This window comes from Lactuca virosa, chromosome 3 (assembly GCF_052849685.1).
Source record: "Lactuca virosa cultivar CGN04683 chromosome 3, Lactuca_virosa_CGN04683_v6, whole genome shotgun sequence".
NCBI lineage: Eukaryota > Viridiplantae > Streptophyta > Magnoliopsida > Asterales > Asteraceae > Lactuca > Lactuca virosa.
The window spans coordinates 49,973,187-50,045,275 of record NC_136428.1 but is presented as its reverse complement, the minus strand read 5'-3'; the positions used below and the strand labels follow the sequence as shown (position 1 = coordinate 50,045,275).

Sequence of the window (72,089 nt, the reverse complement as noted above, 5' to 3'; positions counted from 1 at the left end):
GACTTGAAAACTTGGATAACGGAGCCACTTGTTTGTGCAACACAGCCTCGAACTGAGAAAACTTTTGAGACAAGAATTCTGGAGTTATTATCGAAGATGGAACAGGTGTGGTGGACAAATCTTTCAACTCCTTTAACAAAGAGGTAAGCTCCAGAAAGCTTCGACTGTTATCCGTTGAAAGTTGAGTTACTTGAGGACTCAAACTTTCATACAACTTGACATATTTTGTGATAGCCTCACAAATAATATCCACTTTTTGATTGAGAGATGCATAGTCTTTCTAAGCACTAGCAATCTCTTTGATCATGTCTTCACGAAGTTCTTGAAGCTTTAGGTTGACATCTTCGCGTACTTGTTTCACATCTTTAATAAACAAGACATGTCGTTCTTTTGCCACCCTTCGTAAATCTTGAACTTCACTCACAAAATTCGAAGATTGAGACTTCACTCGCAATTATTTACACTTATCACTTTGATCCACCTTCTCCAAGATTTTAGATTCAGAATTTTGAAGAATGCTAGACACTTTACTAACCATCCTGGCTTCGAATGCTTTGAGCATAACGTCAAGTTCCAAACTTGAAAGAGATTGACTTCCCCCCATGTCAGCTTGAGACTGAATAATTGAATTCATCTTCTTATTCAAAATCTTAAACTGCTTCATCGTCATTAACATGTTTTCAGGGAAAGTTTCTTCATCTTCATCAAACTCCATCTCTTCAAATGTTCTTCCAAAACCCCCTTCGTCAATATCAGTATCCTCAGTAGTTTGAAGTGGATCTGTGGTTTGCGATGAGAACAAAGTAGTAATGGGTTGGGTGAGAATGGTTTCAAAGGTGGGTGAATTTGTAGTGTTCGAGATAGGAACAATGAACGGAGGTAAAGAAACAAAAGTAGCAGAAGATGCAGGAATACCTTGAGTAGAAACAACAACAACATCAGCAGAATTGGCCATGATTAGGGTTTGTTGAAGCTTTGAAGAACAATTGGAAATTTTCAGAGAAATTAAGAATTTTTTCGTTTGGAAGCGTAAACTGATAACACGCTTTGATTCCCCTTTTTATATGTAACCCTAGTGTTTGAATTTGAAGCGGGACTGGCATTAAGTGAGATTCGACGTGTCACCTTGAATCTCGCACCATTCTGCCGATAAAGTAGCCATGCATCAAAAAGTAGCTGTCACATCACCTAGAAACCCGGACTGAATACAGAACGTCTTTTCAAACAGGCTGATCGTTTATCTCAATTGAATTGTAACCATCACCAACCTTCGGATGGAGGTAAGGCTCTTTCACTTTTGGGATAAAAAGTGAAGTCATGTGCCAGATGTTTGAAATCATCAGCCCGAGTTGGTATTACTCAGAACCTCAAGGATTTCGTGAGTGCAGTGTGTCAAAGAAAAGATAAGAAGCAAATTAAGAAAAATTTGGATCTGCGATGTCTAAAAAATTCGACACAAAAGCAGATAAACCCTAGGAAAAGGTTACTTCGTTAATTATCAAGAGAGATAATCAACTGCTTGTGTATGTTCCCGTGAATTTCAATCGAATACTTATAGAGAAGTATCGAAGGGCTTCTTTTATAAGGCTTCATGGGTAGTTTATAATTTCGTTACATATCAACCTTAACATAAGGTGAGTAATTGTAATTGAAATTACTTGTTTGGCCGGTGTAGTCATTGACAAGTATGCTTTGAATTATTTTGAAAGTAACTTCGAAAGAAAATGAAACTCACACGGAAATCATATTCATGAAAGAATTGATACTGAATCCTGTTGGGTAACAAACATCGTGGGCTTCGATAGTTTGATCAAGATTACTCATAAGAAATGAATATGATTTGGAGTTTCGAAAAGTGGTACTAAAACAAAAGTTTCGTCAAAACTGGAACAAAGTTTCCCGTCAATTCCTTACGAAGATAGAATGTTGGGTTTCACTTTCATCACGGCCTCATGATGTCAGATCATAAACACAGAATTTTGACATGTCTAAATCTTGATGGGTTGAATCAAAGATCTCTTGGACATATGTCTTCGTGTGTGAGAGTGTAAGAAATTTGGTGATGAAAAAGATTGGTTCACGAAAACACTTGTACCTCTGTTATGATTGGACCAAACAAACAACTCTTAACTCATTTGAGAAGAGTAAGGTAGCTCATTTGACTAATGTGAATATAAGCCTGACTTGGGAAGAATATTTCGTAAGAAAATTTTCATTAAGACTTTCGTAAACACACATTGAGTCTTTGGAGGCTTAGGTCGACATGCTGCAACATGCTTCTAGGGACAGTCTAACTAGTATAAAGTTGTCGAAATGGTACCTTCCCTGAGAAACATAAGCATGACCCTTGTATAACCTTCTTGAAATCTGTACATACAAAAGATAAAGAACAAAATAACAAAAATCTTTTTAATGTTTTTGATTTTTCTTAAAAGAAACAATTAACAAACAAAAGAAAATCTTTTTGGATTTTGTGATTTTTCGAAAATAAAATGACAAAACAGAAATAACATCTTTTTGTAGTTTTTGATTTTTCGAAAATAAAATGACAAAACAGAAATAAAATCTTTTTGTTACTCCAAACCAAAATGCTCAATGTAACGAAGTCGAAGCATCTCGAAGCGTTGACTATGAACAGTAACCTCTAAATGGTTAATACTATCAGCCTCTGAATGAATCATGATGACCTCTGAATCGACATATTTATATAACACTTCGTTGTTATACATTCGAAATCATTCCTGGAACTGAACTTGCTTCGATCATTCCCAATCCTGTCAAAATTCGAACAAATGATTTTTCATCCAAAGCTTTGTAAAAATATCAGCAAGCTGATCCGTTGTTTTTACAAAATGGACTTCTATATTGCCATCTTCCACATGATATTTGATAAAGTGATAACGAAGAGCTATATGTTTTGTTTTCGAATGTTGTACTGGATTATGACAAATGCGTATAGCACTTTGTGAATCACAATACAATGAAATCTTTTTCATATTAACGGCATAATCTCTCAATTGACTCTGGATCCAAATAATTTGTGAAGTACAAGCAGCAGCTGCAACATATTCAGCTTCAGCAGTAGAAATCGAAACACACGTCTGCTTCTTTGACTGCCAACTAACCAATTTTCCATCCAAAAATTGACAACCACCACTTGTGCTTTTTCGATCCAAAGTACACCCTCCAAGATCTGCATCTAAAAATGCCTGAATGAAAAACCCTGTTTTCGAAGGGTACCACAATCCTAACGAAATTGTTCCCTTGAGATAACGAAAGATATTCTTCACAACAATCAAATGTGGTTCTCGTGGATTTGCTTGATATTTGGCACAATTACATACAGAAAAAATGATATCAGGTCTACTTGCAGTAAGATAAAGCAATGAACCTATCATGCTCCTGTATAAGGTAAGATCAACCGCAGACGTTTCTAACGAAGGGGATAGCCTTGTTCCAACTGCTATTGGTACTCTTAGCTTCGTGCTATTTGTCATTCCAAATTTTTCGAGCAAATTCCTTGTATACTTTTCCTGATTGATGAAAATGCCTTCTCTGCTTTGATAAATATTTAAGCCAAGAAAATTATTGATTTTACCCATCATGCTCATTTCGAATTGGCTTTTCATCAGATTTTCGAATTCACTAGACAATGCAGGGCCAGTAGAGCCAAAAATAATATCGTCAACATAAATTTGAACAAGCATTAGATGATTCCCAACTTTCTTTCGAAATAATGTGGGGTCAACCGATCCTTGTTTAAATTTTGACTGTTTTAAGAAACTGGTAAGAGTTGCATACCATGCTCTTGGTGCTTGTTTTAACCCATAAACCGCTTTATCTAAAATGTACACATGATCAGGATGCATTTCATTTACGAAACCTGGAGGTTGTTCAACGTAAACAGTTTCTTCAAGTTCACCATTGAGAAAAGCACATTTCACATCCATTTGATAGACATCAAAATCCTTATGAGCTGCATAAGCTAAAAATATTCGAACAACCTCGAGTCTTGCGACATGGGCAAATGTTTCTTCATAATCAATCTCTTCTTGTTGCGAATATCCTTTTACAACTAGTCGTGCTTTATTTCGTACAATATTTCCATCTTTGTCGGTTTTGTTTTTGAAAATCCATTTTAACCCGACAATATAAAAATTTTCAGGTTTAGCAATTAATCGCCAAACCTTGTTTCTATCGAATTCAGCCAGTTCAGATTGCATTGCAACAACCCAATCTAAGTGTTCCATTGCAACCTTAACTATTTTTGGTTCTATTTTCGAGATGAAAACATTGAACATGCAAAATTCTTGATGAGTATTTAATACCTCATTCTTTGCACGAATTTGAGCTCTTGTTAAAACTCCATCTTGAGGATTCCCAATGACTTGATCTTTTGGATGAGTCCTTGTCCATTTCTCTAACGGTGGATATGCTGGATCAAATTCCAAAGGTGCATCTTCGTACATCTCTTCATTATCAGATCCTACAACAGAAACATTATCATTTAGATCATGAAAATCATCATTTTGATTAATATTTGTTATATCAGTTTCTTCATTTTCCTCCTCAACACGATTATCATTTTGATGCTCCCCCTCAACAACTTCATCCATTCTCCCATTCTCCCCCTTGAAAGAATGCTCCCCATCAACCAGAGTATTCGAATCCAAGTGCTCTCCTTCCACTGGATTAGTATGCATACTTTCGCCAACTCCTGGAGAATTCGTTGTTGAATTAACATCTACAATAGTTTGAGGAATTTCCAAGTCATCAGTATGCTTCGAAGATTCGGAGTGATGATTATCATTCGCATGAACTTCAGCATCCACAGCCCTGTCAGGAATACCAAAAATTAAATCATAATCAAAGTCAGATGAATTTGATTCTTCAGTTTCATCAGATGATTCATTAATAATTGGTTTTTGTTCAAATTTCTTTTCAACTTGTTTGACAAAATAATCATCAAAAGTAATATTGAATGTCTCTTCGACTTTTCGTGTGCGCTTATTTAACACTTTGTATGTAACCGAATTGTGCGAATATCCCAAAAATATGCCTTCGTCAGCCTTAGCTTGAAATTTTGAAAGGCTATCTTTAAGATTCATTATAAAACACCTGCGACCAAAAACATGAAAGAATTTGACATTAGGTTTTCGGTTATTGATGATTTCATATAGAGTGATATTGAATCGACGGTTAATGAAAGATCGATTTTGAGTGAAACATGCTGTCGAAACTGCTTCAGCCCATAGATATTGAGGAAGATTCACATATGTCAACATAGTTCTCGCTGCTTCGCAAAGTGACCTATTTTGTCTTTCAACAACACCATTTTGCTGAGGTGTATAGGGCGAAGAGAAGTTATGCAAAATTCTTTTTTCGGTTAAGTACGAATCCAACACTTTGTTCTTAAACTCAGATCCATTATCACTTTTGATCTTTCGAACATTTTTCTTCAGACTTATCTCAATCTTCTTTATAAACTCAATCATTGTTTGAGCAACCTCAGATTTTAACCTAAGAAAATATACCCAAGTAAATCGTGAAAAATCATCAACAATAACCAAAATGTATCGTTTCTTGTTGAGAGTTTCAACAGTTGATGGTCCACAAAGGTCAATGTGAAGAAGTTCCAACGGTTCCACAATTTTCGAATCTATCACAATTGGATGTCCTTTCCTGTGCTGTTTCCCTTGTTCACAAGCTGCACATAAGGTATCATTGTCAAATTTGAGTACATGTAAACCTCGAACAAGATCATCAACAACCAATTTATTTAAATTTCGAAAGTTTAAATGCGATAAACGTCGATGCCATAGCCAGCTGATGTCAGAGGAAGCTTTCGAAAGTAAGCACACTGAGGGTTTTCCGATGATTGGTTTGATATCAAGAGTAAACATGTCACCATGGCGTTTGGATTTGAGCAAAAATTATTTAGTTTCCTAATTCGAAATGATGTTGCCTTCTTCGTTAAACACCACTTGATTTCCAGTACCCACAACAATTTGTGAAACACTTATCAAGTTATGTTGAAGACCTTCGACATAAGCTACACGATTAACAGTGAACTTTCCATTCGTGACTTTGCCATATCCTTTCACCTGGCACTTGTGATTGTTGCCAAACTTCACAACTCCTGTATTTTCCAAGCTTCGAAAATCTCTCAGATTTTCCTTTCGTCCTGTCATGTGACGTGAGCAACCACTATCGATATACCATTTCTCATCATATTGCTCGTCACATAGTACCTGCGATCAATGAAAGAATTTAGGTACCCAAGGCTCTTTGGGTCCTTGGAAATTAGTTTTGAAAACAGAATGAAATGAAGAACTTTTAACCCAATCACAAACTTTAGTTTTGAGACTATCAATTAAGTCCACATCACTAGGTAAAGGAATAGAAACATAAGTTTTTGTTAGTTTGGGATTGTCACCGACACATGCCTTCGTCTTTTTAGATTGTGTATGATCATGCTTTTCTTTCGAAACCGGTTGCCAAGTTTTTACCGAAACATTCGAATCTTTTGAAGATGAGCTTTCAGTTGACGAAGAATTCACATAATGCTCATAAGCTTCGTGAATTTGTTGTTGAGAATATTTACTTGATTGATATCTTCGTCCTTTTCCTTCAAGCCAATGATCGATGTTTTTGTCACGAGACAATCATTTTGTGTACGGAACTTTTAAGGTTTGTTTCCCTGTCGGATTTGGAAAATTCGGATTTTGTGGGAAGAAATCAACATTTTATTTAGGTCGAAATGCCATTGCGTATCAACTTCCATCATTGTTTCCAACACTTATATTTTGAGAAAAGCGATTTTGAGATTTTTGTTTTTGAGAAAACCTTGTTTGTTGATTAGAAGAAAATCGTTGTGTTGATGGTTGATTTTGAACACTCTTTGAGGTATTTTTGTTATCTTTAGAAAATGATGAGTTTGAAACTTTCGAAGAATTTGTTTTTGGATGAAATTCAGATTTAGATTTATTTGTTTGAGCGGGATTTAGCTTTTGATCTGAATGAATTGCTGAATGAGAAGACTTGTTCTCAACAGATTTAGTCTTTGTGTTTTCAAAGTCAAACCATTTTGTTATTTTCGAAGCTCCATGGTTTGCCAAAAAATCTTCTTTCGAGCTTGTCTTTTTGAAATTGCATTTTCTTTTGAAAACTTGTCAATTTGTTCTTTAAATTCTTTGGAATTTAATTTGACAACAGTTTCATTTTCCACAACAACCTCTTTTGTTACTTCTTTCACAATTTTCGATTTTTCAACCCATTTGCGTTGTGGTTTTTGTCTTTGAAAAACATATGAATTCTTTGTTAGATTATTTTCGACAGTGCTTTGATTTGAAAAGAATCCTTCGTTTGTTGTTTTCTTGTTATCATCTTCGACCATTTTGTTAAATTCTGGTTTAATGTTCTCAACATTTCCAGTAGTGACAAACACTTGATTTGGAAATACAACATCATCAGTACGCTTGAAATTTGGATACACCACTTGATTTGTTTCCAAATAATGGGCTCCTTTTTCAGACAACACTTTATCGAAGTTTTCAGTGTTCCCAAACACTTGATCAACAACAACACGGGGAATTTCAGTTTCTTTCAAATCTTTGTTTGATGAGACCTTTTTATGCGAATCGTCATCATCATTTTCATCATCACTGCTATCCGTTTGACTATCTCGGATATCCACAATCTCGGGATCACAAACTTTCGAAGTTGAAGGTTTGTCAGTGTCAATCTTAACCATCAAATCCTTAAGCTTTTCTTTTCCTTTAGATTTTGATGCAACATTAATGACAGACAACTGAGAACAATCAACATCCTCAATTTCACTAATTTCGCTAATATTGTCAGAGTTATCTTCAATATCGGAAAAATTAGATTGAGAATCAGATGTTGAATTCTCAGTCTTTTTCAAAATTTTGATTTGTTCTGATTTTGTCAAAGTATCATTCACAATGTTAACTAATTCACTTGAATCAAGACATTCGTCAATTTTGACAATTCCATAAGCACATCTATCATCAGGAATTTTGTCAAACTCAACAATATTTTTCTCACAATCATACGAAATATTATCAACCTTTGCTCTCTCATATGCTAGAAAAGGTAATAATTTCCTATGTTGTTCCTTGCTAATATCACACGAATGATGCAATGCAGTTAATTTGCCATATAGACGTTTAGCAGAATTGCAGTAGGTATTTCGCTGAGCTAATAAAAATTTTACATCACTAGAAAACGAATCTCGATCACACATAATGTTTGTTATTTGTAATTCTAAACATTATATCTTGATAACTTTCGAATCTAACTTCTTCTGTGTCTCTAACAACTGATTGCTTAATTTCTTAGCTTCATTTCTAGTAGAAACAACCAAATTATCAAAATAAGCAACAGTATCATCAAAAGCAACAATTTCAGAATCATATGCACTCAAAGGAATATTGAAAGATTGAAGAATATTACGTACCTTAGTTGTCGTTGGAGACTTATCAGCAGGCTTTGACACAAAGCATCGGCCCTTGACCTCTTTGTCTGAATCCTCCTCCAGCTTCGCATACATGGCCCCATGCATAGGATTACGCATTTCCTCATCATCGGAGCCCGAAGACCAAATTTGATATGTGCCATCATTTTCATGTTCACCTTGAGCCACCAAAGACAAATTTTTCGCCTTCGTACGCACCTCTTCCAACTTCTCCATATAATATGCCTCATCCTTCACTCTATTCTTTTTCTCATCCTTCTTTCGAAGCATGCAATCATTTGCAAGATGATTGGCTCCATTGCAATAATGACAATCCATACCAGAATCTCCTTTCAGTTTCTTCTCTTTCTTCTCCTCAGCACCCTTCCCATCATTCTTCTCATACTTCTTCTTCTCTTCTCATGCAGCCTTGTTCACGAAACTTCATTTTCCCTCACTTTGCTTCACTTTCGAATTAAACGGTTTCTTGAAAAACTTTTTGACACGGTTGTTTGAATAAAAAGCAATTGCCTCATCATCCGAATTCATGATAAACCCTTCTTCATCATCAGAATCACCTTTTTCGACTGCTTCCTTTTCAGACACTTTCGAGACAAGTGCTAATGGACCTCCCAAACTAAGCTTCGACTCTTCTGCCATTTCGTTCACTTCACTTTCGTGAGTTTTCAGTTGATTGTACAAATCATTCAAAGAAGATGTGTCGAAACTCTGTTGATTTTTCACCATCATGCTAACACTCCTCATGATTCCATAACGATTGCATTTGTAAATCAGCTCGTTCAGCCTATCATAGTAACTTTCAATCGTTTCACCATCTTTTTGCTTGAAATCCTTTAATTCAATCAAACATTGCTTAACTGAATTGATTTTCGTCTTCTCGCTACCTTGAAACTTTTCTTTGAGATTATTCCAGATGTCTTTTGCAGTTGTACAACTTTTGACATAGTTATACACAACTGGAGGCAATGCACCACGTAACTCCCTTATGCATCGTTTTTCAAGTTTCTTCATTCGAACATTTTGATCTTCCACACTCGTAGTACCAGACGACGATCCAATTGGTTGAAGATTCGTCGGAAGAGTAACATTCCCTGAGATGCAAGACCAAAGCTCTTCATCGATTCCATTCAAGTAATCTTGCATACGATCAGACCACTGATCATAGTATTCCGGAATGAGCATAGGAATCTTAGTTGAAGATCCTAGCAGATGAGAGTATGAAGTCATCGAGTTGAGATTGAAGTTCGCCATTGATGTACGGAAGAAGAATTTTGAGAATTTTTGAGAAATCAAAGAGAATTTGAAAGCAAATTGCTGAATTTGAACAGAATTATGAAGTAGAATACTCGATTCAACAAATCAGTTGCAGAATCAAATCACAACTGAAGATCTAGAACACTTTTTCACGTCAAAAGGTGCAGAACTTTTTGAACCAGAAATTTGATTCAAAAACCTTTTGAATCAGAGTGAAAATTAGATCTCAGATCATGAATCCTGCTCTGATACCAATTGATGAAGTGTGGAATCAAGTATGAATCAAATCAGAGTTATATGAATATAGATTTAACACACGATGTAAATATGATCTGGTTTCAGCTCTATTATGCTTTCACTGTTACAGAGAGTATGTAGACAAGTTCATACCAAGACTCTTTTCTAACTCTAAGTAATGTCCCTATTTATAGGAAACATGAAAGCACACAAAAGATTACAAGGACTAAAACAGTATGCTTCGTTACATAAATGCCTTGTAAAATAAACTTATAACTTCGACATATTACAACAGGTCTTCGACCCTTACAAGTAGTTAGAGTTTTTGTGTTTGGGCACTTAATAGCAATTCAAGGCCATAAAGTTGGAAACTTTATGGTTAAGGACGTTATTTTGTGACTAGATCTGGAATATGGGCAAAAAAGCTTAAGGATTAAGCTCTTAATAAGAAGAAAAAGACCCCATCACGTACGTTGGACGTAACCCAGGTACGCTGGGCATACGAGGTCAACCCAACCGTTTTGGTCAAGCCTCGTGTAAGTCGTGTGTACCAACTGAGTACGATGGGCGCACTCAACACTGTTGACCAAGTTTGAGTTTTCACTTTTTGGAACTTTGACCTGGATTTGACCAAGTTTGACCTAAGGGTATTTTGAGTTATAGTTGAGATTGGTCATTATTTAATGAATAGGTGATCAGTTGAGCTGACATTTGGAATTGTGTCCTGTTCGGAGATCTTTTCAGACCAAGAGGTGAGTTTTCCTCACTGTACTTGTGGGTCGAAGGCACCAATGTCGGCCCACTAGGTTATGTATCCTCTTATATAGGATGTTGCTATGTTGTAGTGATATGTTATATCTGTATCCTGGTATTAGGATGTTGCTATGCAGTAGTGATCTGTAGATCTGCCTGTTTATCTGTTTACTGGATATATGTTTATCTGTTGTGTATGTCGACATAGTGTGGTTGGGTTGAGACTGTACTGCTTTGTGCTGCAAGTCAAAAAACTCGGTATGGTAAGGATGAGGCCATGTGCCACCAAACCCGATAGGGTTGGGTTGAGACTGGAGGTCAACAAACCCGGTATGGTAAGGTTGAGGCCACGTGCCAACAAACCTGGATTGTTGGGTTGAGGCCACATGTCAACAAACCCTGTACGGTTGGGTTGAGGTCAAGGACCAACAAACCCTATATACATGTTTGTTTATATATGTTATCTGTATGTGTGGTGGTACTTTGGGGAAAATCACTAAGCTTCGTGCTTACAGTTGTTTGTTATGGTTTCAGGTACTTCAAATGATCGGGAAAAGCAAAGGCGTGATCGTGCACATCCTTCATATTTTATGTTATTGGTTTTTGGGATACTCTGATTTACGAACTATACTTTTGAAACAACGTTTTTGTAAACAATTTTTGACTTAGGGTTGTTTTGAAAAAATGAAAATTTTACTTTGATTTTTGGGATGCTACACGTACTACCAAGAAATCCACTTGGGCCATTTTTGGGCCTTGGGTCTTTAGGGGTTTTGGTACTTAACTAGTCGAGTCATGAATGGGAAGGGCAAAATGGTCTTTTTCCCTGAGATGGATAAAGGATGAATTAGACCTTCATTCTTGGGTTAATCCCGATTATCAATTAGGGTTATTATTATTCGGTTATGTTTAGTGTGAGGAGCCGTGTTAGCAGCAGCTCGAGTGTGCAATTCAGCTAGAGGTAAGTCTTCTCACTGTGCTTGTGGGTCGAAGGCACCAATGCCGACCGACCTACTATGTTGTTATATTGTTTGCTAGTTATTATGTGACTCTTCATGTTTGTATGATTTGGGTTGAAGTAGACCCCATGGCTGGGCCCATGAATATATGAGGGGTTGGAAGAAACCCCAGGGCTGGGCCCATATTTGTGTACTGGGCTGGATCACGCCCCAAGGCTAGGCCCAGTTGTTTGTTTGGCATGTGGTACTTTGGGGAAACTCACTAAGCCTTGTGCTTACAATTTATTTCTATGGTTTCAGGTACATCCGGTTCAAAAGGGAAGGGCTCGACATGATGGCACAACATCCTACCCTCATGATTTCCACATATTATGATCTCTCTTACTATGATATTTTGTGATTCTTTGTATTTCAGATGATTTCGGGACATGTGATGTTTGGATTTATGAATTTAAAAATGAAATTTTTACTTATGAATTTTTGGGTTGTTACAGCCAGCAACCCAAAATCTGATTTAAGCCCAATATCACTCTTAACCCAAAGTCTTACCAAGCCCAATAACCTTATTCTTTACGGTCCAAACTCGATCCTTTGAGACCCGTGACCTTTACTATATCGATTACCGCTCGAACCTTCAAGTTAAGATTATCTCGAAATGGGATGTTACATTACTATAATCTTTTACATACTTTCTCAAATTACTAACACACTATATTTTTTTACCATGATATTTTAATCCAACAACCAATATTTGTTCCTTGGCTTCTTGTTGAATCCAACTCTAACATGTATTTTACATGCTTTATACTTATATGTATATATTGTTAAATTAGATAACATGTATAAATATATTGTAATGTATATATGTAACTCGAAGTTATATTTGTTTAAGAAAATTTTTCCTCTATATAAATCCTAAAGTTTTCTCCCCTTTTATCCTTACATACAACTCACTTTAGAAGTCCTTTCATCACCTTCCATGACAATGGTTAGTCCTCCTCTCCACCTTCCGAAATACAATGCAAAATCAAAATTATCAAGACATTCATCCCTCCCACATTTGATCTTGAAAAACTCGACTACGATGCTCAATGCGAACAATTTAATCCATTGCATGTATTCTACATGATCAATCAATGTACGTATAATCCAACCACACCAAAGGACGTTGAGCGACATAATCTCAATTCTATTGTCAAATTATGGATCTATGACACCAACTCCAAGTCTCTATTACATGTGATTTTAAAATAAGGGGCCACCAAACATGATATTTGGACTAATCTAGAAGAATTGATCAGCGATAATAAAGGTGTCACTACTTACTGTGACAAACTCAAAATCGTGACCACTATCCTTGCGAACACTAATGCTCATGATCATGAAAAAATATAGTCTCCTAGTTACATGATCAACATGTTTTTTTAATAGGTATGAGTATATAACCACCTCTAGTCGCCATCATAACCCTTCCTAGTCTTAGACTCCAAACATGTTATATGCTTCTTTTCAAAGAAACAACGGTTGTCCCAAGCTCCCAACCATGCAAAGTTTCAACCCACCCATTAATATCATTATGTGCTACATGTCATACCTCTTAGGTTTGGTTTCAATACACAAATCTATTACATGAAAAAACATGATATAAAATTTACTTGGTTTACACTATTAGGGTAGTCTAGAGAGATTTCTTATTGATTTTGTTCACAAATAACAGGATCTATATATAGTTACATATTTATTCATAATACTACATTACCCATATTATAACTTGTAATTGTTGAGAAAGCAAAGCTCTCCCTTCTAGGGACATTACTACAAAATTTACCTAAAGTATGAAAGGGGTCTTGAGTAAAATTTTTATGGGTGGTCCATGAGCAAACCTCTATAAAGTTGATCGCTACCGTTGAAAATTCCCGACTATCTGCTGACACACATAGATTCTCAATTATTTGAGAAGCGACAATACATAACATAATTTAAATTGACATCTTATATTTTCCATCTATGCAAGAATTGATGGCAGATGCAACTTCTAGAAGTGAAGTTGTGTGTTAAAATCTTCTAATTAAATTTATTCGAATGTGACACTTCTTTAAGGCGTCAAGCTTTTGAATATTATGATCTATTTGCCAAAAGCGAGTACAACTTCATTTTTTTTGAATTGGATATTTAGTTTAGCAGAGAATGGTTATTGATTGCAGCTGAAGTTTGATCCCTTAAGTCTTGTAAATAAACAACATTTTTGTTTACAAAATATGTAAGAGGTCCATTGTAGATATGTAAAAACATGGTACCTTTTTCTATAAAAAATTCCATCAACTTATATCATAATAGAGTTGATTTAAATATACAACTACATGAACTTACCTTGAACTTGTAGAAATTCAGCAAAATGAGTTGGTTTCATCGTCACAAATCTTGTTCAATTACTGAAATTCAAGAATTTGTGCTCAAATTAGCACAGTTCCTAAAATATAATCCAACTTTCTTCATTTGGAGGAGATAGCGTGTCTTTTGAGTCTTTGAGATACAATGGTGATAAGGATAGAAGTGTAAATTTGTTTTCACATTTAATAAACAATTTCAAATAAACTAGAAAAAGATAACTTATTAAAAAGTACATATTATCGATTTGGAACTAGTATAAGCCTAAATAATTTTGTATCATCCAAATACTTGTAATAATTTCCTATCATCCATAATAAATTAATAAGGCTATGGGGAATGTAGCATGCCTAGCATATGCTAAACACATTGTCACGTCACATTTTTACCTTCCACCTAAGCTTTTATCTAAAACACATATACACTTGGAATTTAGGGAAAAAAATTAAAAATAAATCAAATGAAAAATGACCAATCAAAGGGCCTGATTTAAAAAAAAAAGAAAAAAGAAAAAAGAAAAGAAAATGACCAATGAGAAGCCCTTACTCTCCTTTCCTTGTTCTCTTTCCTCTCGCTATATCACCGGCGAGTCTTCGGTAGCGACCCCCTAGCGTAAGCCAGGGGGCGGTGTACAACAAGGGTGAGGACCTCCTAGCGAGAGGGGTGGCGAGGCCACTCCCTCAAGCCTAACAAACTTTAAATAAATAATCCTGTGCCAAAAAAGTCCCTTCACTTTCGATATCTACACAATAATCCCTTATTTTAACTACCTCTCATTTTGTCAATTATCTTTCATGATGACAAATACTTCCCAATTGTTAGGGCTAAAAAAAACCGAACCGAAAACCGAGAAACCAAAACCAAATCAATAACCGATAGAATGGGTTTGAATTTTTCTAAAAACTGAAAATGTTGGTCTGGTTCGGTTTTAGATGCCATACCGACTGATAAAAAACTGAACCAACCCATTACGTGGAAACTAAAGCAAAACCGACCCATAAAATCTTCCCACGTGTAATTTAAATATATACGTATAAGTATGTTAATTTGATTGCACCAAATAATGTTTTGACGTCAATATATGAATATATGTTTCCATATATTCCCTTCGATCTTTGTTTTACGCATTTGTTTTTTCTTATTTATTTTCAACTAGGTGTAAGACCCATGTATTAAATGAGTTTATTTAAAAAAAATTAAATATGAAAATTTAACAATTTGAAAAGTTTGAATTTATAAGAAAAATGAGAAAAAATTTAAATTATTAGAATTAGTGGGGCTTTAATACATTGAATACATTACATATATAAATCATTTCTAATAAATACCTTACATATATATTAACTTACATATTAAATGTGGAATTTTAATTTAATAAAATGAAAAATACAATAAAATGAGAAGTGGAAAATAGAAAATTCAAAAATTCTAGAAAATGTCATGTGTCCAAATGAAGGAGAAGAGGACATGTGACAAAAATATTATTATTTATTAGATCCTTATATTTTGTGATTCTTTATATTTCAGATGATTTCGGGACATGTGATGTTTGGATTTATAAATTTAAAAATGAAAATTTTACTTATGAATTTTTGGGTTGTTACAGCTAGCAACCCAAAATCTGATTTAAGCCCAATATCACTCTTAACCCAAAGTCTTACCAAGCCCAAGAACCTTATTCTTTACGGTCCAAACTCGATCTTTTTAGACCCGTGACCTTTACTATATCGATTACCGCTCGAACCTTCAAGTTAAGATTATCTCGAAATGGGATGTTACATTACTATAATCTTTTACATACTTTCTCAAATTACTAACACACTATATTTTTTTACCATGATATTTTAATCCAACAACCAATATTTGTTCCTTGGCTTCTTGTTGAATCCAACTCTAACATGTATTTTACATGCTTTATACTTATATGTATATATTGTTAAATTAGATAACATGTATAAATATATTGTAATGTATATATGTAACTCGAAGTTATATTTGTTTAAGAAAAATTTTCCTCTATATAAATCCTAAAGTTTTCTCCCCTTTTATCCTTACATACAACTCACTTTAGAAGTCCTTTCATCACCTTCCATGACAATGGTTAGTCCTCCTCTCCACCTTCCGAAATACAATGCAAAATCAAAATTATCAAGACATTCATCCCTCCCACATTTGATCTTGAAAAACTCGACTATGATGCTCAATGCGAACAATTTAATCCATTGCATGTATTCTACATGATCAATCAATGTACGTATAATCCAACCACACCAAAGGACGTTGAGCGACATAATCTCAATTCTATTGTCAAATTATGGATCTATGACACCAACTCCAAGTCTCTATTACATGTGATTTTAAAATAAGGGGCCACCAAACATGATATTTGGACTAATCTAGAAGAATTGATCAGCGATAATAAAGGTGTCACTACTTACTGTGACAAACTCAAAATCGTGACCACTATCCTTGCGAACACTAATGCTCATGATCATGAAAAAATATAGTCTCCTAGTTACATGATCAACATGTTTTTTTAATAGGTATGAGTATATAGCCACCTCTAGTCGCCATCATAACCCTTCCTAATCTTAGACTCCAAACGTGTTATATGCTTCTTTTCAAAGAAACAACGCTTGTCCCAAGCTCCCAACCATGCAAAGTTTCAACCCACCCATTAATATCATTATGTGCTACATATCATACCTCTTAGGTTTGGTTTCAATACACAAATCTATTACATGAAAAAACATGATATAAAATTTACTTGGTTTACACTATTAGGGTAGTCTAGAGAGATTTCTTATTGATTTTGTTCACAAATAACAGGATCTATATATAGTTACATATTTATTCATAATACTACATTACCCATATTATAACTTGTAATTGTTGAGAAAGCAAAGCTCTCCCTTCTAGGGACATTACTACAAAATTTACCTAAAGTATGAAAGGGGTCTTGAGTAAAATTTTTATGGGTGGTCCATGAGCAAACCTCTATAAAGTTGATCGATACCGTTGAAAATTCCCGACTATTTGCTGACACACATAGATTCTCAATTATTTGAGAAGCGACAAGACATAACATAATTTAAATTGGCATCTTATATTTTCCATCTATGCAAGAATTGATGGCAGATGCAACTTCTAGAAGTGAAGTTGTGTGTTAAAATCTTCTAATTGAATTTATTCGAATGTGACACTTCTTTAAGGCGTCAAGCTTTTGAATATTATGATCTATTGGCCAAAAGCGAGTACAACTTTGTTTTTTTTTTTGAATTGGATATTTAGTTTAGCAGAGAATGGTTATTGATTGCAGCTGAAGTTTGATCCCTTAAGTCTTGTAAATAAACAACATTTTTGTTTACAAAATATGTAAGAGGTCCATTGTAGATATGTAAAAACCTGGTACCTTTTTCTATAAAAGATTCCATCAACTTATATCATAATAGAGTTGATTTAAATATACAACTACATGAACTTACCTTGAACTTGTAGAAATTCAGCAAAATGAGTTGGTTTCATCGTCACAAATCTTGTTCAATTATTGAAATTCAAGAATTTGTGCTCGAATTAGCACAGTTCCTAAAATATAATCCAACTTTCTTCCTTTGGAGGAGATGACGTGTCTTTTGAGTCTTTGAGATACAATGGTGATAAGGATAGAAGTGTAAATTTGTTTTCACATTTAATAAACAATTTCAAATAAACTAGAAAAAGATAACTTATTAAAAAGTACATATTATCGATTTGGAACTAGTATAAGCCTAAATAATTTTGTATCATCCAAATACTTGTAATAATTTCCTATCATCCATAATAAATTAATAAGGCTATGGGGAATGTAGCATGCCTAGCATATGCTAAACACATTGTCACGTCACATTTTTACCTTCCACCTAAGCTTTTATCTAAAACACATATATACTTGGAATTTAGGGAAAAAATTAAAAATAAATCAAATGAAAAAGGACCAATTAAAGGGAATGATTTAAAAAAAAGAAAAAAGAAAAAAGAAAAGAAAATGACCAATGAGAAGCCCTTACTCTCCTTTCCTTGTTCTCTTTCCTCTCGCTATGTCACCTGCGAGTCTTCGGTAGCGACCCCCCTAGCGTAAGCCAGGGGCGGTGTACAACGAGGGTGAGGAACTCCTAGTGAGAAGGGTGGCAAGGCCATTCCCTCAAGCCTAACAAACTTTAAATAAATAATCCCGTGCCAAAAAAGTCCCTTCACTTTCGATATCTACACAATAATCCCTTATTTTAACTACCTCTCATTTTGTCAATTATCTTTCATGATGACAAATACTTCCCAATTGTTAGGGCTAAAAAAAACCGAACCGAAAACCGAGAAACCAAAACCAAATCAATAACCGATAGAATGGGTTTGAATTTTTCTAAAAACTGAAAATGTTGGTCTGGTTCGGTTTTAGATGCCATACCGACTGATAAAAAACTGAACCAACCCATTACGTGGAAACTAAAGCAAAATCGACCCATAAAATCTTCCCACGTGTAATTTAAATATATACATATAAGTATGTTAATTTGATTGCACCAAATAATGTTTTGACGTCAATATATGAATATATGTTTCCATATATGCCCTTTGATCTTTGTTTTACGCATTTGTTTTTTCTTATTTATTTTCAACTAGGTGTGAGACCCATGTATTAAATGAGTTTATTTAAAAAAAATTAAATATGAAAATTTAACAATTTGAAAAGTTTGAATTTATAAGAAAAATGAGAAAAATTTAAATTATTAGAATTAGTGGGGCTTTAATACATTGAATACATTACATATATAAATCATTTCTAATAAATACCTTACATATATATTAACTTACATATTAAATGCGAAATTTTAATTTAATAAAATGAAAATACAATAAAATGAGAAGTGGAAAATAGAAAATTTAAAAATTCTGAAAAATACCATGTGTCCAAATGAAGGAGAAAATGACATGCGACAAAAAGATCATTTATTTATTAGAAAGGATACATTGTATCTCTCAAACTTTGTTTTCTCAGTTTCTCTGATTTGATGTCAATAAAAAATTATATTTAATTGTACTTTAAGTTAAACGTGGTATTTTCTTAATTTAGGACAACTAAACATTCTTTATATATTGGAATTATAGAATTGATGCTAAATATGAACTTTTTGAAAAGCTATACCTTATTCGTTTTGGAAAGCACCTTTTCTTGTAAATTATCAAATAAGATATTGGATTAACTAAATAACTATTATAGGAATATTTTGGATGTAGGTTTTATAGCTAATTTGCCATATAACTAATTTTACAATTTATATATTATATTGTTCTGATTATTTTGGAATTAATTGATTAATTTCACATGAAGTGCAATGAACCCACACTGTGTCAAACCGCAAATCCTCAAAACCAAACCGAAAAAATTAACCCTTCAGAAACCGAACTCATATGGGTTTTGCAACCGAAAAAACCGACATATACGGTTTGATTCGATTTTAGCAAAAAAACGACCCGTGCTCGTCCCTACCAATTGTATTAGAAGATCTACACCGGTATCTTTTTCTTTTAAGCTGTATCACATTAGCATTTGTTATTTTTTCTACATCGTTATATATGGTATCAATTTCCTTTTAAATGTGGTCACACACTGACACACATAATATATCACTTATTTAATTATATGTATTAATTATTAAACAAATATCTTTCTTATAAATTTGTCTGAGAATAAGTGAAAACGTGGTCACTTGGAGTTGGAGGAGTCTTTCTGCATTTTCAGCTAAAGCATGCAAGATTTCTCTAATCATCCTATATAGTACTATATATTCTAACTGCTATAAAATCCTCAACTACCCATAATTAAATAGATTCTTAATTATTAGGGAAATAACAAGACGAAGTATTAGTTGAAATCGGCATCTTAGATATGCTTTTCGGTACTTTTATCTAGAGGAAGATTACACGCAAATGTATAGAAAATATTATGCGGTTTTGTAATTGGGAAGGAATATGGATACAATCAATTATACAAGATGAAATTTGTCTATTGATTGAAGATAAAGCTGCATCCTTTAAGTATAAACCCGGTGCCTTTTCTGTGAATGAATTCAATCTATTTATCCAAATAGAATTGATTCGAATCCCTTTTTCATTGGCATTTCTATTTAGAAATCGTCCTTCATTAGATTCTTTTATGCTATTTCCTATCGAACAATCTTAAAAATATTCTTCTCTATAAGACGAGTATGGACTCAAACTTCATGCAGCGTAAAACAAGCAACAAACTCTCATCATAAATCATACTGAACATTTCTATAACTTCTAATACAACTTTTCTTCTTGATGGCATCTAAAAGTAAGTTGGATTCTGGTCATGTGGTAGGGTTAGACCGTTTCAGAGGGGTGGACGAGTGCTTTGGGCCAATTAATGGAAGTAAACAACAGCTGTGCCGTTACAGGCATCGACCACAATGCTCCACCATTCATCAGGTAATCCTTCCGGCTTCTGAAACAACAGGGGTGATCATTGACTTCTACGTACCAAGTGGCAACGTCTTGATCAGGAACTGATTTGTGATTAATCCAACCAGAACTCCTCACATTAGTTAGTTGTACTGTGCATGTCGTTAGCTTATATGTGTATGTATGCAAGCAAGCTTATATGATTAATTAATTAAGAAGATGAATGTATCTGGTAGATGGTGGGTTGTTTTTGTACAGACAATACTCAGCCTCTACTAAGTTTGAGGGCTTTTTTGTACCCTTTGTGCTATACTAGTTACATCTCTCTCTCTCTCTCTCTCTCTCTCTCTCTCTCTCTCTCTCTCTCTCTCTCTCTCTCTCTCTCTCTCTCTCTCTCTCTCTCTCTCTCTCTCTCTCTCTCTCTCTCTCTCTCTCTCTCTCTCTCTCTCTCTCTCTCTCTCTCTCTCTCTCTCTCTCTCTATATATATATATATATATATATATATATATATATATATATATATATATTAGTTTATAACCCGTGGAACTACGGTTATAAAATTAATTAAACTTTTATAATAAAAATTTATAATTATTAATCAATTATTTTAAATAATTCATTTTAAATAAACTATTAATTAAGAGATATATCAAAATTTTAAAGTTATTATAACTTCAAATTTAACATATAATTAGAAAATTTAAATTTGAATTTTGAAATGAGTTGCCTAATATATCTACATGACACGTGACATAATATTAATGAAGAGTTATATTAGAATGACACTTGCCAAAAGGAGATTAAAACTATTTATTTATTAGAATAGTGAAGTGATATATATATATATATATATATATATATATATATATATATATACTAGGGGGTGCAATAAACCGCACAAACCTCATAAACCGCCCGCACCGCACTAAACCGCACCGCATAACGCAGTTTAAAACACTCGCGGTGCGGTTTGCGGTTTGTATTTTTGTTAAACCGCATTATTCGGTGCGGTTTGCGGTTTTCGATTAAAAAATTGCGGTTTAAACCGCACCACATTGTTAAAATCAATTAATGATTACATATATATATATATATATATATATATATATATATATATATATATATATATATATATATATATATATCCGGTAAGTATTTTTTTTTTGGTAGGAAGGTAAGAAGTTTTTTTTCTACATATTTTTTTGACGAACAAAATAAATGAATCACTAGATGATTCATTTGTAAGATGATTCACAAGAAAAAATTCTCAAAAAAACATCTTTATGATTTATTTTTAAGTAAATTAAAAAAAATTTATTTTTATGACAATTTTAGTGAATAACAACAAAATCATTTATAAATGAATCATCAAGATGTTTTTTTGAGAATTTTTTCTTGTGAATCATCTTACAAATGAATCATCTAATGATTCATTTTGTTTGTTCGCGAAAAAAAAATATGTAGAAAAAAAACTTCTTACTTTCCTAACAAAAATTTCCTTCTTATTTGATCTTGACTCTCTCTCTCTCTCTCTCTCTCTATATATATATATATATATATATATATATATATATATATATATATATATATATATATATATAATATTTTGACATATCCTAAGTTAGTGACATTATCTTAAGTTTTTGAAATGTAATCTTAATTAATCCATCATTTAACGCAGTTACCATATATTTTTTTTTGTCTCAAACTCATTTTCAATTAAGATTCAGTGACCATTATTTTATGGTCACTATGTTTTCTTAACTTATGTATATTCATAAGTAGTTAATGACCACAATTCTTTGACCACCAAATTTCTTAATAACCACTTAGTGAGCCGTTAGTGATGACAATGATAGTATTATCATTAAATTTAAAGTAAATAATTAGTCAAACCGCATGTAAACCGCACAAACCGCCCGCACCAAACCGCACCGCATAATGCGGTTTTAAACGTTCGCGGTGCGGTTTGCGGTTTCTAAATAACTCAAACCGCATATGCGGTGCGGTTTGCGGTTTTGGCTCTAAACCGCACCAAACCGCACCGAGCACACCCCTAATATATATATATATATATATAGAGAGAGAGATAAAAGATCAAATGAGAACCAATAAAGGTTAAGAACCCTAAAAATCACTGATTTTCATTTTCTTAAATAAATGTTTGCAAACCCGGTCAAGGGTATTTTTGTCCATCAATGAAGGAATGACATAATTATAAAAAATTCAAATCTTAAACCCATTTTTATATATTATATCTATTACATCTGATCTTATATTTAAATCTAAACATAATTTCTCTCTTAACACTCTAACAACAAAATCCCTTTCTCTCATCTTCTTTAACCACCTGATGAACACCACCGTCGGCGGTGATCCTACAACCGCCACATCTATTCCTTTATCGCAACCTCCAATCAACGATGAGATGCTATCGTTTTATGCAACAAATCGGACAGAAACTGCTCTTTATTAACCATCACTGTCACGATCTACCACCGACGTTACCTTTTCCGACGACCGAACAGTACCTCGAGTGAACCAGCAACCACTCCACATATACGATCTCCAGCGAATTACCACCTCCGACTTCCGTATCCGCTGGTATGTCTGGATATTTATGTATCTATCGACTTTCATTATGCTTCTTGTTCAGATCCGGTTAGATCTGAGTAATTTCAGTGATTTTTTCTTGACTCTGATGACGTTCGTAGTCCGGAACTGCTTTGATCTAAGAGAATACGAGTTTTAACAACTGTAATCTCTTGTTTCCGGCCTTAATTTGTTGCTTTTAGCTGTTGTTGGTTTTTCTACGCGAGATCATCAAGATCTGTTCATTTTTTGTTCCAGATCTGCTGAATATTTTATTGATGACGAACTCCGGCGAATACATCTCAAAAAGCTATTAACTCCGGCGAAGTAGTTGTCGTGTGAAGAAGGAGACTTGAAGATGTGGCTATTTTGCTTTGTATACCAATTCTAAGGTGTTGTTTGTTTTTTTAGAAAAACCTCTTAAAAACGCTTTCTGCTGCGCGGCGCAGCACACGCGCAACACTTTCCCTCTCGCAGCAGTTTGTTTTTTGGAAGACTTCAGACTGCAAAACCTCTGCGCATGTGCTGCGTGGCGCAGCACTTGACTTGCCTCTTCAAACCTCTTCAGCTTTCAATTTTTTGAAGTTTTTTTTAGAATTTTGGTATAACTTATTTTTTTTAAACATTTAAAAAAAAAGCTTTTATTTACGGATTTGATACAATTTCTTATTATAGTTTCCACAAATTTTTTTAACTTAACTTTTTTTAAAAAAAAAAAAAGCTTTGATTTTTTTAATTTTTTTACCATTTCCGTTAATAATATTTTCAGTTTCAGTTTCAGTTTCATCTTTTTTAACGTGTGTAATTTTTTACGAACTTTGTACACATCGTTTGCAATACTTTCTTAATTTTTTTTATTATTTTCTTTTTTATGTTTTTTAAAATTAGTTTTTTTTTCTAGAATAAAGCTGTTAGCTTCTTTTATATTTTTGTAAGTTTTTTTTTTAAAAAAAGTTTTATATTTTTGTTTTTTTACATGTTATTTTTAGTACTCTTTCAATGTTTTAAGATTAGAATTATTAAAATTTCGGTGTTGAGAACTATTTTAAGTTTATAAAATTAGTTTATTTAAATTTCAGTTTACTGCAGTAGTCTGCAGATGTTAAAAAACAAACATGCTTCTTATTATGGGCTGCAGCTGTTTGTCCCACCTCTTCTGCTACAGAGGATTGCAGAGGTGGTCCGCAGACTTCATGAATTTTCGCTTCGAAAAACAAACAACACCTAACACTACATAGTATAAGAGAGAGAAAAAGAAGGGTTACCTGTGATGCTTAACTTATGTCAGATTCGTGCAGGTACTTTTTTACCTATATATTTTATTTATTTAGAGTATTGATTACTTAGGTTGTGTTTGACGCCACAACTACCTGATAAGCTAACTTATTTTTCGAGTTTTTTTATGTTGTCTAAGCTAGCTTTTTGAAAAGCTAGTTAGAATAGCTTTTTAGGAGTAGTTTTAAAATTTTCCAAATACACCCCTTAATTAATTATAGAAACACATACTCCTACATGTTCTTTTATGTAATTTTATATATTTCAGCTAGCTTTTCACCTAGTTTTACTAAACGTTATTTTTTATCAGCTAGCTTTTCAGCTAACAGCTAGCTTTTCAGCTAGTATGACAAACATAACCTTATAGTGGGTAGCCTTATCTAAGTTCTAGATTAATTCTTAAATATAATTATATATATATACTTAATTTGGGGAGCCTTATCTAAGTTCCTTTTTTGGTTTTACTACTTTTGCCACCAATGTTTCTTCACTTTTCTTTTCCTGGAGAATTTAGCCACAATTCTTTTATGCCTTTTCATTTTGCCACATAGGTTTGTAAAATTGTCATTTAGGTCCCCTGCCATCGGACGTTTTTACTCTCCTCTCCACCGCCTTTGACTCTGAAGGCTTTACAACTTTCTTCAATTAGGGAATAGCGCAGATGGATCAATCGAAACATCCCTACACCGTCTTCCGTTTTCTATTCATTTCTTTTTACCAATTATAGACGGTGGTGCGACCTTCGATGCCAATCACCACTCATCGTCGCTGCCTTCTCCGCCGTTTGCTTCAACAAGGCGCTCCACCGGCTATTACCCTATTTTTCATCTGCCTTCATTGTTAAACTCCTTTCTGTTTTAACCCACTTCACCTACATCCACCGTCTGCCCACCTCGATTGGTTGTCGTCGGCCACAATCAAAGTCGTCAAATCCTACACGCGACCCAAGCAGTTGTCGGCCTCCATTTGCGGTCATCATAGGTGTTTCCCCCCTCTTCTTCACCACATATCACCACTTCATCAACCATCTTCATCATCGAACCCTAGACGTAGCACCAACTAGATAAAGATGAAAACTGGTGAGGATGAACATGAGTGCAGCGTTTGTCATGATTTTATCCTCTTCTGTACAGTTTTTGCCCTGTTTTTTTCTCATGTCAGTCATGTTCCCCGACGTCCTTTTTCTTCCATCATCTGACCGTAAGAAGATCATTCACTGTGCTGTGATATCAGGTACATACACTTCTTAGGGTTAACTACTTTTCATGATCCAAATTCCCCATTTCTTTCTTCCTAAAGTGATGTATTGGCATTTTCAGTTATTTTTTAGGGTTATATGCTCATATTTTGATGGATTCTAAGTTGTGATTTCTGATGTAGGAAGTGGTTTTGATCATTCATTTGTATTTTTGCACCAGGTAGGTTTGGGGCTTCAACTCTGACAATCGAAAAGGGCTGGTATTATCAAATCAAGTAATTTTTGTGAATTTCGTTTGGTGGTTTGATGGAAATATGTTTCATGTTAGGGCTTCTTCAAATTTGGTGAAAATCGGTTTTGAAGTCGTGTCAGAAACTTGATCGATCTTCTTAACCAGCACCATGTAAGTACAATTCGACGTTTTTTATGGGTGAACATCTCAATTAAAGGTTTGCAAGCTTTATTAATATTTATTTTCTTAATTTACAAGTGGTGGAACTATGCTCAGACCTTACCCTTGGCTTTACTTGAGGTTTACTTATGTTTGGAAGACATCAATAACACAGTAAGCACATTCATGTTATGTTCAAGTTTTCATTTTGATTTTTTATGAATCATTTTTAGTTAGGCTATAATTAGGGCTAGAAATCTACAAGCAACAACTAATTTCAGCTTATCATTTCAGTTTTATTTTAGGTTTATTTAGTTTATCTGTCAAAATCAAAGAATCATTGTAAATCTAAGACAAAAGTTACTGTCAACAAACCTCCCAGAGGCAACAACCAACAAGAAATGATAATTATAAATCTAAGACAAAATCAGGTTGGAAAACAAGTTTTCCAAGAACCTCAAGTTTAATGAAACCTACTGCAAGGGGATTAGGTAAACAAAATCAAGAACGTTTAATGGATCATTCCAGATATTAATTGTAGTGCTGAAAATGATATTATACTTGTCATCATGCTTACATTTACAGATTTACTGATACCAACCATATTAGACTTGCAGTTTGGGACAAATGGTGGCATATATGAAAATTTGTTGTGTAGTGAAATAAAAGTATATCCAATTATCCAAATAAGAAAAGCAATCATGAGTCTTGAAGCATGCAAGTCTCACAAGTAAGAAGAGAAAGCTACGAAAACTTTTTGTGGAGTTTGTTCACCCAAAATTGATTCTTTTAGTTTCTTGCTTCTGTTAATCGATTGAGGATTGAGAATGACTCCATTTTCATAATTTCACATGGTGGGTTTGTATAAAATTTGACTAGAAGTTGGTATTTTTGGTCTAAATTATGCAGAAGTTGTGCCAAAAAGGATTCTTGATTTGATGATATTTGGGTGGAATTACTAGGGAAAATGTATCAACTCGCCTCCAGGTACGCGAATCTTTTCTTCAAAACCCTTTTTTTTGCTGAGTGGATAAATAATGTTTGTCTAGAATAAATGACCGTTTTACCCTTACGTTTACCAGGATGTTTATAAGTAAATTTGAAAACAACATGTTCATTATTGATGGGTAGATGAGGAAAGATAGGTTCTCTTTTTCCAATTATATGATGAATATAGAATGACAATGAATTTATTTTTGTTTTTTTATTTATTTTGTTGACCAGATATCTGTTTGCCGACATGGTCATTCATTGCAGTTATAGTAGCTCCACAATTTCGCAGGCAACAGTTGGCTAAGAAACGAATGAACCTGCTAGAAGATAATAAAGGTACAATATGCTCAACTTTCTTTAGATATATGTTTGATTTTGAAAGCCTAAACCCTTTCGGCACATATCTGCCAAAATTTGTAATATAAATGTGTGTTAGTTGCTTTCAAAGGTTGGGAATGCTTGATACTATTTTCTCTGAAAGTTTGGGATCAATTGTTTCTATTTCACCAACTGTTGATTACATTTTTGTATCAGGTCTTTCACCAATTGTTGATTACAATTTTTAGCATATGACACATTATAATTAGTATTTACATTAGTGGTGATTCAAGCAAGTTCTTGATAAGCCTAATATTTGTAAATCGTCATTTTAACAATAAAAGTGACTAACGTGCATTAATCTCATAATTTGTTGTGTTTTTGGAAATTACATTTGTAGTTTTTTTTTTGTGTGTGTGTTTGTGTGTGTGTGTGAATTCTTTGGTCTTAAATTTGGTTTGGACATACAAAACTCACCTATATTCTTATGGGGTTGCTTATACTTATAGTCCTGCCTAAACCTCTCTGAATCTTAGGGCTTGTGACGTTTTTCTTGAGGTACTTTAAAACCCAAACTGTTAATGTTAATTTTGTTATATATTATTTGCTAATAGAGTTTTAGATGTGGAGGATAGATAGTTATAAAATAAAATCAGAAATATATGAATAAATATTTTTAGCTTCGGGTGCTTTTGTCATTAATGGTATTCAGGGAACAGAAATGGTAGAAAGCCTTCCTTTGGTTTCTGTGTTACTTTGACATGAATGAAGTTGAATTGATTGAACGATTTGTTTCTTAGCTGAAACTTTTTAATGTATATCGTATGTCTTGTATTGTATTATGTTGTAAAAAGTAAAATTTTCTTATTTTTGTTGCATTTTATGGTGTCATGTGACAAAACTGCTAGTTATTTATGAATTTATGAATATAATAAAGGAAACACAGTAACCTCTGTTAAGATATGTATATATATAAAATATAAATGTTATATATTCTTCCAAAGTAAACTTTCTTAGTTTTTAATTTATTTTTTTAAAGTTTAATAACAATTGTATCTTATGAGTATAAATTATTTTATAAGCACATAAAATAAAGATTATGTTATTATCTTATGAGTATAAATTATTTTATAAGCACATAAAATAAAGATTATGTTATTTGAAGGTTAGAGAAGAACCTAAATGGACTTGTATAAATAAATAGTATTATCACTACAATCTTAGTATATATATATATATATATATATATATATATATATATATATATATATCAAAGTCATTAAATTGATAATATGAAAACTACGAATCGATTGAATTAAGTTGTGAATGGAATATGTTTTAAGTTGTGAATAGATGATATATTAAGTTGTGAACGGACTATAAATTTTATGTTATAAATGATTTATGTATAAATGTTTGTATTATTTTTTTTAATATATATATTTGTTGTGTTGTATAAATATGTATAAATATATTATTTTATAATTGTTTTGCATTGAACTATGAATAAGTGAATTAATATGTTTTTTAAAATGTGAATATAATATTTAAACTGTGAATTTTCTGTATTAAATTGTGAATTGATTGTATTAAGAGTTTAATTTGTAATACGGTTATGAATGCATACTAGTTGTGTACTAAAGTGTGAATTTTGTGTATTAAACTGTAATCTTTGTGTTTTAAACTGTAAATTGACTGCATTAAGCTGTGAATTTTTGTTTAAACTGTGAATTGACTATATTAAGTTGTTAATTTTGTGTATTAAATTGTGATTTTTGTATTTTAAATTGTGAATTAACTACATCCAGCTGTAAATTTTCTGTTTAAACTGTGAATTGACTATATTATCCTGTGAATTTTCTGTTTAAACTGTGATTTTTTAGTTTTAAACTGTTAATTGACTGCATTAAGCTATGTATTTTCTGTTTAAACTGTGAATTGTCTGTATTAAGCTGTGAATTTTTAATGAACCTTGTGTTAAAATATAAATTATTTATGTATGAATGGTTATATTAATTTCATGTTAATATATTTATTTTTTTGTTATACAAATATGTAAAAATGTATTAGTTTTTATAATTCTTTTGCATTAAACTATGAATAAGTAAATTAATTGGTTTATTAAATTGTGAATATAATATTTAATTTTTCAGTCAATGATTTTATATCTACAGATTCAGGATGAAGGATGATCGCGACACGGTGACACGTGTGGTTGGTGGTGACATGTGGTAGTTGGTCGTGACAATGGTGGTGGGAGAGTTTAGGTTTGACTTTTTAAATATGTAAATTAGTGTATAATGGCTTGTAATATGTTATGTTGTGAATTTTATGTATTAAAATAAATGTTGTGTTAAAATATAAAGAAAGGTATTCATGAAAGTAAATTGTGTATTAGTAAAGTATTATGTATATTAAACTGTGAATATTGTATTTTAAACTGTGAATATTAATATTTCTTATACACGATATATTATTTAAAAAATCTATAATTTAGAAAAAAGAAAATTGATTTTTTCTACACATAATTATATATATATATATATATATATATATATATATATATATATATATATATTACTAAAATTTTGTATATTTTGGCTGAAAAAATAAAAAGTATTACTAATAAAATGGAAGCTACAATGTTTTTCTATTAAGCTGTGAATATGACTAGAAAAATGCTACTGAATTTCATGTTAGTCCGATGACGGTCCGATGGTGGTCTACGATAGTCCGATGGTGGTCCGACAACAAGTTGCAAGTAGTTTGTAAACTAGGAAATTAAAATTTTTGTTTAATACATTATGAATGTTGGATTTGTCCAAAATGCTCTTAATAAAAACATTTTAAATAATGGTTCTTAGGGTTCTTAACATTTTTTGGTTATCATTTGAACCACTCCTATATATATATATATATATATATATATATATATATATATATATATATATAGGGATGAGATCGAACTCATAGTTTTCCGAGAACCCAAGAACCAAATAAGAACCATTAGATCAAAATAATAGAAGGTGAAGATGATTTATGGCAGTTTTGTAAATTCTTAAAAAAAAGACGCGGGGGTACCTGACTAAAATGATCCAGGGGCATTTTGGGATAACTTAATTTATACCCATAAACCAAATTCAATCCTTGATTCAAATCAGGTCAAACCAAATCATCACGTCTCTCTCTCTCTCTCATCTCCGACAATCGACCATTCTCCCTAATCCTCGAACGATCCAGGCTTCATTGAACCCGATCAACGTGAAGAAGGTGCGATTAATCAACAGTTGGATATCTCTCTTCCATTCGAATATCGTTTGCCAAAATCAAGCATCGCTGACCGGAATCTATGGCTCCCTTCGCACATCTGCACTCTCTAATGTCCATGTCGTAAAAATTTAATCCACGAATCAACATATTTAGGTTATGCTTCTCCCTCCGCTCGTCAATGACTGCCTCTACCTCCGATGGAATCAATTACGTTGCTCTATCGATCTGTAAATCTGTAAACGACTTTCCAACTGCATATGTAGATCACTTCGAACTGGAGAGGATCTTCTGTCGTAGATTCCTTCTTTTTCGATCGTAATTCCTACAGCCACAAGTTACAAAGATCACACCTCTGTTTTGATTCTCAAGTAAGTATAATGAATGACTTCGTGATTTTATTTTGTTTTCATTAACTCGATCTATTTTCATTACCTCGTTGATTTGGTGGAATTATGACAAATTGAGGAAAGCTATATTTCGTGGAAGGTGTGAATAATTTATGACAACTAAAGGAACAAATTTTGCCAGTGGTTTTCCATTTGGTGATTCCGACAACGTTCGCTCTCAGCATGACATAAAGGTAGTGGTTTTACCATTCCAGAAACAAGAGGAGCTTATGATGCAGTAGTCTATTGAGCATCGCCGTCCTTTAAGGTATATTTTAATTTAGTAAATTATAATTTTTTTACTTTTTTTTTTATCATGGAACTCATGTGTGATCTGAAACAGGAAGAGCTTATGATGTCGGAGGTTTTAGCATTCCAGAAAAACAACATCCCACCTTGCTTCGGTATAAACCACCAATCACATATGTATTATATAAAGTCAAATAATTTGTTCAGTATAAACCACCAATCACATATGTATTATATAAGTTCTTGTGTAGCTTTATTAATTCCTAATCATTTCTTCTCTTTCACATTCCAGAGATAGTGCTGCTGCTAAAATAATTCTCATCCAATAAGACAAGAGACAAATGATTTGATGCCATTTGTCTTGAATTTCCTCCACAATGTCCGAGATACTTAATGTATTTTATGTTCTCCAATCTCCATTCTTATCTTTATTCTTAGTATTTCTTATGTCCCTTCACACTTGTGTATTACTTTCTTAATTTATTCATTCATGAAGTCATATGAACTTTTGTTTGCAGTCAGGTGTTAATGGGTCAACTGATGAGTTTTGAGCACTATAACATTCCTATGGTGCACATGCAACCCTAAATGCTTTGGATTTATGTTTTCTCTAATTATACATGCATATTTTCAATTTTCCAAAGCATTGTCCTAACTAGCATACAGTTGAACAATTGAATAAAACATCTAGTTAGATGACATACATTTTAGAAGGACTTGTAGTTCTTGACCTTTGAAAGCTTGAGCACCTCAAGTGTGATGCCTCTAATGGTTCACAAACACCATATGCACGAGGAGGCTTGATAGAATAGGTTAGCAAGCTCAAAATCGTGTATCACTCTCTTGGAATGATGGGGCAACCGATTTTGGCTCTAGGAGACTCTATTTATAGTGTGACAAATGCTAGGGTTACACTTTGTAAACCCTAATGACCTTTCATATACTTAGGCTCAATGGGTTAACCTCCATGGACTATCCATGGATTATCTCATTGGTTTAGCCCATCCTAAATAACCATGGATCATTAGCCCACACTATTAGAATCATTTATTTACACAATCAATCCTCATATATTTAATTAGTCTCTTTTGATCACTAAATTAATTCCAAATTAATTCTTGATCAATACTAATTAAATAATATGATTTCATATTAATATATTATACTTGTAATATATTAATAAATCATAAATAATCTTATTCTCAAAAGTCCATCCTATCAAATTGCACTGATGAAGGCAACCCAAAAGGACCATGCTACAATCGGGTCAAGTACATCCTAGCTATAGTTATGGGCTTAGACACTAAATCCAACAGTCTCCCACTTGGATAAGTCTAATAACTATAACTGCCAATGTAACTCTAGGATCCAACTTAGCAATCATAAGCTTTGAAAAGCCGCTGTCAACTTTGACCCAGTCACTAACGCATCCTTTAGATAAGGGATCATATAATCCTCTGTTTTCAAGATATCAGCTGGACAAATACATGGAACAATGTCATACTTATTGTCCAGCAGTTTGTTTCCCGATTTCCGATTCGTTTGACATAGAACATAACTGAACACATTAATTTAGTTCTGACCGGGCCCGACACATAAGTCAAAACAGAATCATCGAGGGGCCCAAGATATCGCTTTTAATCCTCTTAGGATAAAAGGAACAGATAAACTTCGACATTATATGCTTGTACTAACTATTCATTAAATTATGCACAACGATACGTTTTATAACATCAAGTTACTGATGCGTTTTCGTATCATCAATGCACAACTAATTCATAGTCAACAACTCATATATCTAGGTTTGAAGACTTATATGATATTATCGTCTCACGATCACTCATGATAAATTCCATGAAGTGATTCAAGTGAGCGCGGGTTGATCCAATACTCAAATTTTATTTTAGAAGTACTCATGAATGGTGTAGCAAACTGTTGCTATGCCTAACGCCTTAGACAATCTACAAGTCAACTCATGACAGTCTTCTTCCATACTTACTTCCAACGTATGATCGACTATGGATGGTTTGAATAATATTATTATTCGGAAAGTCAAAACATGCAAAGTGAAACAAAAGAATAATATTAATCATATATGGCCCCAAAACTTTTGAGTGTAAATAAAACACCTTTTATTTAATCAGCATATTGATTACTCATTATTCATTGTATATTGTTTCGATTTATCCACTAATACTTGAATTAAAACAATAGCTATCCCATGCTCCAAGCATGCACACTATGTTTACCTACGGTCCTTATTTTGTGAAATAGATCAATTGTAAACATTTCCAACAATACTAATTTCATAATTCCAAATTCTTATCGCAAGTGTAAGAATACCAAGTTCTTGCCACTTACTATAATTTGTTAGATTCTAAACTTATATGCATTGATCCTTTTGTAATGACTATGTACACAAGTCACAGAGACTTTGACAATTACAAAACTTTCCATTGGAGATTGTTACAAGACAATTCTATAGATCCGAAGTCTCATATTCAAAGCACATTCCTTTGAACATCCTTCTTGCATAAAAGTTTCAAACTTTCTCATGGATTCTTGATATCTAACTCCCATTATGGAAACATTTCCATATTCGCCATATGACAACTCATTGTTAAAAGAATCATGTCTATTCATAATAATGTCAATATGGTCCATCCATTACTATACTTCCAACTATCCATAAACAACCAATCTTTGGCGAACCTTGGATTGTTCTTAGTAGTTGTTTAATAACTTTAGTCATATCCAGTTCTAGTCTTTTTCCCTCTTAATGCCCTAGGCATTTGGAAAATTAGAAAACATTAATATTATAGCATATGCAATCGATCCTATACCCGAAACATATGGGATACGATTCATAATGTCTTACATAAAAAAATGATACTTGACCAGTCTTTTGCTATAATATTTCCATATATAGAATTTCCAATGCTGAAGCATTTCAACATGGTATTCATATAAATCCTTGACTAAATTTAATTAAAATCTCAATCTAAACTTTTAGAATTGAAATGAAGTATAAGTTCCTCTCCCTTAATTATAGCAAAACAACTTTTCAACCCTGCAACTTTGCGAATTGAAACCTTTGTTTTCTATAATTAACACTGCTAACTCGCAACACTTACCATAATAATTATGCTCCCACTAGCATAATAATTATTATCTTACTAGCATAACACTTATGCTCCCACTAGCTTTGACATGTACCCAGAAATAAGTTGGACTTCTAAAAATCAATACTTGTTGACTTTCTTACCAAAGTTCAGATTTCTGACACGAGATGCTTAGATAAGCCTTTATCTAAGCTCACACACCTTTTATAAGAAAGCTCATATGTGTGTCTAAACAATTTTAAAACTTACAACAATAAGTTTCAAATGTTTAGACCTTTTGCCATTTCTCACAATTCGAACTATGAAGAGGGATGCCATAATCATAATCGAATTTGAAAATATCACAATTGCTAATTCTTTGTAATCTACTTAGTGAAAGCGTTTCCTCACAATCATTTTCATGAAGCGGAGAGAAACCTTATAACACTTAAATTGTATGGTGTATGTGTTCCAAACTCATATGGACTGAACTTGTTCAATCTTAATTTCTTGCCACCTGGCAGAACAAGGGCCTGCCATTGCTTCCAGGTTGTTACACAAACAATTTAGAACTCATAGAACTCACATGCATAGTCAACTTTAACTGGAACGAGCACAGAAACAAGAATATGTCAACACGATAGGTTACAAACCTCAAGTCGTGTGCTAGTGATTAACAATAAGTTTACTCTTGATTAGTTCTTGAAACTTTTCAAGACCTTTTAGACTCACACTAACCTCTTGACATATATGATTCTCTTTGTCAAGAAACATTACTTAACAAACAAATATTTAAGAGTTAGTGCGGTTTCTTATCAAGACGAAAACTTTTGACAATCGGTCTTAGTTGATCTTTGTTTTATCCAAAACATCACAACCTACCAATTTCAAATGTACAAGAGTAAAAAACATTTTACTCTACATTTGCTGATATGTCAATCAATATACAATCTTGGAGTATGACTCTAAGATTTGATTTTGGAACGAAGCATAATTCATCTTAATTGATTTAACCATTTCAACAATTCCTGATTCCTCTTCTTAGCCAAACAAATGCACTAAGATGTCCTTAGAGGATCAAATTGTGATATGGTTTTCATAATCATTAAGATGATCATAAAACACAATACTCAAGTACTCTCCCATCTTTTCAGATTGGAGAAACTTTTATCTTTCTGCCGACTTTGATTATTCTTATTCGTTCTGCTATACATTGAGACTTTTCAATGACTCAGAATTATACTTAATCTTGTAAGCATAACCATATTTACTAACTTTAGTAAACCATAACGAATAGTCCTATCGTTCTTTGTGGTGTACCTGACCGATGCACAACCAAGTGTACTCGATCCCCTAGTCCTTCACTTGACTCACCTATACATGTGAACAAGGAATTTAGTATTAATTTCCCAAAGATGAAGGTTCTCATTCATCACACAATACAACCTGCATGATTCCAAGTTTCTATCCAACTGAAACTTAGGTGATGAGAATCTTTTCTTATTTGGTAAATTTAGACACTAACACAAACGAAGAATCAAATCCATATTGCTAAAATAGAAACATACACACATCAATTTTCACAAATGCTATTGCAAGGAAATATAAATAAGATAAAAAGTCAAAATTTTATTTATTTATAAAAGGTGTGGAAAAACTTTTCCTTACAGTGCAATTACATATGAAAACTATGCTATTACAAATTTCTACGCAATCTATCATAACTCCTAAGCAGCAACTCAAAAATCCGATCATCGAATCAGGTGATCAAAATCCATCTTTTCACGATCAGATTCAGCTCACTCTTATTTTAAGCTTCCTTTTTTTCTTTGATCCTACAAAACATCAAAATGCGACCCTGTCACATCATGTATTAAGAATCTCCAAATAGGAACTTAATAGAGTTAGATAGTGGACTTACCTGAAGCAGAGTCAAACTTTTTGACCTTACCAGCTCTTATATCTCTCAGGTAGTTAGGGCAGCTTCACAACCAATTCCCCTTCTCTTGGCAATAGAAACATATGGACTCTTTGGGAATGATACACGAGACTATCTCAGACTTAGCCTTTCCCTTTCCCTTGGAAAAAGAAATCTTTTCTGGACTTCCAATGTTTCCATTGTCAATGTCCATGTAAGTTTGGGAAGCATATCTTTCAATCAAATTTGCATTACCACTGTGCCAAATCATTGCTGATTCAGCAGCAATTATCAAATATGTAAGATCGATAAGGGACATATCGCGGTCTGTCATATAGTAGTCTTTAACAAACTGACTATACGACTCGGGAAGTGACTGAAGAACCAAGTCAACAACCAACTTCCTCAACACAACGACTCCTAACATTCCCATCCTGTCAATGCGTGACTTCATCTCCAAGACATGGGCACACACAGACCTTCCATCTTGGTGTCTGCTAGCCAATAGGGCTTGAGTGATCTTGAACTTTTCAAGTCTTTGAACTTGTGGGTTAGGGAGAATAATCGGCGGAGGTGGAGGAAGTGAATTATGATATTGTGGAATATCATCTTCATGTGGAAAGCTTTTTCCAAAAGATTCGGGAAGACTATAGTTGTCTGAACTAGACATCTACAAGGGAGAAATTCAAGTTATGTAACGACCCAATTTTTCAAAACAAATTTTCATTTTTAATAATCCAAAATCCATGTTTACCATCCACAAAACTAGTTACAATTGTTTTAAAAAACATATCAATTACAACTTTGTTTAAAACATAAGAGTGTCCCGTAACATAATAATGAGAGATAGAGTGCACGCCGCGCCATCAAGCCTTGCCCTTGCCCCTGGGCTCGGATGTACCTGAAACAATTCCACAAACTGTAAATGAATGCTTAGTGAGTTCCCCAAAGCATACCACACATACAATTCAAATATCATATATCATATTAGCCCTAAGGCTACATACATCACATAAGCCATGCATACAACATATATGGATGCCCTGGAAACCCTCCAAGGTCTTACTCCGGGTGCCTCGGGAACCCCCCTAAGGTCTTAGCCCATGTGCCTCAGGAACCCCCCGAGGTCTTTACCGAGGATGCCTCGGAAACCCTCCAAGGTCTTATACCTAGGTGCCTCGGGAACCCCCCGAGGTCTTTCATGCAAATGTCACAAATAATCAAGTATAACACATCGCATAACAATTAATGGGCCGACCTTGGTGCCTTAGACCCGTTGGTATGGTGAGGAGACTCACCTCTGTCTGCTGAATATAAAAGCTGCTCTCCTAACAGTCCGTAACCTCCCGTTCTGAATAATAATATTAATTAATGTCAGGACCTTACTTAATCAAAAGAAACCCAAACCTCAAACCCTTCCATGAGGCCCAATTATCCTTCCCTTGCTAATGGGCCCAAAGTCCAAGTCCAAAATCATCAATGGGCCTCTTGGCCCAATAAGGCCCAACCAATATATCCATACCCCATAACAGATGAAATGGCCCATAATTCACAGAATGCAACCGAGTCCAATAACCAAATGAGGCCCAATGGCTCAAAGGTCCAAAACAGATTTGGCCCAACTGTGATGCGTACGCTCGACGTACCATCCTGGTACGCGCAACGTATTGGGGTCTTGGGACTACGCGCAGCGTACACTGGGTTACGCCCAACGTACTACCAGGTTAAGCACTTTCTCCATTAAGTGCTTAATACTCGATTCCTTCACGTCCAAAAGCTAGATCTAAGTTTGTTAAGACGTCATAAGGCATAAAGTTGGCAACTTTATGCCTTTGCATGCCTCATATACACCCAACACCTCCAGTAAGACCTTTCCTATGTCTTAAACCCATTCATGATGCCAAAACTCCCATCAAGACTCCATTTTTATGATACTAAAGGACCAAGGGACCTCAGATCTGTCATTCCCACCTTCTGGAGTTGCTTAACTCACAAGTGGAGGTCCAAAATCAACTAAAGGGAAAAAACTAGAAAACCCTAGCTAGATCTAGAGATTTAAGTGGAAAGGTGCAAGCTTTTTACCTCCAGAAGCTTTGCAAGATGACCAAGATGCAGATTCTTGAAGCACCAAACCGTCCCAAGCTTGCTTGACCACTTCCTCTTCTTGAAAGAACTCTAAAATGGCCACAAAAGCCACTCCTTAAGCTCAAAACCCTCTCACACAATATCTCAGCTGAAGATAGACGAAAGGAGGCTAAAGAGACTGATAGGGTTTGGTCTAAGAGGCTAAAGGATGTTTAAATAGGGGACAAGTCTGAGATTTAGGGTTTTGGCCCTCTGTTGCGTACGCCCAGCGTACGTAAGGCTCCTCCGCGATTCTTCAATGCAGAGTACGCTAAGCGTACTCATAAGTACGTCCAACGTACTCAAGGGACCAATTATGAAAAAATCGGAATTCTTCGAGGGTCTCATGCCATACCTGATTTAGGGCGTTACAACTCTCCCCCACTTGAACTAGACTTCATCCTCGAAGTCCATAGCTGTAAACAAATCAGGGTAATGCTCCCGCATCTCCTCCTCCGGTTCCCAAGTCCATTCGGAACCCTTGCGGTGCTGCCATTGCACCTTTACCAGCTTCACTTCCTTGTTCCGAAGACCCTTTGTCTTCCTATCTAAGATGGAGACCAACCTTTCAACATAATTTAGACTCCCGTCCACCTGAATGTCATCCAAGGAAATAACCGCGGACTCGTCAGCAACATACTTCCGAAGCTGAGATACGTGGAAGGTGTTGTGAATCTGACTAAGCTCCTCTGGAAGCTCTAAGCGATATGCCACCTTGCCCGCTTGGGCCGTGATCCTGAACGGGCCTATGAACCGAGGCCCCAACTTGCCCCTCTTTCGAAACCTGATAATCCCTTTCCAGGGTGACACCTTCAGCAATACAAAATCCCCCACCTGAAACTCGAGATCCGAATGCCGTCGGTCAGCATAACTTTTCTGACGGCTCTGTGCGACTCGCAATCGGTCACGCACCTGCTGAATCAATCCGGTAGTCTTGAGCACTACCTCAGTGCTCTCCATGACCCAATGCCCAACCTCGTCCCAACACACTGGGGTCCTTCACCTCCGACCATATAACATCTCGAATGGAGCTCGGTCAATACTAGCATGATAACTATTATTGTATGAGAACTCTGCCAGTGGGAGGTATGTATCCCAACTCCCTCCAAAATCCAGCACGCATGCACGAAGCATATCCTCCAGCGTCTGGATCGTTCTCTCACTCTGACCGTCAGTCTGAGGGTGATATGCCGTACTAAAATGTAACTGAGTACCCAGTTCCTCGTGGAACTTCTTCCAGAACCTGGATGTAAATCGAACATCCCTATCAGAGACTACCGACAATGGCACCCCGTGCCTAGCCACCACCTCTCGTACATAAATGTCCGCTAACTTTTCCGTGGATATACTCTCGGAAATCAGGATGAAATGGGCACTCTTCGTCAGTCTGTCTACAATCATCCATATGGCGTCCACACCCTTCGCCGTCCTAGGTAACTTCGTGATAAAGTCCATAGTGATCTCTTCCCACTTCCACATGGGAATGAGGAGTGGTTGTACCTTGACATGAGGCCGTTAATGCTCGGCCTTGACCTTTCGGCAGGTCAAGCACCGCTCCACGAACCAGGCGATCTCCCGCTTCATGCAGGGCCACCAATAACTCAGCCTCAAGTCCCTATACATTTTCGCAGCCCCTGGGTGTATAGAGAACTTGGACTTGTGCGCCTCCTCTAGTAGCCTCTGCCTTACTCCCCCTGTCACTGGTACCCATACTCGGCCACACTGTGTCAAAACTCTGCGGCTATCCTTAACAAACAAAGGATACTGCCCCCGAATCCGCTCTATCTTCCAATTCACCTTATTTACTCCATCGACCTGAGCCTTCTTGATCATATCAAACAAAGGAGAAATCATTGTCATCCTCATACAAATGTTCCCAATTAGGGACCCCGTCGTCTTGCGACTCAATGCATCAGCCACCACGTTGGCTTTCCCCGGGTGGTAAATGATCTCACAATCATAATCCTTCAACACATCCAACCACCTCCTCTGACGCATGTTGAGGTTCTGTTGATCCATCAAATACGTTAGACTCTTGTGATCGGTATAAATGGTGAACCGCACTCCATACAAATAGTGCCTCCAAATCTTGAGGGCAAACACCACTGCCCCCAATTCCAGGTCGTGAGTGGGGTAATTCGCCTGATGAGGCTTCAACTGCCTCGAGACATAAGCTATCACATGCCCCCTCTGCATCAGCACCACACCTAACCCTGAAATCGACGCGTCGCAGTACACCACCAAATCATCTAACCCCTTAGGTAGTTCTAGAATCGGAGCCTCACATAACCTCCATCTCAGGGTCTCAAAAGCCACCTGCTGATCCGCACCCCACCGGAAAGTCACATTCTTCTTGGTCAAGCGGGTCAATGACACTACAATCTTGGAGAAATCCTGGATAAATCTTCGATAATAGCCCGCTAAACCCAAGAAACTACGAATCTCTGATGCATTTTTCGGTACTTCCCATCGCATTACAGACTCAACCTTGGCTGGATCAACCGAAATGCCCTCCCGATTGATGATATGCCCCAAAAACTGCACCTCCCGCAGCCAAAAATCACACTTGGAGAACTTTGCATAAAGCTTCTCCACCCTCAGGGTCTCTAGTACCTCCCTTAAATGCTGCTCCCTGGTCTTAGAATAGACCAGGATATCATCAATAAAAACGATTACCGACCGATCCAGCATCTGTCTACACACTCTGTTCATGAGGTCCATGAACGTTGTTGGGGCATTGGTGAGCCCAAACGGCATCACCACAAACTCATAGTGCCCATACCGAATCCTGAAAGCCGTTTTTGGTATATCCTCATCCCGAATCCTCATCTGATGATATCCCGACCGAAGATCAATCTTGGAAAACCAATCCGCACCCTGCAGCTGATCGAACAAATCATCAATCTCTGGCAACGGATAATGGTTATTCACCGTTAGTTTGTTCAACTCCCTATAATCGATGCACATCTTGTGTGATCCATCCTTCTTTTTCATGAAAAGAATCGGTGCTCCCCACGGGGAACTGCTCGGACGTATGAACCCTCGGTCTAGCAAATCCTGAAGCTGCGTAGATAACTCCTGCATCTCAGGTGGTGCCAACCGATATGGTGCCTTTGCTATCGGAGCGGTACCAGGCACCAAGTCGATACGAAACTGCACCTACCTCTCCGGAGGTACTCCCGGTAACTCCTCGGGGAAAACATCCCGAAAGTCCTGTACAACCGGCACACTACCCACATCTGTCGCGGTCTCTACCCTCGTATCTGAGATATAAGCCAGAAATCCCGCACATCCCTGCTGCAGAAATCTCCTAGCCCTCGCATCCGAACAGAGAGTCAGCCCCTGCGAGGCCCTATCACCATGTATCACCAGTTCTCCCCCACTTGGGGTTCGAACCCTCACCAACTGGTGCTCACAATCGATCATGGCCCCGTTGGCCCCCAGTCAATTCATCCCGATAATCACCTTCAGCCCTCACAACGGTATCGGGACTAGATCGACACGAAACCTCTCTCCAAGCACATTCAGGACACAGTCCCGATACACCCTTGCAGCACTTACGGTTCGGTCATCTGCAATCTCTACCTCGAGTGGGGAATCCAGAGCTCCGGGCGCGTCCCGGAACTTCTTGCTAAGCGCAAGCAACACGAACGATCGGGTAGCACCCGAATCAAACAAGACATGAACAGACATACCATTGACCAAAAAGGTCCCTATACAAGCATATAGTATACATAAGTCATAAAATTAAGAAGAACATAGAATAATAGACACGTACCAGTCACAACGTCTGGCGCTGCCCGAGCCTCCTCGGTAGTCAGCTGAAATGCACGGCTCTTCACCGTCGGGGAATCCGCCTTAGCAAGGCGGCCATCAGTGATCCTCAGAGTGGCGGGTTCAGGCACCGCCACTGCTCCTCCCCCTCCCTGCAACTTCGGACAGTCGGCCTTTTTATGGCCCGTCTGGTTATAGTGAAAACATATCAAGCCCTTCCTGGGGCAATCTCTGCTCACATGGCCCTGCTGATTACATGTATAATATGTCAGACCCGTCCCCCGGCACGCTCCACCATGAGATCTCCCACACTTGGCACACCGGTCACGGCCCTGCTGGCCCTTACTCGATGAATCCGAGGTCTTAGGCTTTTAGCCTGACCCACTGCTGTCTGAACCTGCTCCGGCTTCCGCTTGCTGCGGAAGTCCAACTCTATTTCCCGCTCACGGGCCTTCTCCACCATCTCATTCAGGGTTTTGCACCCTGTAAAACTCACAAACTCCCGGATATCATCCCTCAGCATGGAATGATATCTCGTCCTCCTCATTTCCTCGTCAGTAGCATACTGCGGAATCAACAAAGCTCGTTCCTGAAACTTGGCGGTGATCTCCGCCACCGTCTCGGTAGTCTGCTGAAGGTCATGAAACTCCCTCACAAGTCGTTGCACCTCAATAGCTGGTGCAAACACCTTTTCCACATCCGGGCAAGAATTCGTGCATTGGGCGTTCTCGATATCCGCCACCCAGCGTCGGTTGACAATGGGGTCCCTGGCCCCGAAAAACTCCGGCGCCCCGCATGCCTTGAACTCCCGGAACGAGGGAGTTCGGGCCCCAATCTGGCCCGAAGCAATCTCAGCCCTGAACGATCTGAGTCTCTCCTCCATGATCTCCATAATGCCCTCTTTGACCGTCCCAAAAATGACTGGGTTAGCGTCAAGGATGCCCTTCGTAACCTCGGTTGCGATGATATCGCGCAACCTCTCATCAATAGGCTCCATACCACTGCCCGATCCTAATCCTGATCCTCCTGTCCCAAATCGTGTCGTCACCATGCTGAACTGAAATATCACAAGCCATAATAATCAGGACATATATATAGGGGATCTTCCCACATCGGTCCTCCTTAGAGCTGTCAGCTCTCTACCCTTGGCTCGAGTACAGGTCCTGTGCTTTCAGTAGTATGGGCCCAATACTACCTTCCACACCTACCTATACCTTTCCCCAATGCTCTAGCTGATAACTCCAATTCGTCCCAAACTGAACCATATTCTCCAACTACTGCATACATCAATCTCAGGCTGTCCTAAGATTTACTCTACTCATATCAATCAAACCAATCCTGACAGGTTGCCTTTATGCATGCAAATTATACACAGAAAATGATCAAATAGACTTTTGAATAAAAGATTCTACCCTAGGACCACAACCAAACAAGGAACAAGAAATAAGGCCAAATCAATCATTATGAGGCTATAAGCTCCTAACCGTATATAATTTTAAAAGCATACACATAGCAAGTTCCACATAGTCGAAAAAACTCAAACATCAGTATAACATGGCTAACATATTAGGAAACTACTTACTTGGCTTGGCCGATCGCGTGCGTTGCACCCTCTTCTTTTCATTTTTCAAAAGTTTTTTTTTAACTTTTATTTTGAAAACAATTTATCATTTCCTTAGTTTGAGTTCTGACACACCCGAGAGTGTGCCCGAATCCCACAAACCAAGGCTCTGATACCAACTTGTAACGACCCAATTTTTCAAAACAAATTTTCATTTTTAATAATCCAAAATGCATGTTTACCATCCACAAAACCAGTTACAATTGTTTTAAAAAACATATCAATTACAACTTTGTTTAAAACATCAGAGTGTCCCGTAACATAATAATGAGAGATAGAGTGCACGTCGCGCCATCAAGCCCTGCCCTTGCCCTTGGGCTCGGATGTACCTGAAACAATTCCACAAACTGTAAGCGAATGCTTAGTGAGTTCCCCAGAGCATACCACACATACAATTCAAATATCATATATCATATTAGCCCTAAGGCTACATACATCACATAAACCATGCATACAACATATATGGATGCCCTGGAAACCCTCCAAGGTCTTACTCTGGGTGCCTCGGGAACCCCCCGAGGTCTTATCCCATGTGCCTCAGGAACCCCCCGAGGTCTTTACCGAGGATGCCTCGGAAACCCTCCAAGGTCTTATACCTAGGTGCCTCGGGAACCCCCCGAGGTCTTTCATGCAAATGTCACAAATAATCAAGTATAACACATCGCATAACAATTAATGGGCCGACCTTGGTGCCTTAGACCCGTTGGTATGGTGAGGAGACTCACCTCTGTCTGCTGAATACAAAAGCTGCTCTCCTAACAGTCTGTAACCTCCCGTGCTGAATAATAATATTAATTAATGTCAGGACCTTACATAATCCAAAGAAACCCAAACCTCAAATCCTTCCATGAGGCCCAATTATCCTTCCCTTGCTAATGGGCCCAAAGTCCAAGTCCAAAATCATTAATGGGCCTCTTGGCCCAATAAGGCCCAACCAATATATCCATACCCCATAACAGATGAAATGGCCCATAATTCACAGAATGCAACCGAGTCCAATAACCAAATGAGCCCCAATGGCTCAAAGGTCCAAAACAGATTTGGCCCAACTGTGATGCGTACGCTCGACGTACCATCCTGGTATGCGCAGCGTACTGGGGTCTTGGGACTACGCGCAACGTACACTGGGTTACGCCCACCGTACTACCAGGTTAAGCACTTTCTCCATTAAGTGCTTAATACTCGATTCCTTCACGTCCAAAAGCTAGATCTAAGTTTGTTAAGACGTCATAAGGCATAAAGTTGGCAACTTTATGCCTTTGCATGCCTCATATACACCCAACACCTCCAGTAAGACCTTTCCTATGTCTTAAACCCATTCATGATGCCAAAACTCCCATCAAGACTCCATTTTTATGATACTAAAGGACCAAGGGACCTCAGATCTGTCATTCCCACCTTCTGGAGTTGCTTAACTCACAAGTGGAGGTCCCAAATCAACTAAAGGGAAAAAACTAGAAAACCCTAGCTAGATCTAGAGATTTAAGTGGAAAGGTGCAAGCTTTTTACCTCCAGAAGCTTTGCAAGATGACCAAGATGCAGATTCTTGAAGCACCAAACCGTCCCAAGCTTGCTTGACCACTTCCTCTTCTTGAAAGAACTCTAAAATGGCCACAAAAGCCACTCCTTAAGCTCAAAACCGTCTCACACAATATCTCAGCTGAAGATAGACGAAAGGAGGCTAAAGAGACTGATAGGGTTTGGTCTAAGAGGCTAAAGGATGTTTAAATAGGGGACAAGTCCGAGATTTAGGGTTTTGGCCCTCTATTGCGTACGCCCGGCGTACCCTTACATACGCCCAACGTACGTAAGTCTCCTACGCGATTCTTCATGCAGAGTACGCTAAGCGTACTCATAAGTACGCCCAACGTACTCAAGGGACCAATTATAACAAAATCGGAATTCTTCGAGGGTCTCAATGTTGTATTAGATATCTAAGCCCATAACTATTAATGGTATGTATTCAACCCGACTTGGCATGATCCATTTGGGTTTGATGGCATCGAAACGATTTGGATAGACTTTTGTGAGAAAAGGATATTTATGATTTATTAATATATTATAAGTTCTAATATATTAATATGAAATCATATTATTTAATTAGTATTGATCAAGAATTAATTTGGAATTAATTATGTGATCAAAAGACACTAGTTAAATATATGGGGATTGATTGTGTAAATCACTCATTCTTATATATGTGGGCTTATGATCCATTGTTCTTCATGTTGGGTTAAACCCATGGAGTAACCCATGGATACTCCATGGAGGTTTTAACCCATGGATCATGAAGAATATGGAAAGACATGAGTTACATAGTGTAACTCTAATAGCCACAATATATAAGGACCCCATGGCTCAAGAAATCGGCCCTAAGGTTTCATATGAGAGGGCTAGCCGATTTGAGCATAACGACTTTTCTCTCAAGTTATTCCAAGTTGTTGTTGGTGTTGTGTGAACCATTTAAGGTGTCACACTTGAGGCACTCGGCTCTTAAGCTCCATGGAATCAAGCTACAACACAAAAGGTATGTTACTCTAACTAGTATCTTATTTGGTATATGAGAATGCATGCTAGTTATAGGTTTAATGCCTTGGAAACCATTTGCATGTATAATTAGTGAAAACATAGATCCAATGTATTTAGGGTTGTATGTGCACCATAGGATGTTTTAGTATACTAAAACCCTTCACTCAAGCCATACCTGATTTAGGGCGTTACAAGTTAGTTGATTTAAGTCCTTAATATAACACCCAAAACAAAATATTAAGGCTAGGACCCAACACAATATTTTACAATTGCAAAGAGGGATGTCGTAATCCAATTGTAAAATATTTGAAGGTAGGTAAATGATGATTTACCAATTTCCACCATGAAAAACGAAATAGATTATTAAGTTTTAATTGGATTGAAATTCCTAGATCCTTTGAGATTCATGGAATTTTTCAATGGCATGTTTAAATCTCGATTGTGCCCTTCAAGTTTGTGACTGGGATGCCAAGGATCACAAACAAATTGTGAATAACCATGCAAATTAGCTTGGTACATCCAATGTTACAAATCACCTAATCAATGTGCCGGTTAACCACACACGCTCCATTGACCTATGATTAACATCAAGTTACCCTTTGCCACACATTGTCAGTCTCAGATTAGTGTGCCGGTTAACCACACACGCTCTACTAACAACTTAACAAGGTGCAAAGTGTAATTTCATGGATTAGCACCATTTTCACATTTTCCTAAAGTAACTAAGATTGGGAATTTAATAAAAGTTTAGTTACTTTATATTTATCATTATACTTTTAATGAGGGAGAATTAATGTCTTATCCTACCCGTTCGGCTAATGACCCTCCACCAGTCAAGGAAGCGGTGGGTGAGAGTGGATACCCATTAAAGTGCCATTTTATAGGCAGTAACCTTATACCCCCCTTATAGACCGACTTCATGAATGAGGCCTACTAACGGTAAGACTGACTTGTGTTATACATATATATAAGTATAACTTTTAATATTATAAAGTATAAGGGTTGAATTTTAAACTTTTAAAAATCTAAGGTTTGGAATTTAAATGTTTCAAAAATGAGACTTTACAAATTCCAAAACTTGAGGGAAAGTTTTGAAACTTGTCAAAACTATTCATATCCATAACTTATGAGTTTAATGTGTGTTTTATGAAAAGACTCTTGATAATCCATAACTTGAGGACAAGTTATGGAGTTCATTAAAACATTTATAAAAAGACGTTTCATGTTCCATAACTTGAGGACAAGTTATGAAACTCATTAAAGAATATTTAGATCAATTCTAACAAAAATTATCATATAATATTTTATTGAGCTAATCTAACTCATGTAGCAAGGGAATTCATATCAAATAATACAAATAATTAACCTATTATCTTAATATTTGACAATTTTCCTTTCATTTTCATAACATATGAGTTTAATGCCATTTTAATGTATGAGACTTTTCATTTTCCATAACTTGAGAACAAGTTATGGAGTCCATTAAAGACATTAAGATCATTATTTCAATTAACACAATAATCAAATAATTCATACATGATCTAATTAAACTCATAATCAAGATAATTTCAAGTCAACAATTTGAAAGCAATTTTGTTTATCATATAAAAACAACAATTATTTTAAAACTTTGACAATTATCTTGTGGTTGAGTATAAGCACTACCATCATAAAATACATTTCCAATGATCCAAAACAGTTTGTGGTAGTGTTCCTAATCCAAACCAGGCCAAGAAACTCGAAATTCTGTAAACATAGCCTTTAACTCGTCGAGTGCATGAACTGACTCGTCGAGTTGCTCTGTTTCTGAGTGGACTCGGCGAGTCAGCCAGTGGACTCGGCGATTCCATCAGTCAGAAGCAAAATATTTGATTTTTTCAGCTTTGAAAAACTAGTAAGCATCAAATATAATAGAAAACAATCCTAGGCTCTGATATCATTGATGGGTTTTGAGCACTATAACATTCTTATGGTGCACATGCAACCCTAAATGCTTTGGATCTATGTTTTCTCTAATTATACATGCATATTTTCAATTTCCAAAGCATTGTCCTAACTAGCATACAATTGAACAATTGAATAAAACATCTAGTAAGATGACATACCTTTTAGAAGGACTTGTAGTTCTTGACCTTTGAAAGCTTGAGCACCTCAAGTGTGATGCCTCTAATGGTTCACAAACACCATATGCAAGAGGAAGCTTGATAGAATAGGTTAGCAAGCTCAAAATTGTGTATCACTCTCTTGGAATGATGGGGCAACCGATTTTGGCTCTAGGGGACTCTATATATAGTGTGATAAATGCTAGGGTTACACTTTGTAAACCCTAATGACCTTTCATATCCTTAGGCTCAATGGGTTAACCTCCATGGACTATCCATGGATTATCTCATTTGTTTAGGCCATCCTAAATAACCATGGATCATTAGCCCACACTATTAGAATCATTGATTTACACAATCAATCCCCATATATTTAATTAGTCTCTTTTGATCACTAAATTAATTCCAAATTAATTCTTGATCAATACTAATTAAATAATATGATTTCATATTAATATATTATACTTGTAATATATTAATAAATCATAAATAACCTTATTCTCAAAAGTCCATCCTATCAAATTGCACTGATGAAGGCAACCCAAAAGGACCATGCTGCAATCGGGTCAAGTACATCCCAGTTATAGTTATGGGCTTAGACACTAAATCCAACATCAAAACCAACTTTTGCAGATGCAACTGGAAGAGCTTTTACATCAGCATTTTCTACTCAATTAGGTTCATCGGTTGCTGATATGAACCACACTGATGAAATAGGCGCACTCAAGTTTTAAAATTCTCTACTTTTCAGTTATGGGATTTCTTTATACTCATTTGGTAAAATATTTGCTAGGGTTACGAAGCATGAATGGGAACTTCAACATTCCCAGCATGCCTGGAGCATACACTTCAAGAAATTCAGGATTAAATGGTCCTTTGATGTTCGATGCACATAATGACACCATTAGACATAGTTCTTGAAAGTTTTATTCAGTAAATTCTTTACGGTATGGCTATCCAACTGCAAAAAGTTCCTCATTAGTATTTAGTTCATCTCTAAAGCACAGTCACACACACTGAAGTTCAGTTTTCAAATATTATAGTAAAAAAGTGGGAGCTTTACCTGTTCATAATCATCAACACCCTTCGACATTCGATCAATATTTGCAAGTAACAATACCAAGTACTCTCGTTGATTTTCAACGTTTCCTTTCTTCATTTCAGAATCATAAAAATTATCATCATTTCTTGTCTCAATTCCCTGTAAAAATCGTGCACATGTCTCTGGAATCAATGACCTTGACTATGTAGAAAGAAAAGAAAATAAGAAAAATAATAAGGTAACTTAAATGTATTGTTTCATTTTATGCTACTGGTTAGAAAGAAAATAAGATTTGTGGGCTTGTCTATGTAAAATGTATTGTTTCAAGATCATGTTATGTATAACTATAATTACTGATTGTAGGTCTCGTGGCTGCTTGAACTTATAGCTAATGTTGAAACTCAAAGGAAATACAACCAGGTAGGTTTCTGGTGTCTAGTGTCTTTTGTTTTGTTTTACTTGGAGTGTGTTTGATTATTATACGCTAAACATGTGCTTGATCTAGCCACTTTCAAGCAGAAATGGCTCCAACTTCCCGCTTCACTATCACAGGTTCTTTTCATAAATCTCTATTATCATATTTCTCACTTATGAATTGAGAAATATGGAATAAACTAATACTAAACCTCACCTTTGTTGTGTTAAATAAGTTTACTACATATTTTTTATGTGGATAATTGGAGTCAAATAGTAGATTCACATGTAAATCACAAGTGAATTACATGTGATTCACATGTAAAATCACAAGTGATTCACATATGACTTACATGTGAATGTAAATCACAAGTGAATCACATATGAAGTGAATCACATATGAATTACATGTACATGTGAATTACATGTGATTCACATGTAAATCACAAGTGAATCACATATGAATTACGTGTGATTCACATATGAATTACATGTACACATGAATTACTTGTGATTCACAAGCAAATCACAAGTGAATCACAAATGAATTACATGTGATTCACATGTAAATCACAAGTGAATCACATGTGAATTACATGGGATTCACATGTAAATCACAAGTGAATCACATATAAATTACATGTGATTCACATGTAAATCGCAAGTGAATCACATGAATGACATGTGAATGTAAATCACATGTGAATCTTACATGATATAACCACATGCGAATTTTACATGATATATACATATGCATTTTTGTGACTGTTCTTGTATTAACCAATTTTTTTTTATTTTCTTGTAGATTTGGAAGAATTTGTGGAAAATATTGAAGAGGTGAAAAGTGATAAACTGAAGAAATTATGAAAATCTTGACACAAAGAAATGATAACAGTTCGAATCTTTGTAGCATTTTGTTGTTTTTTTTATCTTTTATTGTGTATCGAATAAAATACTTGTACTATTTGTTTATAGATTAGTAAATAAAAGCGGGTTTTTTATAATTTTCTTACGAATATTATAGTATAAGAGATATACATATAAGCACTTGAAAAATATGCATATATGCACATGAAATGTTAATTTTTTTGGTTAAAAATTATAGTTTTTTTTTATAAAAATATTCTTGTTTTTTCTAAAATATTACAGATTTTAAAAAATTTACAGTTTTTTTATAAAAATTGTTGTTTTTTAAAAAATATTTTTAAATTTTTTTTTAAATTCATGTTTTCTAAAACAATTTAAAATTTTGCATTTTTTGAAAATTTTGAAAATTATTATTTTTTATTTAAAATCCAAAATTTTGATTTGTTATGTTAATTTTTATACATTTTTATTAATATTTCCAATAACATAAAAAATTAAACAATAAATGAGATTGGTAAGATGACGATCATGCCCTTAATGAGTTAATTTTGATCTAATGTTCCACCTTTAGTTCTCGGGTTCTTGGGAAACTATGAGTTCTCAAATGATTCTTCTGTTGGATTAATGTCTAAGTCCATAACTATATTTGGTATGTACTTGACCCAACCCGGCATGGTCCATTTGGGTTGCACTTCATCGGCACAATTTATATGGATAGTCTTTTGAGAATAGTATATTTATGATTTATATTAATATATTATAAGTTCTAATATATTAATATGGAATCATATTATTTAATTAGTATTGATCAATAATTAATTTAGAATTAATTAAGTGATAAAAAAGAACTAATTAAATATGGACTCTTATATATATGGAATGGGCCAAGTTCATTTAGGTTGGGCTAAGCTTTCATGGATGGTCCATGGAGCTTTTAACCCATGGATCCTATGTAAATGAAAGGTCATGGGTATTAGGGTTTACATGGATGTAACCCTAATCCTCCATAATATATAAAGGGGTCCTTGGCTCACAAAATTGGCACAAGTGTGTGAAAATAAGAGTGGACCGATTTTAGTGTGCATACATATTCTCTCAAGTTCTTCCAATGTGTTTTGGTGATTTGTGATTCCATTTGAGGCTTCCACACTATTGGGGCTAAGCTCTTAAAGCTTGAAGACATCAAGCTACATCAAAAGGTATGTCATCTAACTAGAACTTTGTAGTATAGGTGCTTCATAATATGCTAGTTAGGATGAAACCTTGGAATAGTTAATATTTGCATGTATAATAGAGAAAACATAGATCCAAGGTTTATAGGGTTGCATGTACACCATAGGAGTGTTAGAATGCTCAAAACCCAACATCTTCATCTCTCTCTCTCTCTCTATATATATATATATATATATATATATATATATATATATATATATATATATATATATATATATATATATATATATATATATATATATTCTAAAACTCATTATTGGAAACAAGCGATTCAAAGTGAGCTTGATTTTTTTTGGAAAGAATGGTCGAATTTGGGGCAACACCACGACTAATCCCGAATGCGATTACGAGGCTAATAAGGTATGCATCATACCTTGAAGTGATTACCACAAATGAATTTCTATGACCACAGAAGCCAATAAATGGCAACAACTGGATTAGAACTCCGGTAGATGGTATACCATCTACATCCCCATAGTGTTTCATTGGTAGGTCACTATTCAAATGGTTATATATAAAAGAATATATGGAAATTGGTTGATTTGGAGAAACTAATAGGCCATAAATAGATCTTCAAAAGAAAGATGCTAAGATCTGATGATACTATCAAAAAAATATAATTCTAATTTAGTAGCCAAGGGAAAAGTCAATATTTCTTTGGTAATTATTCTCAAGTCAAACAAATTACGTCTAATAGGCCGTTTATTAGCCATAGAAACGATTCATAATTTTGCTATACGCTAAATGGATGTGTGACTGTGTTTTTAAATGATGAATTAGATGAGGGAGTTTATATGTGTATTTGAATAGTGAATAAGGCGAGCAAATTTATATGCAACAACCCAAAAGATTTGTAGGAGAAGTCAACATAGCAATGTTTGTAAATTGGTAAAGTCCGCATGGCATGAAAATTTTGATAATAGTGAAATAAAAACAATGGCATGAAAATATAAATAATAGTGAAATAAAACAAATCACAAAAGTGAATATAAAAAATGTGTTTTTTAGTATTAAACAATATAAGAATGTATGTTTTAAAAAGATTTATTGTCATTGTAGCCCAACAAAGTTACGTATAATGGTTTAAATGGTCCCTCGTGACTATTTTTTGCATTTTAAGGGCATAAACTTGTGTTTTACTGATTGGGAAAGTCATCTTACCCATTTTAGCAGGTTAACCTGCCTCGTCACTTGCCATGTATACATGTGAGTTAACCCATTGAGTCAATACCGAGTTGACTTGATGACATAGAAGCTGACACATGCAAAGAGTAATGACCGTCTTGAATTTCCACCAACACCCTAACAACCTTACACTGTCGATTCGATTGAGTCCCAAGCACACGTCTCGAATTATAAGGGGACATGCCCATGTGGGGTTTGAAGTAAAACAACTCTCAAACTTTTTTACCATATTCGAGCAAACAATCATTTGGAAGAACCCTTAAAAAGCAACAATGTCGGCTCCACCACCTTCACCCGACTCTTTAAATTCTGGTGAAGACATCAACTACAATGTGCTCCACTCTATCTTCTGTGATTATGGTCAGAAGATTATAGAAAACCAAACTAAAATGAAACGGTTGAAGTAGCAGATTGGACAGGAGTATATCATTTGCAGGATCGACCACATCAGTCTCTAGCACAAGCTGGATGACCATGATCAGAAGTTTAAAGTCGTTGGTGTTGCCATGGGTGGCATGATGGTGGGGATGCTCTTGTTGATGGTGGTTGTGCTCCATTTCGTTCTTAAGCTTGGGTGATGGGTGGATTTGAAGCAATGGTGGTTCGTGTTTAAGAAGCTTATTAGTATGTAGATTTTATGTTTTTTTTATTTGTGTACTTTTTGGCGAAATATGTAAAAGACCTCTCTAAATGATAGGCATTTTGTAAGTGAATCCAATGATTAATGAAAGACCTGTCGAAATGATAGGCATTTTGTAAGCTTGGGTGATGTTCTTTGTTCATTTCTTATGATCTTATTTACTTGTTAATTTTCATAAAAAAAATCCGTTGTAAGTGCAATAGTAATGGGAAGAAGGAAAAAGTGGGGATGTTAATGACCTCACGTGCCTTGCACAATGGGGGTAATATAGTCTTTTACACGTACTACCCTTTCTTATATACCAACTTGTTTCATTCTAGCACATTGTTTTCTTCTTCAAATTCTCTACACTGTGAAGATACATAATGAAGAACATGGAATGTGGATGTGGAGCTGAGGCTATAATAAGAACATCACGTACTACCAATAACCCAGGCAGGCCCTTTTATGCATGTCCCAAAAAGGTAATTTACCATTTATTCAATTTCTGATGTTAACCCTAGTTTTTTTAAGATGTATTAATTCAAGCAAGTAGTTGGAATCAGGATGCTCGTTCAGGTTTTATAGCTTGGGTTGATGAAATGCAGTGCAACAATGAAGGTGTGATCATAACTGGGTTGTTTAGGTCGAACAAAAAGCTTCAATATGAGGTCTTTAAGTTGAAGATTTACCTAATATGTAGTTAGGTATTTTTTTGTGTTTAATCATGTACAAGTTGTAATGAAGGTCATTTGGGTTTAACTTGTAATGTACTTTGTTTTGGTTTGTATGTTTAACTTGTAATGTACTTGTTGTGTTTTGTATGAACAAATCATGAACAAGCAAATTATTGGACCACTTGTTATTTAACTTGTAATGTACTTTGTTTTGTTTTGTATGTTGATCTTGATTTTACTAGGACCACATGTTCCCTTGTAATCTAACCAAGTAAACATTCCTTCCTAGAAATATTGACCCAATTTTCCCTCATGCACCATGCACATATGTTTCTCAAATAAACAAATAAACACATATGGGTTCTTAAACACACCAAATGTCTCAAACAACATAAGTAGTACAAATAAACACATATGTTTCTCAAACAACCAAAATTCTTAAACACATATGTTTCTCAAATAAACAAAGTCAGTTCAAATCCAAACTTAACAACCTACTACAACCCAATTCCAAACTTAACAATTAAGTCCAACCAAACACAACCAAGTTAAAACATAACAACTTAAACGAAATCAGATCCTAATCATTAAGCTCCAATGGTTTTGCACCGATATATCCTTTCCCATCTTTGCCCTTCTCCCTCTTAGCAACTTAAACGAAATAAGATCCTAACATGCTGATGATTGGCTTTTTCCTTGCATCCATGATGACACTGTTGAAGCTCTTAGATAATCCATTCTCCACTGCATCACACATCCTTCCCTCTTGAAAAAATGCTCTACTCCAAGATTTGGGGTTTGTTTCCATAAGATAAGCAAAGGTTGCAGGGTTAAGCACTTCAATCTCCTTCATGGCAACATTGAATAAAGGCTCAGTGGATGCCTTGCTTGCCTTCCAAAACATGGTTTCATAATGCACACCACTAAATCTTTTCCTAAAGTTGGCAATAATATGCCTTGCACACTGCCTATGTTCAGCAGTAAGCAGTACTTCCTTGACATCCTCTAACAACTCTTGTAAAACAATGGTAACTTGTTATATAAAATGAAACTACAATATGAAAAATTAGGAAGTAAACAACTTACCTTATGTTGATCTGACATTAATGTTATACCAAAACCATTATCCAGTTGAAGGTCATCTCTAAGGTTTTCCAAAATCCATTTCCAATTTTCTTTGTTCTCTATACAGACAACTGCCCATGCAATTGGGAATATGTGATTATTGGCATCTCTTCCTACAACACATATTAGCTCTCCAAGAAACATCCATCTAAATTTATAACCCTTCTGCAACTCCCTTTCCACCCTTGTTTAAGCCCATCAAAACACAAGTAAAACTTGCTAAAATAATTCTTACCATTTGACATAGAATTGACATCCATTTTGACTGTTGATCATGGATTTGATCTTCTAATCTCCTCACCATATGACCACAACTTTGCATAGTGCTTCACTAGTGTTCCTTCAATCAGTTGAATTGCATACTTCTTTGCTCTTCTACACTGTCCCATACTCACATCTATACCAAATTTCTCTTTTACCTCGTCCCTAAGTAGCTTGACACTAACCTTTTGTTTCTGTAAGAATTGTGTTGTGTAATGGGTATCTATCCATGAATAATTCATAATTGAACCTAACTTGAAGTTTCTTGCACAGTTATGCTCATTTATGAGACTCTTAATCTGGAAAGACTTTTCCTCACTCATCCAAGAAGCCCACATCCTAAACTTGCACTGCCCAGGACAACATTTCATTAATAGTCTCCTACTATCATTTTTTTGTAACATAACTGATAACCATTTGCTACATCATAGTTACACATCATATGTTTCAGTTGTTTAGGACTCGCAAATCTTATACCTAATATAGGTTTCTGCTTTTTCCAATGAACATTCACATTGTAAATAGCCTGGTCAGTAGATATTACCTCATCTTCTTGTGGTGGATCATATGTATCTTCACGAGGTGGACCGTGGGGGTGACTTGCTCCTTTGGGCACAACTTACTCAGAAACTCATCATCCTTTGTCTTGTTCATAGGAATGCACTCATCAGGTTCAGTTTCCACTTTCATGTGAATGCCATTATCTTGCTCACCTTGCAAATCCTCCCTTGCACCTAGGATATCATCTCTACCACCATGTAAATCTTGCATGTCGATTCCATCATCCATATCCATACGACTGTGCACTTCTTCATGATCTTCATTTGCACCAGATAATTGGTCTAAGGAACTGCAAACTTCTGCTTGCTCTTCAAGAATCCATTGATGTACATTAACACCAAGATGGTCCATATATACATTTATTACACGATCAGAAGCATACCCTACTTCGATTAGTTCCATGTAATCCATGTCGGTCGCGATTAACCTTAATCCATCAGGAAAATCAATATCGGGCATGCAAAAGTACACATTCACACATATCTCATATGCGAATCTTTCAAGGAACTCGAAAAATTCATTCTTGTCCATTCCAGCAAAATCAACATCATCAAACCTTTGCACTGCTCCATCTGAGTAAGTAATAGAGGGGTACCTGGTAAAAATTCCAGCAAAATGTAGATCAATCTTCATGAAAATGACCATAGCAACGACAAAGTTCGCCGATTTGAGTGACGAACACTTAAAGAAAAGGATAGGACCGAAGAACAGTTGAACAACAAATTTCGATGAAGAAGTTAAGAAGAAAGTGTTCGAAAGAGACAGTTGAGGGGTTTAAACGTACTTATCTCTCATTAACTCCTCTATACACGTGACAATGACGTGGACTAAATTAAACTATTTGGATATTAGGTGGAAATGGAAAACTGCTACATAGGATGAGGGTCACCGGGTGACCCCTTCATTTTTCCAAAAGTGTCCTTTTAAAACCAGAAATTACAAGTTTATGCCCTTAAAATACAAAAAATAATCACGAGGGACCATTTAAACCACTATACGTAACTTTATTGGGTTACAGTGACAATAACCCTTTTAAAAATGTATATCAATATGATTAATACAATAATTACATTATATTTTAAAGTTTTAGAAAATAATAGAATTTAAGCTTTCTTTCCGACGATTTCTTTTTTAAGAATTTGAGCTTTCTTTCTTTTCTTTTAGCTTTTATGTCTTTTAATTCATGAATTATAAAATTAGCGGAAGGCTACATCTTTGTAACATAAAAATTGTTTTTATTTTAATGAACCGGCTAATAACAATTATACGGTCAGGTTTAAAAACGATGTTAAAATTATAACTTTTTATGTGATTTTGAATATATATATATATATATATATATATATATATATATATATATATATATTCAAAATCACATATAAAAAATTACAGTTTTAACATCGTTTTTAAATATGATGGTATAATTGTTATTTATCTATATTAGTTCGTTCTCTCTCTCTCTCTCTCTCTCTCTCTATATATATATATATATATATATATATATATATATATATATATACTAAAAGTCTCTTTGAAAATTATAATTTTGTTTGCAGATTTAAAAACAAATATAAACATAGTCTACATACAGAAAATATACATTTAAACGGTATAACATATTTAATTATTAATCTAGGAGAAAGTTTAGAAAAAGAGTTTAAAAATAATAAAAATATAATAGAAAAAATAGTTAAAAATACAACTATAAAAACCGAGTTTTTAACTAAATTAATAGACAACCTAGGATATATTAAAGAACAAAATAATCAAATTATTAAAGAACTAAAAGATATAAAACGATTAATTCCAAGCAAAGAAGAAATTCAGCAATTAAGCTATCAATTAGAAAATAATAAACCTAAAAGAATAGAAATAGAAACAAAACAACTTATAAATAAAATAGAAAATCAATTATTACAATTTGAGCCTAAAATAAATACGTTAGAAGAAATCTTACAGGTCGTTAAAACTATAGTTGAAAGTTAAAACTGGAAATTCTAAAGAATACATTAGAGCTTTAGAAGACGTTAAAAAATATAAACCAGAAGATAATAAAGAAGAAGTTACAGGATTTACTAGATATTCTGGCACAAGAAAAAGTGATAAAACATATCCTATATTATTTAATTTTATAATCAGTTTATTATTACAAATTATTGAAAAATTAAATACATTAATAGAAGTTAAAAATCCTCCCATCATACCCAGTATAGAAAGTGATTTAGACAAAATAATAAACGGAATCAACCAATTAACTATTGAAGACAGTAAAATAATAAGAAAACCTAAACCTTATAAACATTGGTTACCAAGAAAATGAATAATAATAGAAGTCTCTTAGGACGTAGCAGAACAGTACAAGAAGCTAGAAATTCAACTAGCAATATACAAGATATAGTTACATCGGACACATTTATAAACAGAATAATTAGAAGAGGATCAGGAACTAATAGTAACCAACAGATTGTACAATTAGAAGAAGAAATTGATTTAGATAGAAATATAAATTTATATAACTAACATCAGCTGGATATATTAAACCCCAAAATATTATATCAAACTGGAATGTTAAATGTTAATACAGTATTAATACGAAGTAGTAGAGAAGAAAGTTTAAGGGTAGTAGATAATACAGTAACAATAGATTTATTTTCTCCAGAAACAATACAAAAGATAAAACAGTCAAAGAAACATTTCGTACATCTAGGATTAGTTATTATAGGAATAAAAGCTTTAGGAAGAAAAAATTTAGGAACAAAAATATTAGCATTATTATTAGATAAATCATGGAAAACAGATTTAAAAAAGGCAATAATCTCAGGAATGGAAGTCGACTTGAGTCAAAATACTGCACTATTTTATTGTACACCTGGAATATTAAAAGATATAAAAGATTTACATAATATTAAAATAGCATTACAAACTAAAGGATATGAAAATTATGAAGGTAACAACGTAGTAATAAGTATAGGAGTTTTAGGAAAAGCAAGTAATAGATCAGGAATGAAATATAAAGTTAATATAGAAGGGATAGTAAATACAATAGCATCAAAATCCATAAAAATGATAGATCCTATAAAAATAGATCCAAAAGATTTAGCAGGATTAGAATGGTCATTAAATGATTTAAAAGAACAAGAAGATGAAGTTTTAATTCCAAAGAAAAGTTATATATATGAAGGAAGTGATGGTATACAAAGTCTTAGATTTATAAACTTTAAAAAAGAAACAGTAAAACAAAGTGACAAAGAGGAAAATACAGAGTATAGCTTTATGAATATAGAATACGATACTGAACCAATATATGATACAGATAATGAAAAAGAAAGTGAACCGATGAAATTAGGATTTAGCGAATTTGAAAAAGAAGAACATATAGATTATGATTTAAGTATTATAGATTATATAGAAGAAGAAACATATACAAGTTTTAAAACAGAAGAAATTAATAAAACTATTGAACATATTATCAATAGAAAATTTACAGAATTAAATATATAAGACAAGGTAGATGATATGATTATAGAATGCATAACAGATTTAGGATTAACATACGAAGAAAGTTATAATAAATTACAGGAATACTATAATTTACCATTAGTAGAAAATATATCACAAGGAAAAACTATGTTATCAGATTTTTATAAAAAAGAACAAGGCTTTATGAATAATGATACATATATGACAAATATCAGAAAAAGACCTAAAATGGAATGGAGTGAACCAGGCACTAGTACAGAAGATAGTATAGGACGAGAAATATGGTCACAACCAACAGTTAGATATAACGGAGAATCTAGTTATAAAGGAAAAGGTAGCCGATTACCAATTTGAAATATATATATAGTTGAAGCATGTTATTATTAGAAAAACAAAAACCACAACTTTGGATGGATGAAATTTTGTCATGGGAACAAGTGGTTGTTAGAATGTGGGAAACTAATAAAAAAGATAGTATGGACATGTTTGCTTATTTAGAAACAACATTAGGTCCAATAGCTTTAGGTATTTGGCAAAGTAAAAAAGCACAAGATCCAGATGAAATTAATAAATTAAAAGCCTTAGGTGATAACCCATATAATTTTACTAGTCAAATAAGAACATTAATTTTAGGGGTAGATCCTGCAAAAAATAATACATTAATACAAGATACAGCTATTAGAAATCTTGAACAATTAAGTATAGCAGATATAAAATATATTAATGAATTCACATTAGATTTTACTAGATTATTATCACAAACTGGGCAAGCAATGGATGATAATTTATGTGATAAATATTTTATAAAACTTCCAGGAGATTTAGGAAGATATATACATGAAACATGGAAACAACAATATGGAGAACAGAAAAACTTAGGAATAGGACCTAGGATCACATATACATTCGCTATATTAGAAGATAAGTGTAAAGAAGTAGCTTTACAAGAACAATTACAGAAAAATGCTTATGCCTTTTGTAAATCAGCAATTTATACACCTCAAGCATATGGACACTATGAAAGAAAAAGAAACTACGAAAAAACACATCATATAAAAAGGGGAATAAACCATACTATAAAAATAAATATGTAAAAAGGCCACAAGCAAGAAATTGTAAATGTTTTATCTGTGGTGATGTTAAACATTTAGCTAATAAATGCCCAAATAATAATAAAAATATAGAAAAAAGCAATTTAACAGAACAAATAGGAGAATATAATATAGAACCTATAAATTCTGATAATTCTGATAATGAATCAATATACAGTATATATAGTGATAGTGATAATGATAAACATTTAACCAAAATAACATATACATACGTAAATACAGAACAAGAAGAATGTCAACATAATTGGATAAATAAACGAGGAAATAACTATATAAAATGTTATAATTGTGGATATTACCCTAGTATAGAAAAAAGATCACAATGTAATATATGTTTTACATAAATCTGTTACATATGCCTTAAAAAGTTATATAATTTAGAAATAAATAAAGAAAAAACAGAAAAAGAAAATAAAGGAGTAAAAATCGGATTACAATCGGAAAAGATAGAAAAATTAGAAATAATAGCCGAATTACATAAATTAAAAGTACAAACTTTAGAAAATAAAGTAAGTATTTTAGAAGATGTGTTAGATAAAAAGAAAAAGATCAATATTGAGGAAAACGAAGTAAATGAAATAAACCAAATGTCTCAAATAACAAATGAACCTACATTAATACAAACAGATGGATCACCCAACATGATAAACCTACAATGTAGATTATGGTTAGATAATAATAAATTTTTAGATTTAACAGCATTAGTAGATACATGAGCAACTAAGAGTGTTATATCTTATTATATAGCACCAAAACCATATCATAAAGAGTTATCATATAAACTAATGACAAGAACAATCGAACACAGATTAATAACTATCACACATTACTTAGAACCAACAGGTATTCAATTTTTAGACTTTGCAAGTAACTATAGTATGAAATATGATATCCTAGAATATGTAAAATCTAATGATTTTATTCTCGGATTAAATTTTATTTTTGCCTTAAATGGCGCTATCACATTAACACGTAATTTTATCACACTTAGTAAACATATATATAGTTTTCCAACACTTAAATATACCAATACATCAGAGTTTGCGCAAAAGCGTGGTGGACAAGGTAAACTAGACTTTTTAAAACATAATCAAATCAAGACAAATGTTAAAAATGAAACAATTAAGCTATTAACAGAATTTTTAACACATGAGTTAGAAAAAGGAAAAGATATAACCAAAAGTATGAATCATCCTATAATTTTACACTTAGAGAAAATTGGACTCATAGGAGAAGATATTACAAAATCAAAAGTTAACTATATTTGTAAATTTAAATTAAAAAATCCTGATATTACAATAAGAACAGCAAATATAGAATATAGTCCTTTAGATAAAGAAGAATTTAAAAAACAAATACCAGAAATGATAAAACAGGGATTAATTAGAAAATCGGAAAGTCCACATAGGTCAGCAGCTTTTATAGTAAGAAATCATTCTGAAATAAAAAGAGGAAAAGCTCGAATAGTTTATAATTATAAAAGACTAAATGATAATACAGAAGATGATGGTTACAATATCCCTAATAAAGACTCTTTAATAAACTTGATACAAAAGAAAAAGGTTTTTAGTAAATTTGATTTAAAATCTGGATATAATCAGTTACAACTTGAAGAACACTTTAAACCATGGACAACATTTACATGTTCTGAAGGACAATATGAATGGAATGTTTTAAGCTTTGGGCTTAAAAATGCTCCATCTATATTTCAAAGGTTTACGGACAGTATTTTTCTAAAATATGATTTTTGCTTAGTATATATTGATGATATTTTGGTTGCCAGTGAAACAGTACAGGAACATGAGAAGCATTTACAGAAAATATTTGAAGAAATAAAAAAGAATGGTATTGTTATTTCTAAATGAAAAATGGAATTGTTTAGAAGAAAAATATCATTTCTTGGTTTAGAAATAGGAAATGGAAAAATTGAATCACAAAGTCATATATCGACAAAAATTTTAGAATTCCCAGAAAAGTTTGAAAGTCTAAAACAGATACAAGCTTTTTTAGGATTGGTTAATTATGCACGAAAGTTTATTCCTAATCTTTCAAAGTTAGTAGGACCATTATATAGTAAAACAACAAAAAATGGACAAAGACATTTCAACCAAGAAGACATTAAATTAGTTAAAGTAATTAAAGAAGCAGTTAAAAATATTAAATCATTAGAATCGGAAAGAAAGTATTTAGAGAGACATGAGAGAATTAATAACAAAATTTTTATTCGTATGAGATTTCGATGATTTTTACAATCGTTTACAACCCTTTAAATAGGCAAAGGGTAGCGTAAGAATTACAATTCAATAGACAGACACTTGAAAATACATAAAGTAGAAAATGACTTGCACACCTACATAAAGTAGAAAACGATTGCACACCTACGTAAAGTAGAGAATAATGATTCTAAACGACAACTATAATAATTCTATCTAACAATTATAATTTCATAAATTGCCCTTGAACTTGTCATGTCTTGTTTTATTTTCACAAATGACCCTTAAATTTGCTCAAACTTATCACTTTGTATCCTTTGCTGAAAAATCATCACTTGCTAAAAGTCCCGATGAGTACTGTCAATAGAAATCGGTGATCCTGGTTCTGTGTCAATCTGTTCTTCACTGTTCATGATATCTTCTAGTCTCAATAGTGTATCTCCTTCACCGCTGAATGGCAAGAGCATATGCCAATTTTGATGAGACCAAATTTGTAAGTAGTGTCCTTCTGCTAGGAGTTTATAATTTTCCCAACGAAAATTTGCAGGTAGTGAAGGTGTTTTTTGAGCTGTGCATATATCTTCATTTGAAAGATTTTGTAGAATTCCAAAATCTATTTCTTGTTTACATGATAGCTTTTTAAGATAGCTATGTTGTACTGTTCTTTGGGTGATGAAGATTCTTTTTCTAGCAGGTCTGTATGTATGTTCATCCGCTGCTGGAAAAGAAGAAAAAATTTTGCACCCAATAATTGGACTGATGCTGTGAGAGGCGATGTTTCCGGCTGTTAAAATAAATTTTTCTCCTAATTTATTAACCATTGAACCAATTTTTTTTTCAACTTTTAAAACTTATCTTTTATCAATAAAAAAAATTAAAAATACAGAAATTCATAACTTTTTATCCTTTTTTCCGATGATATCAAATTCGATAAAAAAATTAACTTTTTTTCCGTCAAATTCACAGTGTGAATCTATGCAGATTCACAACGCGAATCTGAATTCATACGGTGAATCCGAAAAATATATATAATTTATTTTTTAGAATTCACAATGTAAAGTTATGAATTTAGGTATTTTTAGTTTTTTTTTGATAAAAAATAAGTTATAAACTTGAAAAAAATATTTGGTTTCTTGGAGAACAATTTATAATTGTTATCTTAAGATCTTCCCCCCCCCCCCCCACACACACACACACACACACACACACACACACACACACACACACATATATATATATATATATATATATATATATATATATATATATATATATATATATATATATATATATATATATATATATATATGATCTGGTGAGAAACAAAACTTTCGTGAAAAAAATGATAAATGAACCATTTACATGTTTTTTTAGCCGAAATAAATAGATGGATCATTATATGACACAAAACTAACATGAGTTAGAAAATTTTGGCCGAAAAATACCTTAATGATTCATTTTTTTAATGACTTGGGTAATGATTTTTTTTCGGACAATTTTAGTGAACATTCCCAAAGAAATGAATATTCAAATTGTTTTTTCGGAAGGTTTTTTTTATCATCTTATTTTGTATCATTTAATGATTTATTTTCTTGGTTTGTCAAAAAACATGCATTTGATTTATTTCTCACGATGTGTTATCAATGAAATGTGAACATGATATATATCATGTATTATAATTAAAAAAAAGATATTTTAAATATTAAAATATGAAAATTAAAATGTTCCACTTTTTTGATATAGTTGCAACTTTTATTGAATGAATTTTGGAATCTCATTTAATATCTTCAAAATGTTTTTGTCACATATTAAATCTAAAAATATGTTATTTTAAATATGTAAGTCACATACTAAATAAAAAATATAATTTAATTAAAGACGTTAAAAAATTGTAATTAATCATATTAAAAAGGGTTGATAACTTAATTGAACATTATATTTAATAAGATCACATATAATAAATAAATAAATAAATAAATAAAAATCCATGAAAAAACCCATACCGAATAAAAGCCCAGTAATCTCCTTGCTCTATAGTCTATAATAATTCCTTAAGTTCATCTTTAGTTATTTATCATAGCGAATAAAAGCCCAACATTGTACTCTCTTTCTTTGATAATATGATGTCCTATTCATTTATACATGTCCAAATTTTTGTTCCATCCAATTCCATTATATCTTTTACATTAGAAATGATAAAGATCCAATTCTCATTTTAGATACATATGATACCATCCTCTAATACAAGCACCAAGTACCTTGAGGATGTTATATTATCCAATCTAAAAGAGTATAATAAAAATAATAAATGCATCACTCTTATTAATTAACCAAAAACTAATTTATGATAATTTAAAGAATGAATAATGTTCTTGCATGTATAAAAAAACTTCCGAGTTTTTCAAAACACTCTCCAATATAAACTATGGTCGTAAAAACATTATCTCCATATTCCATGTTTGATGAAGTCATAACCACTTTTCAAAAGTCAAGAGTGTATGATTTTTAAAAACTTCTTCTCTAATGATAGTAAAAAATGGTTTTTAATATTAGCTTTTTGAAAAGCTAATAAGTCAATACATGCTTTTCAAACTCGATCACATATACCCCTAAAGTGAGCTCCTAGATCCGGGTGCCCTACACCCTTGGCCTTTGGTGTTCAATGATTTACTATTCGAGTTAGAACCATGAGTCTAAAAAAACAGTTCTTTACCAATTGTCTATTTAACCAACTCCAACTTAGAAGTTAGAACCTATGTGTTCCACAAGAAATTAAAAACATACAATTAGTATAGGTGTTTACCATATCCAATTAAGTTTTTGATTAATCAATTTAAAAATAAGGTGTTTTTTATACCCCATTTTAATTGAATAGAGAAAATCATGATAAATGATATAAAAATCACATTATTGGAAGGATAAAAAAGCTAAGTGGAAATATCACACCCCTAACCGAAAGTTTACGATCAAGATAGAACATTATTGGCGGAGATTCCTGATTGTATATGATGTTAAATTTAAAACATATTAAAAAATAGAACAAAATAACTAAAATCTCGTAAATAAAATCTGAATTATGAAACTAGATTAGAGTTACACATTTCAAACCTGTTTTTTTAAAACCTTTCGGAAAAAACCGAACCAGGTTTTCCAAAACTGGTTAGGTTAAAATTGAACTGTCGGTTATTAATAAGTTCTTATAAATATCCAAAACCGGGTTTTTTATCCTGTTTTTTTTTTTCTAAAAAAATCGAACCAAATCGTTTTTGTAACTGAAAAACCGATTTTTCAACACAATTTGACTTCCAAAAACTGAAGTAATTATAACCAAAATCGGTTTAAAAAAACGATTTTTGTAAAAAATTGGTATTTGTGCACCTTTAGCCGAGACCCGAGACGAACGATTTTGGGCCTCTCGGTTGTCATGTTGATACTTAAATAGTTGTGACTTATGACCTTTTCAAATTGGGCCACTTTGTGATAATGCTCTGATTGTTACATTACGTCATTGCATGAGCTTTGAAATCCAGCCACGTTGTGACTTGTGAGCTTAGAAATTACGTTGTGACTTCTGAGCTTCGAAATTGGGCCACTTTGTGATCTGCTACATGTCAACAGAAGTCGATTCTACAAGCACTTTTGGTAGAAGGATAAAAATATATCCATTACATGCTTTAGTTAATTCTCCCTAAAAGATCGACTTTGAAGGATTATATTCTATATGGATCTCAATTATTGTTTGATAACAAACAAGATTAATTATTGACATCCTTTTGCTTTACCTGTATATTAGGAATCGTATTTTCATTTAAATACAATAAATATATGGGATTTTGGTAGCGGGAGAATCTAAACTACCAATGCATGATCTACCAAAAGTATCCTCGTCATATATAATACTTTTAATCTAACGATTTAGGGCCACAGGCATAGTGTTAGCATATTAGACATTACTTTTGGGAAAAATATCATTTTATTATATTATTTATCAATGGAAAAGTGCCAATCGAAAATAGATCCACTACAACACGAGTCATGTTCTGGGAGTTGGCACTTAACGAGTGAATATGATGTTTTTTGGAAAATAACTGAGTGGTAACGATTCACAAACTTTTGATTTTATAGACATTTAGTAATTTATAATTTATAGTTTTATTTTACACTGTTTATCATTAAATTTATATAAATGGTTAAAAAAAACAATAGTTACCGGCAATAATAGGTTTACCTGCTTATATCAGTTATTTGGAAATTAATTAAAATGATTACGTGGATATTATGTAGATATTGATAACATTGCCATATGATTATGATAAAGAGAAATTACAAGGGTTCTCAATGAAAAACATACAGACTAAAAAGAATAAATCGGATATAAATACTAGCTAGACAAAACCATAATTGGCTAAAGATTAAAGGGCCCATAAACAAGTGGACTAATAATATATAGATTAACATTCCCCCTCAAACTCACAATGCCACAACAATAAGTATTGAAAGTTTGTCACACAAGAACCGAAACCGAGAAGCCGATAGTGTCTTCGTAAAAATATCCGCAAGCTGCAAGGTTGATGAAACAAACGGAAGCGATATGGTCCGGTGCTGTAAGTGATGACGGGTAAAATGGCAATCAATCTCAATGTGCTTCTTCCGCTCATGAAAAGCAGAATTCTTCGCAATTTGTATCGCACTTTTGTTATCACAATGCAATGGAGTAGATGAAGAAATGTAAACTCCCATATCCGCAAGCAGCCACCGTAACTAGATAATCTCACATGTAGTTACAGCCATAACACGATATTCAGCCTCCGTGGAAGATCTAGAGACAACGTCCTATTTCTTGCTCTTCCATGAAATGAGAAACTCTCCAAGAAATACGCAAAATCTGGTGGTGGATTTACGATCATGACGATCATCATCCCAATCAGCATCACTATAGGCACGTAACTCAAGAGAAGACGTCGAGGGAAACAAGAGGGTCTGAAACTGAGTGCCACGAAGATATCTCAGAATACGGAGAGCAGCTCCCCAATGAACAAAGGTGGGAGCAGTAACAAACTGACTGACAACATGAACAACATGAGCAATATCTGGACGAGTAATTGTGAGATAGACCAAACTTCCCATAACAGTGTGATAAAGATTCATATCTGACAAAGGAACACCATCAGTAGGAAAGTATCGTGTATTGGTTTCAAGAGGAGTATCAACAGTCCGATTGTCAGAGAGGCCCGCCCGTGTAAAAAAGTCAGATATATTTAGTCTGAGAAAGAAGATACCCTTTCTTAGACCGAGCTACCTGAATACCTAAGAAATAACGCAGCAAGCCCAAATCCTTCATAGCAAAATCGATGAGCTAGATCATGCTTCAAAGACTCAATACCACCATGGTCATCACCAGTAATAATCATGTCATCTACATATAAAGACAAAAGAATCCGTCCTGCACTCGAGAATCTAACAAACAAAGCAGAATCATGATTACTCTGTACAAATCCAAGAAAGGTAATCACTGTGGAGAATTTCTCAAACCAAGCACGAGAGGCTTGCTTGAGACCATACAAAGCTTTGTGAAGCCGACAAACCTCACCCGGCTGGTGCTGAATTCCTGGGGGAGAATCATAAAAACCTCTTCATGGAGGTCACCATTCAAAAATGCATTCTTGACATCCGTTTGAAAGATCTTCCACTGTCGAACGGATGCAACTGCAATCATAGTACGGACTGTCGTCATCTTTGAAACTGGGGTAAATGTCTCCACGTAGTCAAAATCGTACTATTGGAAATACCATTTTGCTATAAGTCAGGCCTTGTATCGCTCAACAAACCCATCAGCTTTTGTTTTTATCTTGTACACCCAACGACAACCTATCGTATGTTTCCTAGGAGGAAGGGAAACCAAATCCCATGTATGAGTCTGATGAAGAGCAGTGAATTCCTCAGCCATATCATTCTGCCAATGAGGATCTAAAACAACTTCTCTATACGATTCAGGTTCAGACAGATGATGGATGCTCGCTATAAATGAAGCAAATGGTCCTGAGTATGTGGAGTAAGCAAAATCTGGAAGCTTGGTGGACTTGACAGGATGAGTAGATCCCCTGAGGGGTGGTGGTGGAGGTGGGTCTTCAATTTTAACAGTCGGAGGAGTAGACTCAGGAACAAGGGGAGTTGAGGAACTCTCTGAAGAAGTGGGTGTGTCATGAGATGAGGGATCAAGTGGCATAGATAGGTCTCGAGCCTCTATCTCTTCATCAAAAGGATCAATATGCAGAAGATCAGACTTCGTTACATTGTGGGCTGTAGCAGGAATCGGGTAGGAATATGTTCCAAAAAAGTGACATGTCGGGAAACATATAACTTTTGACTCACAGGATCATAGCAACGGTATCCTTTCTGTCCAACACCATACCCCAAAAATACACAAATAGCAGATTTTTCGGCCCCAACTTGTTCCTCTCAACATGAGGACGAAGAACAAAACAAGTACATCCAAAAACTCGTAAGGAAGAGTAGTCTGGTAGATGACTATATGTGACAACCCGAAACTTTTTTTCCGTTATCCTTACTCAAATTCCGTTAATCGAATTCGTGTTTTTTATTTTATTCCGTCAAAATTTGATAGTTTGGGAAAGACTTTGAGTTTAAATAAATCAATTTGGATTTATTCCTGTTCACGTCAGTATTATTTTTGAACTAACGGAATATTATAAACTTAGTACATCAAAGGAATCGGTGTTAGGATGAATTTGTTGAAGTTCTAGACATGAAGCAAAACGAAAACCTCCTCAAAAAGGAGTTTCGGTCAAGACCTTAGAGTTTTCGGTCAAGGGACCGAAAACCCCATCTTATATATATATTTCATGATCATTTTGATCATTCTTCCCCTTTTTACAAGTCTAGAACTCGAAAACTCTCTCAAGTATCATCAAGTTCTTCACTTTGATCTTCAAATTCTCGAAAAATGTAAGTGTTTCTTTCCCCTTGATTTGTTATTAGATCTTTCTAACTAGTAACACCCTTCGAGTTCATCAATTAACTTCATTTTCTGGGTTTAATCTTCAAGAACACCGAGAACACAGACTAGTGTGTGTTTGGCCGAAAACACCCTTTCTTGCTTCCATATCGTAAGTATTACTTTCTGCACTTATTATCTAGTTGAAACTCTTGTTTAAAGCCTTGAAATCGTCATTTTCCAAGAACAAAAGGAGTTTTCGGTTTAGTGCATCTCCTTAAACCGAAAACCCTAAAGAAAAGTGCCTTTAAGACCTTAAAACGCACTTAAGGCTTCAGATATAACTTAGAACCCCTTTGCATGTTTGAAAGCCCTTGAGAAACACCACATGCATCAAAGATCTGGAGTTTTCGGTTTTTGGACCGAGAACCCTTCGGACCGAGAACCATTCGGACCGAGAACCCTTCGGACCGAGAACCTCTTCGGACCGAAAACCATTTGGACCGAGAACCACTTGGACCAAAAGCTCCATTTGGTAACCATACACTCCCTTTATGCTATCATTTGTGATTGTAACACTTCTATAAGTGTTTCCTAGACTATAAGGGTCCCGACAAGCATTTCCAAGTCTTTAGGGTGATTTCCCGTCATGTTTAGTCATGAAACACCCTAAATCTAACACACATATGTGTTATCACTTGTTAATAGGATCCACTTGCGTACGAAACGTCGGTTGACACTCAACATTCGTAACCGATCATACACCCAGATCCTACGTCAAACTGTGAGTTCATACCCCTACGCTTTTTCTGAGTTTTTCATGTTTTCAGGGGGGACTACAAGCAAAAGTATAAGGAAACTTGTGCTCAAGTATATTATTTTGTTTAAAATAATTATATGTTCAGTATGCTTTTAACTCAGAAAACCGTTTTACCAATGGATTAAGAAATCAACTCGTAGAAACAGTTTTCAAAACAAAAGCAAGGAACTTGTAAATCTTATCATAAAATGTGATATTTTATAAAGGATTTATACAAACCATAAACATGATTTTCGATACTGTTACTTGTAAATTTGTCATCTTATGATTAGAGACACGTCCTTGGTAACACTCCACCAGATTTCGTGAGTGTAGGAGTAGCTCTTATAACCAGAATCTCTTGTAGGGAGAGCGTGACTATTGTGTATAGATCTATACGGGACTGACTATCCCGCACCTCGCTGCTAGCTATCGTAGGACCGTTAGGTCTACGGGTGACATAGTCATAAAAGGATACTGGCCCCCGTTACGTGCCATATCTAGTTTAATGTATGGTTATAAAACTCGCAACCTAGATAACAGGGATTTACTTTTGTAATAATGAAACAAGTGAACTAACCTCAAAGTAATAACCGATTTGATTACTAGAGGGCATTAGTAATGCCCTTAGGATCTAGTTCACTACTTATTTATTAGTTTTATTTATGTAATAAGACTAACACATCTCACTGAGAGTAAACAGGGGTTTTCAAGGAAACTACATCTATCGATACAAGTATGGTAGATACTTGTACACCTCATTTCAGAATCGATAACCAACTATCAAATTTTAAGGAAAATATAGGATTTTCCTGGGATAACTCAACTTTTCGTAATCAGGCTGTTTAACGTATACCTAATGGATAATCAAGCCTCTTTCATAAGAAAATATAGGATTTTCTTGGGAAACATTTTTCAAAGGATCAAAGAAACATTTCTTTCGCCAGAACTAAACGTTTATGAACTCACCAGCTTTATGCTGATATTTTAAAACTGCTTGTAGTCTCAGGGCATCAATAGACAGGTACTCCTGCCAACTTTTGGAGAAGACGAAACATTCTGAAGTCACGTCTTTTACTTTTGCTATATATACTGTTATGTATAAACCATGTTTTCAACAATGTAAATATTCTTATTATAATGTAATGGTTGTGTTT

At 34.4% G+C, this 72,089-nt stretch overlaps 2 protein-coding genes, 2 long non-coding RNA genes and 1 other non-coding gene across 13 annotated transcripts; 2 read left to right on the top strand and 3 right to left on the bottom strand.

Moving 5' to 3' along the window:
* Window positions 1-25,027: 25,027 nt before the first annotated feature.
* Window positions 25,028-29,702, top strand: LOC145165643 (uncharacterized). 7 transcript variants are annotated; one of them, XR_013740174.1, is made up of 8 exons: window positions 25,028-25,648; window positions 25,834-25,873; window positions 25,942-26,016; window positions 26,104-26,178; window positions 26,614-26,734; window positions 26,914-26,991; window positions 27,229-27,333; window positions 29,490-29,702. It is a non-coding gene; the product is annotated as an uncharacterized LOC145165643 (long non-coding RNA). The 7 variants fall into 7 exon arrangements; XR_013740175.1 differs by lacking the exon at window positions 25,834-25,873; XR_013740173.1 differs by having other exon boundaries at window positions 25,838-26,016.
* Window positions 29,703-30,452: 750 nt separating this feature from the next.
* On the top strand, window positions 30,453-31,822 carry LOC145165642 (uncharacterized). Of its 3 annotated transcripts, none has more exons than XR_013740167.1 (4): window positions 30,453-30,953; window positions 31,056-31,239; window positions 31,315-31,375; window positions 31,513-31,822. It is a non-coding gene; the product is annotated as an uncharacterized LOC145165642 (long non-coding RNA). The 3 variants fall into 3 exon arrangements; XR_013740168.1 differs by having other exon boundaries at window positions 31,051-31,239; XR_013740166.1 differs by lacking the exon at window positions 30,453-30,953 and having other exon boundaries at window positions 30,961-31,239.
* A 17,194-nt stretch (window positions 31,823-49,016) lies between these two features.
* Window positions 49,017-49,097, bottom strand: LOC145168133 (small nucleolar RNA snoR35). Its single transcript, XR_013741720.1, has one exon. It is a non-coding gene; the product is annotated as a small nucleolar RNA snoR35 (small nucleolar RNA).
* A 6,726-nt stretch (window positions 49,098-55,823) lies between these two features.
* On the bottom strand, window positions 55,824-57,018 carry LOC145163491 (uncharacterized). The gene is made up of 2 exons (XM_079082330.1): window positions 56,357-57,018; window positions 55,824-56,232 (listed from the first exon to the last, which is right to left on the bottom strand). The coding sequence occupies exons 1-2, from the start codon at window positions 57,016-57,018 to the stop codon at window positions 55,824-55,826; spliced, it is 1,071 nt and encodes a 356-aa protein (XP_078938456.1).
* A 10,993-nt stretch (window positions 57,019-68,011) lies between these two features.
* LOC145163490 (secreted RxLR effector protein 161-like) lies at window positions 68,012-68,912 on the bottom strand. The gene is made up of 3 exons (XM_079082329.1): window positions 68,808-68,912; window positions 68,478-68,664; window positions 68,012-68,328 (listed from the first exon to the last, which is right to left on the bottom strand). The coding sequence occupies exons 1-3, from the start codon at window positions 68,910-68,912 to the stop codon at window positions 68,012-68,014; spliced, it is 609 nt and encodes a 202-aa protein (XP_078938455.1).
* Between the last annotated feature and the right edge of the window lie 3,177 nt (window positions 68,913-72,089).

Bases quoted from the DNA above. Each gene is read 5' to 3' on its own strand.
- LOC145163490 (XM_079082329.1), bottom strand. From the start codon at position 68,912: ATGACGACAGTCCGTACTATGATTGCAGTTGCATCCGTTCGACAGTGG. The intron at 68,665-68,807 runs GTTTTTATGATT...GGATTTGTACAG, and splicing joins ATGGTGACCTCCATGAAGAG to AGTAATCATGATTCTGCTTT. The intron at 68,329-68,477 runs GTAGCTCGGTCT...TTCCTTTGTCAG, and splicing joins GTTATTTCTTAGGTATTCAG to ATATGAATCTTTATCACACT.
- LOC145163491 (XM_079082330.1), bottom strand. From the start codon at position 57,018: ATGGTCATTTTCATGAAGATTGATCTACATTTTGCTGGAATTTTTACC. The intron at 56,233-56,356 runs GTAATATCTACT...ACTATGATGTAG, and splicing joins ATCCACCACAAGAAGATGAG to CAAATGGTTATCAGTTATGT.